Below are 71,698 nucleotides of genomic sequence, written 5' to 3' on the forward strand. Positions count from 1 at the left end.
TTGGGATACAGATCATGCATTCATGTAGGAAACCTCCAAAGTTCAATTGTCTATTGCCGCACAGGAAGCTTTCTTCTTCTTCTTCAGGACTGGACCACTCAATAAATTGCCCTGCTCTGTTCATTTACTCTGACACCAGCCACTGATGGAAGACAGGATATGGGACTAGATAGACCATTGGTCTGACCCAGTTGAGAGGGCTCTACAGGCCTTGAACCCAGGCCTATGTGTCCTCAAGCAGCACTCAGGCAACAGTTGCCACCCAGCAGCTCACCTGACTAAAGTCCCTGACTGACTCAGAGGCCCTTTGCTCTGGCACTGTACAATACATAGTGAGAGACAGCCCCTACCCAAAACAGCTTTCAGTCTGTGCTGAGGCGCACTGATGCCCCACACTGGCCTGTTAGGGGTTAATAGAATCTTAAGGTGGCTGTGCGAAAAGCGGCCAATAGGAAAGGGGCTACAAGGAGCAGCCAGTCAGGGCCAGGCAGGCCCACGTAAGAAGAGTTGCAGGGCAGAGCAAGTTCAGTAGCTGACTGGAGCTCGATGAGGGAAAATCAGGCTCCTGGCCAGGCAGCAGGGAACTAGCACCCTGGACAGAGCAGTCCTGCTAGCAGCAACCGGGTGGAGCCAAAGATGGCTCTTGGTTGGCTGCAGGGAGTTGCAGGCTGAGGCCCTGAGGCAAGGGCAAAGAGGGTTCTGGGGCCGTGGGGAAGTGGCCCAGGGAGCTCTACAGAGGCATCAGAGGGGATGCAGCAAGTGGCGGCCATCTACAGGGTCCGTGGGCTGGGACCCAGAATAGTGGGTGGGCCTGGGTCCCTACCACCATCACTAAGAAAGTAGCCAGATAATTGACTGCAGTTGTCACTGAGGGAAGTGGCTGGACAGTGGACTGCAGTTCCCCTGGAAGTGGGGAGAACAGAGCATGACATGGCTGGAGAGCTGTCATGAAGAGGACACCATGGTCTTGGGAGTGATATGGGTCCTGGAGCAGAAGTGATGGCAGCGAGACACCACCAGAAGAGGGTGCACTGGCTAGCAGAACTAATCCCTGGGACAGCCAGCAGGAGGCGCCACAGCGGTGAGTGAGCCCCATCACACAGTCTAAACAGACAAGACACAGAGTGGGAGGGGAAACAATCACACAGAGAAGTGAAGTGACTTGCCCAGGGCAACACAACAAGTCAGTGGCAGAGCCAGCAATACACTTCTTGCATAAGGTTTGCTTAGGTATAAAGAAAAATGTCTTATTTTAACAAGTCTATTTCTTTATCACGTAGTCATTAAAAATAAAACTCAGGTCTCCTGCCTCCATAGGTGCATGTCTAATCCATTAGACCACAGGGCCACTCATGCAAGCTGCCACACCTCTCCATACTTCCAGTTCTCCTCCTGTCAAAGGGGAGTAATAAGGAAGATGAATGGGAAAGACAGTTCACCGGACAGACTCAGGGACCAGTTCTCAGACCATTAACACCACAGAATATGTGTGAGCTATCCAATGGAGTCAGCCGTGTGGTGGACATTTGGACAGGGCAATGAGGAGTCAGTGCTACAGCAGCCACCAGCAGGAACGATCACGTGCATGTGGAGTTGCCAGAATCACATACTGTGACCAATCTGTTGCACAAGCTGAAGGAGATTCTAGATGAGGACCTGACCGGCTCTTTCTGGGTTTGCAGCCTCAGACAATGAGGCCACAGTGTGTGCGCAGTGTAGGACTGAAAACTGAAATGCCGATTAACTGTCACTTGCTTGAGGGCCAGTGTGAGCTTGGCTTGGCAATCTGGAGAGCTGTGTTCTGACATGGCTTTGCTCTATGGCCCTGGAAAAGTCACACAGGCTGTTCAGTGGGACTGCTCACTTGCAGGCTTTCTACTCAACACGAGTACAGGTTGCAGAATTGGGCCCTGATCATTTTTTTTGTTCCTCTGCTTCTCTATCAGTAACATGTGAAAATTAATATTTATTTCCTCACTTCACAACAGTGCTGTAAGGCTTAATTTGTTACTGTGTGCACACTGCTTTGAACTGTACAGTGCTACTGGTATAGCAGGATAATTAATATTAGATGCCTCCTGTTGTTTGAAGGAGCAGAGAGCAGCTCTGCATCCTCCTTTGTACCCTAATTCTGCGCTTATCCATGGTGCCCAGTTGGAGAGTCTTGGAGTATGTAAGAGTGGAGAAATGGGATGGATTGGGGTAGATTTGGCAAAAGTATTTTGTGCAAAGAAGATTTACAAAGAAAAGGAGAGCAGGCTCACAGCCCAGTCTGCAATAATAGGCTCAGCTGGAGGGAATGGCTGGTAGTTCAACTAGTAGGTTTGACATATTTTAGTCTTCCTGGAGCCACTGGTTCAAAACCAGGCAGGGTTACTCAGCCCTTCATCCTCAAGATAGAGAAACTGATTTCTATGTACTTTACTATGCAGATCTTTCAGGCAAGACTTACAAACTGAAGGCCTCTCTTCTCTGGATAGTAATGAGTAATGATGCATTTTGTAAGTGAGATTGTAGTTGGCGGTCATTGTAAAAAGTTTCCCCTCCCCAGGATTAAACTTGATTTGTTCTTATTAATTTTAGCACCGCATGTCTCATGTAACCAGAAATAATGAATGCCCTGATCCTGCAAAACTTTAGGGATTGTCTAGGTAGCGAATTGCAATGTAGATTCACACCCCAGTTTGCCATGCACTAACTCGCCATCTCGACAAACCCTTACAGAGATGGTTAACATTAAGCACATGGGTAGGGTTACCATTCGTCCGGATTCCCCCGGACATGTCCGGCTTTTTGAGCTAAAAATAGCGTCCGGGGGGAATTTGTAAATGTCCGGACTTCCCCTGCAGAGCGCGCACGGCTAACAGGGCAGCCGGCCGGATGGTGCCACTTACATGGGGCTCCGACAGCCAGAGAGAGCCCCTCCTCCCCCCTGCAGCAGAAATCACTCCCTCCCTGCATTCGCAGATCGCCTCTGGCAGTCTGGAGCTCCTCCCCCGCTCCTCCTCCACTGCTGCCCAGCGTGCCGGGACGAGCGTGCCGGGACGAACGGCTCAGGCCGTTCTTGAGCAAGTTCACAGAGACGTTAGGCGAAGGCCAACAACAAGGGGGCCAGGAGGTCAGAGAAGGGGCAGGGAGGTTTTGGAGGGGGCAGTCAAGAGACGGGGGGGTCGGGAGTTCAGGGGGGGGCTTTCTGGGGGGGGTGGATAAGGTTTTGGGCAGTCAGGGTATGGGTAGGGTCCTGGGGGGCAGTTAGGGTGGGGGGGGGGTCTTAGGAGGGGGCAGTTAGGGGACAAGGAACAGGGAGGCTTAGGTAGGGGGTGGGGTTCTGGAGGGCAGTTAGGAGCAGGGGTCCCAGGAGGGGGCAGTCAGGGGACAAGGAGCGGGGGGGGGGGTTGGGAGTTCTGGGGGCGGGGCTGTCAGGGGGCAGGGCTGTCAGGGGGCAGGAGTGGGGAGAGGGATCGGAGCAGTCAGGGGACAGGGAGCAGAGGGGTTTAGATGGGTCGGGAGTTCTGGGGGGGGGGCTGTCAGGGGGTGGGGAGTGGTTGGATGGGGCGTGGGAGTCCCAGGGGTCTGTCTGGGGGTGGGGGTGTGGATAAGGGTTGGGGCAGTCAGGATACAGATAGGGGGTACGGTCCTAGGGGGCCAGTTAGGATGGGGGGAGGGTCTCAGGAGGAGGCAGTCAGGGGACAAGGAGCAGGGGGAGGGTTGGGAGTTCTGAGGGGGGTGGAAAGTGGGAGGGGCAGGGCTAGGGCAGCACGGGGGCGGGGCTAGGGCGGGGCTCCTCCCATCCTCTTTTTTGCTTGCTGAAATATGGTAACCCTACACATGGGAGAAGTGCCATTAATTTAAGCTCTTGAAATTAGGTACATTCTTAAATTCTTTGTTGAATCGGAATCCAAATGAGTAACTTTACTCAGGTTTTTAGTGACTCTGAAATCAGTGGGACTACTCTCATGAGTAAAGTTACTCTCATAGGTATGTGTTTGCAGGACAAGGCCTAAATGATCCTTTGTAAACCAAAAATATTCTGCATTTAATGAAAATTCCCCTGGAAGCAAAAGAGTATGAAATATAATTGTCATGAAATTTTGTTTCTAGGTAGATGTTGACATGAACTAGGGAACAGGCTTGTTTGAACTTTATGGCCTTCTTATTCAATTTTTATCATTTTTAGAAATCTCAATAGGGTTCAGTTGCATTAATCTAACAGTGGGGGAACTTTCCTGTGGCCAAAATAATTCCACAAATGCAGATGCTAATATAAAGATGTGTAACATATTGATCTAAAATATCTGTCGATATTGCAGTTGGTACTTTTATTAAAATTTTTATTAACTTCCCGTTTATGCAAATATAGGTCAATTCTTGCCTTTTTATAAAGCACAGTGGGAAAAAGCAATGAAATAAATACTATCGGAGCCAAAACATTTCTCGTATAGGGAAAACAAACAAACAAATTTGAAAGCTAGAAAAGAAAAACTTCAGACCATCAGTCAAGCCAGAAGAAGGTTGTTTATTTAAATAATCAAGTAAAACAAGATGAATTTAGGACTATTTAAGTGAGTAAATCACTTGTACAGTGTTTGTTTTTGCAGATATTCATATTCATCCCTGGTGCAGATTTGATATTTCTGATGCAGTTACACCAGGGATGAGTATGGCTTATCCTTTCTTTACATGGCCAAACTGCTTTTTCCAGCATAGCTTTTTTACATGAGAAATATTTTGGATCAGATAAGAGCTATGCTGATGTACCAATTGATATTATGTTAATGAATAGTTAGATAAATGCTCTAGCAAATTTGCATATAATGAACATGACCATAACCCTTCGTTGAAGTGCAGGTCCCTGTATGGCTGCCCAGATAATAGACCCTTTCCATATCAACCGTGCAACCAAGCAGAGAGGAAAAGCAGGTTCTGTAAGTTCTCTTTCACCCAGTCAACAAAACTACCATTGTGACTGCAGAGGTATCGAGTAGTTACTAGTATGGGAGTGATTATCCAAATGCAGTTATGCAATGTTGGTATGGGAGTGACGACCTGTACTAAGTCTATGGGGTATGTCTACACTGCAACTAGACATCTGCGGCTGGCCCATGCCAGCTGACTCGGGCTAAGGAGCTGTGTAATTGCAATGCAGACATTCAGTCTCGGGCTGCAGCCTGAGCTCTGGGATCTTCCCATCTCCGAGGATCCTAGAACTCCAGCCCAAGCACAAACGTCTACACCACAATAAAACAGCCCCATAGCCCGAGTCAGCTGGCACAGGCCAGCTGTGGGCATCTAATTGCAGTGTAGACATACCTTGTGTGTGATCAGCGTAAACGAGATGTTTCCAAAAGCCTGAGCAGACTCAGACGGCACTGAGTGCTCACACAGTTAATAAAAAATGCTGTGCCTTTGCTTCTGGCAAACTTGACTCCTGAATACTTATTGATTAGGGCTGGTCTAAAATTTTCTGCCCAAACTGGTTTTCTATGGAAAAGTGGGTTTTCAACTAAACACTTTTTGCAAAAAAAAAAAAAAAAAAAGTGCCTGTTGTCCATGGAAAATATTGACTTTTTGTTTAAAACAAAAACAAACAAACCCACACCCAAAACCCAATATATTTTGATTTGGAAATGCCTCCTGGGAGTTACACTTTGAGTGACTCATGTTCTCATTCTCTTTATGGGCTGGGCTCGACTCACATCGTGTACTTGGGGTAGCTTGCCAAGGTGGGAAGAGTGTGGTGCATCAGGGGAGATGTAGTCCAGCCAGAGATCCAGCCTACAGAGGCTCACACCCTAAAACCTTCCCAGCAAACGGAAACCAAAATGGTTCAGCTTTGACAAAAGAGCATATTTTGCTGAAATTTAATTTTGGCAAAAATATTCCAACCAGCTCTATTAATGCTTTTAAAAAAAGAAGAATTTGGTGCCAATCTATATGTATTTACCAGATATTTATTATAAGGATGGTACATAACTATACATAAATATCTTTGCCTTGTTCAAGAACCTTTTCTGTCCTCATCAGACGCAAATATATATAACCTTAAGAGTGGCAATTATTTCACGAGGTAATGGATACAAGATGTTTTGCATTAGAACCATATGCAAGTGTATAAACAAAAGCAAATGTACAGTGATAACATGTCATTGACCCAGGGCCCTCAAATTCCATGGAAGTAGTTGGGTTTAATAGTTAGAATGTGGTACTAGGAGTCAATTGTCCTGGTTTCTAGTCCTAGCTCTGCTTTTTCCTTGCTCATTGGTTTTAGACAAGACATTGCACCTCTCCATGCCTCATGTTACACATCCATAAAATAGCTAGAATGGATATTATCGTTTCCAGTGGCAGAGTGAGGCTAAATTGGGGTGCAGCTTGGTCTGGAGGAATGATTTATAGGTTTGAAAGTTAAAAAGTCCTGACTTCTAATCCCAACTCTGGCATTTTCTTCATGTATGGCCCTGGGCAAAGCACTTCACCTCAGTTTCCCCAAATGGAAAACAAGGATAATACTTATTTACCTTACAGGGGTTTGTTGAGGATTACTCAGAAAGGCCTGTATGGTCCTTTGACTAGCTAAAAGTGCAATAATGAGTGCTAATTATATTAACGTTTGTAAAGTACTTTGAGCTGCTCCTATGATCAGTATTACTGTATATAAGTACTAATGTTACTTAATGAGCACATTTTACAGAAGGGTTCTCTTGTGATTCTTCAAACCTTACTAAAATTAATGTGGTAATGTCTATGGTATGACTAGATCCTGCTAAATCTTATTTGCCCCATCTATAGTTGTAATGTATTGGAGAATTTAATGCTAGCTTGTGCGTTAATTTCTGAGGGCAATTCAAGGGGTTGGTGCCGATCTGGTTTCTGAATCCCTGATAATTAAGAGGCTGCTCCCCTCTATGCTTTACATCAAAATATGAGCTCTAACACATTGCTTGTGGTTCCATTACCCAGGTTTAAATGGAAGGGGGCTGGTGGCAGGGTATTGTTGGTAAGAGATCCTCAACTGTCATTTTAATGTTATTGATAAATATGCCTAGATATTGTGCTATGGTTGGTGCTGCATAAAGCCAAGTAAATAAATAAAATAATACTTAGAATTTAAAGAGCACTATACACTTTTAAAGGGCTTTACAATCATGAACTAATTAACCCTGGAACTTCCTGCTCAGACACAATGCAGAGGAACTGCCCCATTATATTTCAGATTGGATGATCATGTATGTACTAGCTGTTGAGATGCCTGACATAAGTAATAGTTAATAATAGCTGCAAGAAAAAAGCAATTTAGAAAGGGATAACCTACAGCGAATGCACTAGTGGAAGGCGCTCAGATACTAGGGTAATGAGCATGGTATAGAAACCTGTAGAGTAGAACAGAATAATGTTACTTTTGGTTGTCCGTCTAACCCAGAGGTGGGCAAACTTTTTGGCCCGAGGGCCATATCTGGGTATGGAAATTGTATGGCGGGCCATGAATGCTCACGAAATTGGGGTTGGGGTGCAGGAGGGGGTGAGAGCTCTGACTGGAAGTGTGGGCTCTGGGGTGGGGCTGGGGATGAGGTGTTTGGGGTGTAGGAGGGTGCTCCAGGCTGGGATTGAGTGGTTTGGAGGGCAGGAGGGGGATCAGGGCTGGGACAGGGGGTTGTGGTGCAGGAGGGGCTCAGGGGTACAGGCTCTGGCAGCACTTACCTCAAGCAGCTCCTGGAAGCAGCAGCATGTGCACCCCCCCCCCCAGCTCCTATGCGGAGGCATGGCCAGGCGGCTCTGTGCGCTGCTCTGTCTGCAGGCACTGCCCCTGTAGCTCCCATTGGCCGCAGTTCCCGGCCAATGGGAGCTGCGGGGCCGGCACTTGGGGCAGGGGCAGCGTGTGGAGCCCCTTGGCTGCTCCTATGTGTAGTAGCTGGAGGGGAGACACGCTGCTGCTTCCAGGAGCCACGCGGAGCTGCAGTATGCATGGAGTGGCCCCCCAACCCCGCTCCCTGGCTGGAGCGTGGGAGCGGGGAAAGCCCCAGACCCCTCTCCCCAGTGGGAACTCGAGGGCTGGATTAAATCGGCTGGTGGGCCAGATGTGGCCCCAGGACTGTAATTTGCCCACCCCTGGTCTTACCTATCTGAAAATGGAAGGAAGTTACACAGTGGGCTGGCTTTTGCCACTAGGCTCTTCTGAGGAGCTTTCCTTTTAAGACCCTCATCCTGCAAAAAGATCTACAAGGACAGAACCTTAGGATCATGTGGAGTCCAGTTGATTTTGGTGGGAGCCCATGAATGCTAATCTTGGCTAGAGATAACTTAAGTGGGGTTCTGGAAGTTGGCCCAGCTGCAGACAGGTTGCCTTAGAGGCTCTCTGAGAGCAAGCCTGGTGTAAAGATAGAACTGTCTGGAAGCAAAGAGCTGTAGGAATTGACCATGACTGAGATCTGAAATCTGCATGAAAGCAGACAAAATTCTCCAGAGGTACAATTTTGACATACTGGAAGCACTCTGTTTTCATTGTGGATGGAAACACTGGAACCACAAACAAGAGCAATCAATTGGCATGAACACTTTTGTTCTCATAACAGATGGTGTTTGAGTGTATAATCATTAATTTTTAATAGTGTAAATATTAGATCTAGTGGAAGAACATCCCCATAGAAGGGAGATCTTAGAGGAGAATCAAAATTATAAAATTCTGCTAAGATCATAACTCCCTTGCATGTAATATTAACAGTGGGCCAAATCCTCAGCTGGTAGAGGTCAGCATAGCTTTCCATGGAGGTATGATGATTTCCTGCAGCTGAGGATCTGACCAGTATCCCAGTGCACTTGAACTCCATCTGGAGGCAGACAGAGGCAGACACACAAAACAATTTTAGGTTTATGACAAATGAAGTTCACAAAAAAATGTAAGCCAATAAAGTTCTGAAGATCCCACTGAGACTTTGAATAAAACTCCATTAGCATTATTTGAAGTATTTACAGCATTGTAAATTGTTTTCTAACTACACAGATATCATAATTAACACTTACCTAACGCTGTTTCTATTCAAAGGGCTACACAAACATTAACTAATTAATCAGCATCCAGGAAAACCCTCAGTCTTCTGAAGGACTTTTATTGTGTTAAGGCTGTCAGTGCAGGGAATCCTGATTGGCTGTTCAGATTTCCTCACTGAGGAACATTCCATTATTATTTATTTAAATGACACTCATGCCAAAAGGCCCAAACTGAGACTCCATTGTACTAGGTACTGTACAAACACATAGCCAGAGACAATCCCTGCCCTCAAAGAGCTTACAGTCAAAATAGACAAGACGGACAAAGGATGGGAGAGGAAACAGAAAGGTGAAGTTACTTGCTCGAGGTCACACAGCAGGGCAGCAGCAGAGCTGGAAACAGAACCCGGTGTTCTGACCCCCAGCCCAATGCCCTACCAACTAGAGCACTAGACTACTCTAAAACTAAAGCCATAAACGAAACAGCACTAGCGCCACGATTAAAAATAGATCAATGATTTGTAATAAACAAACACCCTCGACACAGCAGTAGTATTGCCATTAGCTTTGCTTTGCAATTCTCCTACCCAAGCCTCCACTTCGCGTGGGCTGGTTGATGCCTGCTGTCTGCGTGAAGCCTTTGAAGTGAACGGGCTAAGGCTGCTAAGAACAGCTCAGAGGAAAAATGGCAGCATTAAATATTTGAAAAGACGTTTCTATTCCCCTCGCAGCTCAGTTTTGGCTGAGCTTTGTGAGCAGAATAGTAAGGGGAGGTTTTTGTTGTTTTTTAAATGCCGTTTTGTCTCTTATGTTCCTTGTTTGTCACGAGGAGATTAGATGTGGGGTGTGTCCACCTGCACAATGCACGGGCTGCCCTGTGGATGTGCAGCCCACAGTGGGGAGATGTACTGTCCTGAGAACTTGGGCCAGCTTGTGCCCCTTTCCCGCAGGTCTATGCCCAGAGAAGGCCCTACATGGTTACTACCACTATACCCTCCCATCATCAGTCTCAGTGCCGCCTTCAAATACACACATCCATCTGGTGGCACAATTCACCCAAACTGGAAATAACAGAACTGCCTTAAGTGTCTCTCTTGCATTGATTCCTTGGAAACTCCCAGATGTCCCTTATCTGTGGGCAGAATTTGGCCTTATAAAATCATGAAAAGTAATGTGCATTACTCAACATTAGGGCCAAATTCTGCTTTCAGTCATGCCAGTACAAATATAAGTAACTCCAGTGATTTTAAATGGAGTTACTCCAGATTTGAGCTAGTGTGACTAAAGAATTTGGCTCTTAGTGGCCAGAAAATATACACTAACCTATTTCACAGAGAAATGCTTACCTTAGTGAACATCACTGTTAAATTGTTGTTGTACACTACAAAAGCTATAATCTAGCTATATAGGGGCATAAATTCTCAATTTAAAGTTCACACCAATGAATTTAATGATGTTCACACCTATAAACAACACAAAGTTTGGGCCTACGTGTTTCTAATGTACAGATCACAGTGGCATGCATCATAATATCCAAATGTTTTTTTTTTAAAGTAAAGGCAAATGAAACATATATGTTTATACTAAAGATTAATTCTCAGCAGATTTAATTAAATAAAATTTTAGGATTTCAAGTTCAGGGATTCAGAGCAACAATTAAGTGACTTATCCAGCACAATACAAACAGTTCTTATTTTGCACTAGAATATATAACATAAAGAAGAGATTGATTGGCACAAGCCTTGTAATTCCAGTATGTACACAGTAATATAAAAGGTCCATCTGAATGTTTGTTATGCGTTTTACTTGTATCCTCTGAAAAAAATAAGAGTTTAGAGAGTATTTTAACCTTTGCATTTTAATAAACTGAATGAGAACTCAGTGATGTGAATATTCATGTAGACCATTTTGTAGTACATGGTCTGTCAGTCAAACGCATCTCTTTCTTTACTGAATGCGGGGGCGGGGGGAAGCTAGCTCCATACGTTATGAACCAGTAAATATTAAGGAAAGATGAATCAGTAATTTTGTTAAGAGGATTTCACTCTGATCATGTTTAGTAGTAGATAGAAAAAAAACCCCACTAGATTATCTTGGAATAAAACAGACACAAAGACTATTCAGTTATAATATTGCTGATAAAACACTCTGCCACGGGCAACTTGTATGCAAAAGTTCCTCCATTCCTAATGTGTGGTGGTTTGTTTTTTTTTCAACATCTACAAATTATTTTTGACTTAGCCAAGCAGGGAGCCTACTTTCAACCCTCAATTGGAAAATCATGGAAGCTTTATCAAGTCTTCCACCTGCATCTCTTTTTAGCATCACAGTTCTTTATTCTCTAAAGGATGAAAAACCCTGGCATATAAAAACTTTGTTAAGCTGTCACTGTCAATAGAGTTAAAAAAAATAATGGTTGACAAAGAAGAAACAAATTGCATCTTCAAATAAGTTTCCTTCAAGCTATTGTTAAAAGCTATAACCTCTGATGTTAACTAAATTTAACCCATACTGACCCTCATTGTGCCCCTTAACCTCTTCTTTATTCTGCTTCCTGTGGCTGCTGAAGAAAACTGGCCCAGTCATTGGAAAAGAGTTCTCTGTTGCACACAAAGGCTCAGCCTAGCTGCTAGTCTGTCAGGAGGCACAGAATAGACTGAGAGGTCAGCACCTGTGCTGAGAAGCAGGTGACAGTGAAATGCCTGGATCATTCTAGGGCAAGTTGTAATAGTTTCTACCCTTCAAATATCACACTGTAGTTTAGGGTATTCAAGGCAGTGAAGTTCACGTTTTCTTTGTGAATGCAGACTTTAAACAAATTAATCCATTGCTGTTCAACTGACTGTAAAATTAGTAGATTTACTGTTGCAAAAAAAAAAAAAAAAAGAGAGAGAGAGCTTTCACTTCTACTTTAATAAGGTCACGGATGTGTCCTAGGCTGCCAACAAAGCAGCTTTTAAAATCTTCGCAGCTGAACCCAGCAACTTGCAACCCAGCAACTTGCAGCTGCAGAACAATGTCTCAGATGTACAGTGGAAAGTCCTCGCCATACAGTCAAGATGTAAAACTAGACATTTTAAAAAACCTGCTACATGGGGAAGTTTTAACTTTAATTGTATTTCACCCTGGGGACTCACAGGCTTGTTTTATGGTTAACATTCTAATATATTCAGTCAGCCTTTCTTTTCACTGAGTATAAGCAGTCCTTTGCCGGGATTCAGTAAATCAGTATAAGCGACGTAATGGCAGGGCATGCATCTTCAAAAGATTTTTTTTTTAAATTCATAGAAAAGACAGATTTTCAAAAACAAAACAAAACTTTAGCCTGTTTCAACTGGATTCTTGCATTATGTGTGGGGGCTCAGTTAGAAGTTATTGTTTATCACTTGCTGGTTTGTAAAAATGTAATTGCCTTTTCTTGTTAGAAAAGAGAAATGGAAATGTGTGTACGAAGTACCTTTCAAAGCCTAGGGATAGAAAGTTAATGAATGAATTACTGTAGTCTCTAGGAATCAGTAAATGTATGCATTGAGAATTTTTGCATCATTTGGATGTCTGTATGTACTAAAACTGTGTGTTTTAAAAGATACGTAAAGTTCTATCCTGTTCTCTCCCTTTGGTGCGAGGGAGTTTTTCAAATGAGTTGCCTGACAGAGCCATATACAAAGACTGAGATGAATGTTGGTAGTAAGAGTACTTATCATTTATTCATAGATCTCAACACACTGTACAAAGGAGTATAGCATCTTTATCCCCATTCTGCAAATGGGAAGCCTGAGGCACAGAGAGCTATTGGGAACTGCAGGTGCTCAGCTCCTCTGAAAATGAGTACACTTCTATTTAGGTGACTAAATATGGATTTAGGAGCATAACTGTAGACACCCAGATTTGAAAATTTTGCCCTATAATTCTTAGCTAATATTGTTTGGAAAATAGAAAAAGTTGCATAAACAGATATTTCCAATACAGTGTGGGTTTGAGTTCTACTTACCTCTTGTCCAATTCCAGGCCTAATGGCTGCTTGGAAAAACTTCTGTTCCTGAATTAGGTGTTCATGGTATTAATCCTCTGGGAATTCTGCACCACTGCGCAATGCAGAATTTTACAGAAATTAATGTTGTCCATGCAGAAATTCTTTTCCCCTACAGAAATGGGCTGCAGAGATGTTGGCCGCCACTAGGGGCTGCTGGACCCGGCAGAGCCCAGCTCACAAATAGAAGACAAGGCCCAGAGGAGTGGGAGGGAACTGGAGGGTTCCCAGCATGCCCTGAAGGACGGAGGCGGCAGCGCACAGGATACTCCATGCAAGCCTGGGATCGAGCATCAGGCTGTTTCTCCCTCTGAATCCCTGGGCTCTGGGGAGTAGAGTGTGAGTGTATCTGGGCCGGGTGGGGCCCTGCAGCTGGCTTCTGGGGGGGTAAGGGATGTGAATGTCTGTGCTGGGGGCCGCAGCTGGGCTCTGGGGGGCAGGGGTGTGTGTGTCTGGGCCAGGGGAGGTTCCGCAGCTGGCCTCTGGGGGGCAGAGGATGTGAGTTCTGGACTGGGGGGGCTGCAGCTGGACTCTGGGGGGGGAGGGGGTTTGAGTGTCTGGCCCCCCAGCTGGGCTCTGGGGAGGAGGGGGCAGAGAAACAGGAACTGGGTTGTTGTAGGGGTTTCTTTAACTCTACTCCAGTGTGTTCCCTGCTGTGCTCAACAAGCTGTTTCCTCCCAGCTTGTTAGCTTGATTGCTTTGTTTACTTTATTTGCAAATATACTTTCATTGTCTATGACTTACAAAGCTTGACCCAGACAGGTAAATCCATATTCCTTTGTCTAAGGCAGGCTTGCCTCAAAAACATATTTTAAGATCATATTTCCAGCACACATACATAACTTTTTAAACACAACCAGTACATATATCATGCAAAGATATTCATGACCAGCATGTCACCAGTTTTTTATGCGATACCTTACAATACACTGTTTGGCTAAATAGTCTTACAACAGTGTGTTGAGTGTGCGCTTTGCTAGTTGGCATAAAGTGGCTCTTAGATTCACAAATAAACTATCATCATGACTATTTCATCAAGTGCTAGCAGCAGCATGCTGCTTTACAACCAAGGAGATGGACAAAATAGATCAGACACATCTGACCTGAACTCTGACCTGGGGGAAAAGTCCTCCCCAACCTCACATATGGAGACCATTTAGACCTTCAGCATGTGACCAAGAACCAGCCAGTCAAGTACCTTAGAGAGAGAATGCGCACTGCCGCAATAAAAACAAACAAACAGAAAACAGCCCTTCCTCACCCCTGTAGGTGGTCGGCCACAACCCTGAAGCATGAACTTTTAGGAATATAAGATGTTGTCAAGGCTGCTTCCCCACTCTGAACTTTAGGGTACAAATGTGGGGGCCCGCATGAAAACTTCTAAGCTTAACTACCAGCTTAGATCTGGTCCGCTGCCACCATCCCAAAGCTAATTCCCTTCCCTGGGAAGCCTTGAGAAACTTTTCACCAATTCCCTGGTGAATACAGATCCAAACCCCTTGGATCTTAAAACAAGGAGAAATTAACCATCCCCCCTCCTTCCTCCCACAAACTCCTGGTGGATCAAGATCCAACCCCCTTGGATCTAAAAACAAGGAAAAATCAATCAGGTTCTTAAAAAGAAGACTTTTAATTAAAGAAAAAGGTAAAAATCATCTCTGTAAAATCAGGATGGAAAATAACTTTACAGGGTAATCAAACTTAAAGAGCTCAGAGGACCCCCCTCTAGCCTTAGGTTCAAAGTACAGCAAACAGAGGTAAACACTCTAGTAAAAGGTACATTTACAAGTTGAGAAAACAAAGGTAAACTAACACACCTTGCCTGGCTGTTTACTTACAAGTTTGAAATATGAGAGACTTGTTCAGAAAGATGTGGAGAGCCTGGATTGATGTCTGGTCCCTCTTAGTCCCAAGAGCGAACCACCCCCAAAACAAAGAGCACAAACAAAAACCTTCCCCCCCCCCCCCAGATTTGAAAGTATCTTGTCCCCTTATTGGTCCTTTGGGTCAGGTGTCAGCCAGGTTACCTGAGCTTCTTAACCCTTTACAGGTAAAAGGATTTTGGAGTCTCTGGCCAGGAGGGATTTTATAGTACTGTACACAGGAGAGCTGTTACCCTTCCCTTTATAGTTATGACAGACGTAAACTGGAAGTGAGCCCCAGGGCTGCTGAGCCCTGCCCCCTACCATTACAAGAAACCCTGTCATACAACTGCACTCATGAATTTGTCCAGTTTTCTTTTAAAACTAATTAAGTTGTTTGCCCCTACAACTCCTATTGGCAGGCTGTCCCAGAACCTCAGCCCTCTGATGGTTAGAAACCTTCTTCTAATTTCCAGTCTGAATTTCTTCATGGTTTACATCCATTTGTTCCTGTGCCAGCATTGTCCTCTAGCTTAAATAATTCTTCATCCTCCCTGCTATTTAACGCCCCCCTCCCCCAATGAATTTATAGAGAACAATCTTATCACCTCTCAGCCTTCTTTTTGTTAGACTAAACAAACCAAGCTCTTCCAGTCCCCTCTCATAAGACAGGCCAGGTAGGAGCTGTGCATAGTTTGATATATGGAACAAATATGGCAGGAACTGTCCCAAGACCAATCTATATCACACAGAAGTCCAGGAAAAACTAATTGCCTGCATTAAGTAATAAGTAGAAATAACCATGAAAAAGCTGCATAAGTACATTTTCTTCTGGGTTATGTATTGTCAAATGGACACGTTGGGCTTTTGTTGAGTAACTTGTCTGAATGATAATCACTTATTTTATTTATCAGTATTAAATAGTGTGCTAAGCATCTACTAATACAGATAACAGCCACAGGTCCCAACCTTTCAGAGCACTTGGCTGCTTTGTACCACTTCAGCAGTGTAAAGCAGAACCTAATGTCAGCAGGCCCAGCCACTTAAGGATCTCTTTAGTCTAAGGAATCCTCAGGTAGCATACAGTCACCACCACAGCTCCTACTGCACAACACTCGCAGTCATGCAGCGGGCAGGGATGGGGCACCCCAGCATCAGAGTGAGCCTCAGCAGCCAGGGGGCCACTGGCAGCCAACACGAGCCAGTACTGCCTTTGACCTGCTCCAGCTTTCATTGGGGTATGTGCTGGAACCAAAGGCCTCAAGATGGGGGGAACATAAAGGTGGCTAAAAGCCGCCTTTGTGCCTGATCCTGGACCTGCCCCCAAAGAATCATAGAATATCAGGGTTGGAAGGGACCTCAGGAGGTTATCTAGTCCAACCCCCTGCTCAAAGCAGGACCAATTCCCAGCCAGGGCTTTGTCAAGCCTGACCTTAAAAACCTCTAAGGAAGGAGATTCCACCACCTCCCTAGGTAACCCATTCCAGTGCTTCACCACCCTTCTAGTTAAAAAGTTTTTCCTAATATCCAACCTAAACCTCCCCAACTGCAACTTGAGACCATTACTCCTTGTTCTGTCATCAGGTACCACTGAGAACAGTCTAGATCCATCCTCTTTGGAACCCCTCTCAGGTAGTTGAAAGCAGCTATCAAATCCCCCCTCATTCTTCTCTTCTGCAGACTAAACAATCCCAGTTCCCTCAGCCTCTCCTCATAAGTCATGTGCTCCAGCCCCCTAATCATTTTTGTTGCCCTCCGCTGGACTCTTTCCAATTTTTCCACATCCTTCTTGTAGTGTGGGGCCCAAAACTGGACACAGTACTCCAGATGAGGCCTCACCAATGTCGAATAGAGGAGAACGATCACGTCCCTCGATCTGCTGGCAATGCCCCTACTTATACAGCCCAGAATGCCGTTAGCCTTCTTGGCAACAAGGGCACACTGTTGACTCATATCCAGCTTCTCGTCCACTGTAACCCCTAGGTCCTTTTCTGCAGAACTGCTTCCTAGCCATTCGGTCCCTAGTCTGTAACAGTGCATGGGATTCTTCCGTCCTAAGTGCAGGACTCTGCACTTGTCCTTGTTGAACCTCATCAGGTTTCTTTTGGCCCAATCCTCTAATTTGTCTAGGTCCCTCTGTATCCTGTCCCTACCCTCCAGCGTATCTACCACTCCTCCCAGTTTAGTGTCATCTGCAAACTTGCTGAGAGTGCAGTCCACGCCATCCTCCAGATCATTAATGAAGATATTGAACAAAACCGGCCCCAGGACCGACCCCTGGGGCACTCCACTTGAAACCGGCTGCCAACTAGACATGGAGCCATTGATCACTACCCGTTGAGCCCGACGATCTAGCCAGCTTTCTATCCACCTTATAGTCCATTCATCCAGCCCATACTTCTTTAACTTGCTGGCACGAATACTGCGGGAGACTGTATCAAAAGCTTTGCTAAAGTCAAGGAATAACACATCCACTGCTTTCCCCTCATCCACAGACCCAGTTATTTCCTCATAGAAGGCAATTAGCTTAGTCAGGCATGACTTGCCCTTGGTGAATCCATGCTGACTGTTCCTGATCACTTTCCTCTCCTCTAAGTGCTTCAGAATTGATTCCTTGAGGACCTGCTCCATGATTTTTCCAGGGACTGAGGTGAGGCTGACTGGCCTGTAGTTCCCCGGATCCTCCTCCTTCCCTTTTTTAAAGATGGGCACTACATTAGCCTTTTCCAGTCATCTGGGACCTCCCCCGATCGCCATGAGTTTTCAAAGATAATGGCTCTGCAATCACATCCGCCAACTCCTTTAGCACCCTCGGATGCAGCGCATCCGGCCCCATGGACTTGTGCTCGTCCAGTTTTTCTAAATAGTCCCTAACCACTTCTTTCTCCACAGAGGGCTGGTCACCTCCTCCCCATGCTGTGCTGCCCAGTGCAGCAGTCTGGGAGCTGACCTTTTTCGTGAAGACAGAGGCAAAAAAAGCATTGAGTACATTAGCTTTTTCCACATCCTCTGTTACTAGGTTGCCTCCCTCATTCAGTAAGGGGCCCACACTTTCCTTGACTTTCTTCTTGTTGCTAACATACCTGAAGAAACCCTTCTTGTTACTCTTAACATCCCTCGCTAGCAGCAACTCCAAGTGTGATTTGGCCTTCCTGATTTGACTCCTGCATGCTTGAGCAATATTTTTATACTCCTCCCTGGTCATTTGTCCAATCTTCCACTTCTTGTAAGCTTCTTTTTTGCGTTTAAGGTCAGCAAGGATTTCACTGTTAAGCCAAGCTGGTCGCCTGCAATATTTACTGTTCTTTCTACACATCGGGATGGTTTTTTCCTGCAACCTCAATAAGGATTCTTTAAAATACAGCCAGCTCTCCTGGACTCCTTTCCCCCTCATGTTATTCTCCCAGGGGATCCTGCCCATCAGTTCCCTGAGGGAGTCAAAGTCTGCTTTTCTGAAGTCCAGGGTCCGTATTCTGCTGCTCTCCTTTCTTCCTTGTGTCAGGATCCTGAACTCGACCATCTCATGGTCACTGCCTCCCAGGTTCCCATCCACTTTTGCTTCCCCTACTAATTCTTCCCGGTTTGTGAGCAGCAGGTCTAGAAGTGCTCTGCCCCTAGTTGGTTCCTCCAGCACTTGCACCAGGAAATTGTCCCCTACACTTTCCAAAAACTTCCTGGATTGTCTGTGCACGGCTGTATTGCTCTTCCAGCAGATATCAGGGTGATTAAAGTCTCCCATGAGAACCAGGGCCTGCGATCTAGTAACTTCTGCTAGTTGCCGGAAGAAAGCCTTGTCCACCTCATCCCCCTGGTCTGGTGGTCTATAGCAGACTCCCACCACAACATCACCCTTGTTGCTCACACTTCTAAACTTAATCCAGAGACTCTTAGGTTTTTCTGCAGTTTCATACCGGAGCTCTGAGCAGTCATACTCCTCTCTTACATACAATGCAACTCCCCCACCTTTTCTGCCCTGCCTGTTCTTCCTGAACAGTTAAGCTCCTTACCCAGTCTGGAGAACCTGCCCCATGATTAAGGCTAAGATTTAGTCACAGGTATTTTTAGTAAAAGTCATGGACAGGTCACGGGCAGTGAACAAAAATTCACAACCCCTGACCTATCCATGACTTCTACTATAAATACTCCTGACTAAATCTTAGGTGCTCTCGGGGGCTCTGGGGATACTGCTGCTGCTCTGGAGAGGGGGCTCTGGGTCGCCGGTGGTGGATCGGGGCACCTCTATTGTAGCCTGGGGGAGGATGCACCACTACTGCAGCTCGGGGGAGGGAGGCAGCCTGGGACCACCACTACTGCAGCTGGGGGGGAAGGAGCGGCCCGGGTTGCCCCCAGCAGCAGCCAGTGCATAGGGTTGCTAGGTGTCCATTTTTTTACCAGAACACCTGGTTGAAAAGGGACCCTGGCAGTTCCGGGGTCAGCACCGCCGACTGGGACATTAAAAGTCCAGTCGGCGAGGCAATGGGGGAAAGGCAGGCTAGTCCCTATCTGTCCTGGCACCGCGCTGCGCCCCGGAAGTGTCCAGCAGATCTGGCTCCTAGGTGGGGGGGCCACGAGGCTCCGTGCACTGCCCCCTCCTCGAGCACCGGCTCTGCACTCCCATTGGCTGGGAACCATGACCAATGGGAGCTGGGGGGCAGTGCCTGCAGGCGAGAGCAGTGCGCGCAGCCTTCTGGCCCTCCACGCCTAGGAGCTGGACCTGCTGCTGGCCACTTCCGGGGCACAGTGCAGAGCCAGTACAGGCAGGGAGCCTGCCTTAGCCCTGCTGCACCACTGACAGGGAGCCGCCTGAGATAAGCCCGAGCCCCTGCCTCAGCCCTGAGCCCCCACCCAAACTCGGAGCCCCCTCCTCCACCCAAACCTCTCATCCCCGGCCCCACCCCAGAACCCGCACCTCAGCTGGAGCCCTCACCCCTCCCCTCCGCTTCAACCTGCAGCCCCCTCCTGCACTCCGAATCCCTTGGCCCCAACCTCATCCTGGAGCCCCCTCCTAAACCCCAAACCGCTCATCCCTGGCCCCACCTTAGAGTCCATACCCCCTCCTAAACCCCAACCCCCTGTCTCAACCCGAAGCCCCCTCCCGTGCTCTGAGTCCCTCACCCCCACCCTGGAGCCCCCTCCTTCACCCCAACCCCCTGCCCCAGCCCAGTGAAAATGAGTGAGGGTGGGGGAGAGTGAGCCACCGAGGGAGGGGGAATGTAGTGAGTGGAGGCAGGGCCTCAGGGAAGGGGCAGGACGGGGCCTCGTGGAAGGGGCAGGGCAAGGGTGCTCGGTTTTGTGCGATTAGAAAGTTGACAACCCTACCGGAGCGGCTGGCCCCAAGGCCACCTGAGCTCCTTGGGCAGCTCTGGGATCAGCCGTACCCACCAGCTGCATAAGTCACAGAGGTCACGGAAAGTCACAGAATCCGAGACTTCCGTGACAGACTCACAACCTTACCCACGATCCCTGCGCCGAGGATAGAAACCTGCCTGAAATTAGACATGCTGTGGGGAGTAACAAAACAATACAGAGGAAGTGAGGCAGGAAAGCTGGGGCAATAACAATAAGGTAATGTGGTTACTCAGTAACATAATATTTTAAATAAAATTAATAAAATAAATAAGTGGATTAACTAATCAACTAGTTTCTTGAAGGTGTAGCAGGAGTTTTAAAGAGGTATTAGAAATTCCCATTTCACCATGTAGCTGGGGGAGAGGTGAGGCCGCATGAGCTGGGGAAGAAAGAACCTCTTGGGAGGAGCCAGCCAGAAATATAAGGAGCAGACAAGCAGTTGCAGCAGGGACCTTCAAACACTGATTACATCATGAGAGCCTCACTGTCCTCCTTCCATCCCTCTCCCGTATCCCCTCTCCCTTCTTTCAGGTCTCTGTTTAGTTCCCCCCAACAAAAGCCCACACGTATTTTTTTCTGAAAAAAGAAACAATAAAATCGTGGACCTAACATGACATTTGCAGACCATCATACTGTTTGTGCAGCCTGTGGGCTACATCCCCATTCCTCACCCTTTCTCCATCTTGTCTGCTTAGATTGTAAGCTCTTCCGGGCAGGAACTATCATTCTGTTTGTACAGTGCCTAGGACAATGGGGCCCTGACCTCAGCTGGGGCATCTTGGCACTACTGTGGAACAGATAAATTATAACCATGGAATGAAGTGAGGATAGTGACCTTGCCAACCAGTTTTATAAGGGAGATCCATGCTAGGGGAGTCACATGGAAAAACATGGAGACCGTTGTTGGAAGAAGTGGACAAATAGGCTATTGAGGCTGATGTCATTGGTGGACTGGACTGGACAAAAAATGATGTGATGGGGGGGGGGGCAGTGTTATCATTAATCATGTTATTTACAGTAGTGCCTAAGGACCACCTAAGATCAGGGCCTCATTGTGTTAGGCCCTGTACAAAACACAGACAATCCCTGCCCTGACAAGCTTACCATCTGAATAGACAAGACAGACACGGGGGGGAGGGGGAGGGCAAATATAACACATAAGCAAAGAGATCAATGTGATGGCAGCAGATGTCATATTAGTTTCATGATTTTGTTTATTTGGTGGAGGGATAATTTAATTGGAAGTTTAAAAATGACGGAATATAATCAAGTTTAGAATGATGGAATATAACTTCTTGCACATTGAAATGTCTTGCTTTCAAGCATCAAGGTTTGGTCCCAGCTCAGTGAGGTGAGCATTAGCTTTATAGCAGAGGCAACCCATAACTGCTGATAGTGTGGGGGGCACAATTTAAAGGTTCTGCAGGGGCATGTGACGGCTCCACGTATTGCTTCTGCTACCAGTTGCAGTAGATGCCATGCACAGCAAGGCGATCATCAGGGAAATCATGAACAATGTATGTTTGACTCACAAAAAAGCAGCAATCTTCTTCTTGACTCCTGAAGTGTCTAGGCAAAGGGGTCAAGTGGCCCTGGCATAAGGGATCAGCAGCCTCAGCTTATTGCCAATAGAAAGTTGTTAATGACACGGATCCCAGAGGCCCTGGCTGATGAACAGGATCCCGGGGCTGGGTGCAAGCTGGGCGACAGAGCTACTTGGCTGTTTCACTCCTGCTTAGGCAGCCCATGACTTACCCCCAACACAAGTCGTCTCTGCCTCCTCTCTGCCTCCCCCCCAGTAGCCCCTTTTGCTGTCCCCGCCCTGCCGCTCCTCCATAAACCCCTGGCGGGGCACGTCCTGCTCCCAGCACCGGGCGCAGAACGAACCCCTGGCGGGAGCACTCACCACACTTGCAGCCTTGCCGGCAGGCTCCTTCCTTCCCCGCTGCCTCTGGCTGGGCTGGCGCTCTGGGAAAGCCCAAGGCCCTCCCCCACAAACAGGGCACTGCCCAGGAGGAGCCGAGCACTACATGTGCCAAAGCCACCTGGAGTCCCACGCAGCACTGGCATGGGGGAGCCTCTCTGCCCCTCAGATAAGCGCTGAAGTGGGGGGAAGCGATTTCTAGCCTGTTCCTGCCCTGAACTTGCAGGCTTTGCAGCAGCCCCCCGGGGAGGGGCTTAGAGCCCTCTTCACCATTCCGCTGCCCCACTTGGCCCAGACCCTGGCCCCAGGGAACACAGGGCTGCTCTTTCCCCTAGGCTTTCTGCCCAAGGCAGCAGCCATATGTGGCGCCACTCCTCCTGCCTTCCCCTGCTGAGCCACCTCTGACCAGGCACCATGGCAGCTGAAGCCACTGCAGAGCCCAGCACCCAGGACTGGTTCAGGGAAGGTGGGGATGGATCTGCTGGTTCCCTCCCAGCCCAGCTCCCTGCTGCCAGGCGCCAGCAACAGCCCTGCCACGCCTGCTCCAACAGCCCTGCCTACCCCCAGTGTGCTGCCCAGCTCCATGGAGAGCCCCAACACTAAGCCGCTCATGCTGAGCCCCCTAGATTACAATGGCTCCACCCTGCAAGCACCCCAGTGCTGGTGGAAGCCTGGTTAGTTCCTCTTTTCTTTGCCCTCATTATGCCGATGGGGCTGGTGCCAGATTAACAGGTTTTCAAACTGTGGGGTGCGCCGCCTAGGGGGGCATGTCCCACAGTTTGAAAATCTCTGATCTAGAAGCTGTTGTAAATGGAAGTCAGAAATCTGTGGGGGCACGTGACCTTGTGTGTCCTCCCCCCATGTGTCGCCTCTGCTTTATATCTCATACTAACATTAAAAATTGTACATGTAGATTTTTGAAGACACTATCATTTGGGCCTTTGAAAATCTCCCCCTATTTAACATTGCATAGTCCAAGGTTCAAAAATAAAGTGGTAATTCAATCTTTTTTGCTTCAGCCAAAATTATCCTCGGTAGCTGCTGGCACTCTTGAGTTCCACACCTGTGTAGGTGAATCTGGATTCCAAGGGGAAAATATTTTGCCTTCTGCAGGTGAAAAAAAGCGGTATCAATCACATTCTGTCACTCCTTTCCCTATGGCAGAGTCTTTTCCTCTCTCAAGGATGCAACTGGGGTCTTGAAAATGATTATTAATAATTTATATTGCAATAGCTTCATATTGAGGGCTCACTGGACTAAGCTTTTACAGTCTAAAAGACAGATAGATGAAACAGAAAAGCAGGCAGTGAGGGAGGCTGGGAAGCAAGGTAACAAAAACAATAGGCTGTTTTAGCATAGAATAAATGGGTGTACAATTTTTAGCTGTAGCGGTTAACACAACTTGCCACCTACCTTGCCATTATCATGAGCAGCAGTTTTCTGTATTCATTACCATGGAGGTGAGTTTTAAAAAGGAATCTAAGGTGGTGGCTTTAGAGTTGTTCATAGACGCCCCAAACATTTGAACATGGGGTTCAGATTTGAAATTGATTTAGAAAAGATTTTTCCTCTTATACAGAGCTGCACGCACTGCATTTTCTCTGAAGAATCACAGACACACAAAATTACAAATTTAGCAAAAGTTACATAAAATGACTATGACATTTCCTCAACCTACTGCAAGAATTGAAGCAATGACTGCAAACTTTCAAATATATATTTATATATATAATAAATGGAAAAATGTCACCCAGTCCTATTTTCTTTATAAGTTAAAATCAAAATGTTGCAATTTTCTATCAGGGAGGGGTGGAGGCCAGGATCCCCTTCTCTTCCTTTTTATTTATTTATTTAGTAAAACAATTGGTAATTTCTAAACACTAAAGCCTGATCTACATGACCAAGTTAGGTCGATGTAAGTTGCCTTGCAACAACCTATGTGTGCGTGTGTCTAGTGTCTACACCAGGGGTTGGCAACCTTTCAGAAGTGGTGTGCCGAGTCTTCATTTATTCACTATGATTTAAGGTTTCACGTGCCAGTAATACATTTTAACGTTTTTAGGTCTCTTTCTAGAAGTCTATAATATATAACTAAACTATTGTTATATGTAAAGTAAATAAGGTTTTTAAAATGTTTAAGAAGCTTCATTTAAAATTAAATTAAAATGCAGAACCTCCCGGACCGGTGGCCAGGACCCGGGCAGTGTGAGTGCCACTGAAAATCAGCTTGTGTGCCATAGGTTGCCTACCCCTGATCTACACTAACACGTGCATCCTTCCAGCCCAGTGCAGTCACTCTCAGCCCCTGTAGAGATGCACAAATAGCAACACAAATGTACAACTCAGCAGCAGCCAGCGAGATCCTCTCAACATGCATCACACACATGTAAACCCAGTAACCCCCGAGTCACACACGGGACCCCCAGACACCACCTCAGAAAGCAACACGCTGCAGCTCCCAGTATCCCCACAACAAAGGCCATTGCCTGCCCCGCCCGGCACAGGCACAGCAGACACCCGCGGTTCCTAGCCCAACCCCCCCGCGCACCCTGCACGCACAGGCCCCGCGCGGCGCAGGCGCAGGACCCCCTCCGCCTCCCGGCCGCCGAGCTCGCTCCGCCCCGCCCCGCCTCGCCTCGCCTGGCACCGCCCGCCCTGCGTCCGCCGCTGCCGGATCCCCGGCCTGGCCCGGCAGGTAAGCGCAGCCGCCAAACCCCTCCCGGCCCGGCAGGTAAACTCCAAGCGCCTCCCGGCCCGACCGCCTGCCCTGCCGCGGGGCCTCGGAGCCCGGCCGGCCGGGAGTGACGGGGCCGCGGTGCAGGAGGGGCCGCAGGGAGGCGCTGACGTGCTGGCACCGCGTCCCGGGCCTGCCCCAGCCGCACTGCCAGGGGGAGGGGGAGCCGCGGAGAGCGACACTGCCCCCCCCTCGGTATCCGCTCCCAGTACAGGTACACTCCTCCAGTACCCCCCCAATGCCCCGCCCAGTACAGGTACATCCTTCCAGTACCCCCCAATGCCCCGCCCAGTACAGGTACACCCCCCCCAATGCCCCGCCCAGTACAGGTACACACCTCCAGTAACCCCCCAATGCCCCGCCCAGTACAGGTACACCCCCCCCAATACCCCCCAATGCCCCGCCCAGTACCGGTACACTCCTCCAGTAACCCCCCAATGCCCCGCCCAGTACAGGTACATCCTTCCAGTACCCCCCAATGCCCCGCCCAGTACAGGTACACCCCCCCCAATGCCCCGCCCAGTACAGGTACACACCTCCAGTAACCCCCCAATGCCCCGCCCAGTACAGGTACACCCCCCCCAATACCCCCCAATGCCCCGCCCAGTACCGGTACACTCCTCCAGTAACCCCCCAATGCCCCGCCCAGTACAGGTACACCCCCCCCCAATACCCACCAATGCCCCGCCCAGTACCGGTACACTCCTCCAGTACCCCCAATGCCCCGCCCAGTACCGGTACACTCCTCCAGTAACCCCCCAATGCCCCGCCCAGTACCGGTACACTCCTCCAGTAACCCCCAATGCCCCGCCCAGTACCGGTACACACCTCCAGTAATCCCCCAATGCCCCGCCCAGTACAGGTACACCCCCCCCAATACCCCCCAATGCCCCGCCCAGTACCGGTACACTCCTCCAGTACCCCCAATGCCCCGCCCAGTACCGGTACACTCCTCCAGTAACCCCCCAATGCCCCGCCCAGTACCGGTACATCTCTCCAGTACCCCCCAATGCCCCTCCCAGTACCCGTACACCCCTCCAGTACCCCCCAATGCCCCGCCCAGTACAGGTACACTCCTCCAGTACCCCCCAATGCCCCGCCCAGTACAGGTACACACCTCCAGTACCCCCCAATACCCTGCCCAGTACAGGTACACTCCTCCAGTACACCCAACGCCCATCCCAGTACCCGTACACCCCTCCAGTACCCCCCAATGCCCCGCCCAGTACAGGTACATTCCTCCAGTACCCCCCAATGCCCCGCCCAGTACAGGTACACCCCTCCAGTAACCCCCCAATGCCCCGCCCAGAACCGGTACACTCCTCCAGTAACCCCCAATGCCCCGCCCAGTACAGGTACACCCCCCAATGCCCCGCCCAGTACAGGTACATCCCTCCAGTACCCCCCAATGCCCCGCCCAGTACCGGTACACTCCTCCAGTAACCCCCCAATGCCCCGCCCAGTACATGTACATCCCTCCAGTACCCCCCAACACCCCTCCCAGTACCCGTACACCCCTCCAGTACCCCCCAATGCCCCGCCCAGTACAGGTACACTCCTCCAGTACCCCCCCAATGCCCCGCCCAGTACAGGTACATCCCTCCAGTACCCCCCAATGCCCCGCCCAGTACCCGTACACCCCTCCAGTAACCCCCCAATGCCCCGCCCAGTACTGGTACACTCCTCCAGTACCCCCAACGCCCCTCCCAGTACACGTACACCCCTCCAGTAACCCCCCAATGCCCCGCCCAGTACAGGTACACTCCTCCAGTACCCCCCCAATGCCCCACCCAGTACAGGTACACACCTCCAGTACACCCCAATACCCTGTCCAGTAGAGGTACAATCCTCCAGTACCCCCAACGCCCCTCCCAGTACCTGGCGGCCTGGGTGAATGGAACCCCAGGCCGGTGGACGGAACCTTGGGTGAACGGAACCCCAGACCGTTCACCCAGGCCGGCAGGAGGCTGAGCGGAACTGGCTGGGACCCCAGCAGGCTGAGCGGGGCTGGCGGCTGGGACCCCGGCTGCCAGGAGCCGGCCCACTGCTGGCCCTGCTCAGCCCGCTGCCAGCTGAGTGAACAGAACCGCAGGTTGGCAGCAGGCTCAGCGGCAGCCGGGACCCGCAGCCTGCCATTAAAAAAAAAATTGGCTTGCGTGCCACCTTTGGCATGCGTGCCGTAGGTTGAGGACCCCTGTTCTAGTGTATACTGTACTTTATGATAATTTTCAACATACGCGATTTTCCTCTTAAACGGTGACTTTAGAATCTAACCCCCGTGTAAGATGTGACTCCACTGTAGTGTAAAAAAATTTGGGGGGGCACCGCTTTTTGGCACCCCCAAATCTTGGCGCCCTAGGCGGTCGCCTAGTTCGCCTAGTGGTTACACAGGCCCTGACAGTATCCCCAGCCCAGGTGACGTAACAGCCAGTGGTAGATTTAGAGTTAGTGGGGCCCCCCAGCCCTGTGCTCAGCTTCATTTTTGGGGCTCCTCCTTGGCACTCAGTCAAGAAAAAGAACATTCTCTCTTATCTCCCCCTGCCCCGTTTTTCATTCATTTTTTCTTCATCCTCCTCCCATAAGTAATAGCAAGTAAATGAAAATAAAGTGAGGTACCTTGATTGTTCTTGTAGTCTAACTTATTTTTCCACAGACCACTTGAAAATCACGGAGGGTCTCCACGGACCACTTAATGATCTTTCCAAATATTGTAAAAAAATGTTCGGGTATGGGGTCTGGCCAGGAGCTAGGGTGAGGGAGGGGGCTCAGGGTTGGGGCAGGAGGTTGGGGTGTGGAGCGCTTACCTGGGGCAGCTCCTGTTTGGTTCTCAGGATGGGGGTGAGGATGTGTGGGGGGTGCAGGGGTGAGGGGGTGCAGGGGAGGGTGAGGGGGATGCAGGAGGCAGGGCAGGGGGCTGGGGGTATGTGAGGGGGTGCAGGGGTTAGGGTGGGCAGGGGCTCGGGGCGTGGGTTGGGGTCGTGGGGGTGCTCACACAGGGGGCTGGAGGGGGTATGCCCCAATTCCAGCCCCTTCCCCAAGGCCTCACCCCGCCTCTTTTCGTCCTCCTCTCCAGAGCAGCATGCTGTGCTCTCCCCTCCTGCGGGCAAGGCTGATCCAGCTGATCGGTGGCAGGGAGGGAACGCAGCATGCTGGGGAAAGGGGCGGGGCAGGAGCCAGGCTGCAAGCAGAGGCTGCCACGGAGCCCCAGCAGCGGCAGAGTCAAGCTTCTCTGACCCTACAGGAGAGAGTGGGGGGCGGAGAAGAGCGTGCCGGGGCCCCTTTCGACCGTGGGCATGGTGCCAGTGGCGCCATTGTAAATCTGGTATTGCCCCCAGGTACTCCCTCCCAGTACCCCCCAAATACCCCCTCCAGTAACCTCAAATATTCCTCCCAGTACACACTCCTCCAGCACCCCCAGGTACCCCCTCCAGCACCTCCCGAAAATACCCCCTCCCAGCGCACACCCATCCCAACACCCCCAAATACCTCTTCCCAGTACATACATCCCTCCCAGCATCATGCCCCATACCACCAAGATAGCCCCTACCAGCACCCCCAAAATACCCCTTCAAAGTACTCACACCCTTCCTAAATACCCATCTCCCAGCACATGCCCCCAAAATACCCTCTCTTGGGTGGATAAAAATGGATTAAAAATATCAGATTTTTTATTTAAACTGGATTTGTTTATTTTGTTATTTAAATTATAATAAGATTTTCTTCAAAATATCAAACTGTTAAAAATATCTGAATTTAATACAAAATATACTAAAGCCTAAATTTATTATAATCTCTTAAAACATTTAAAAAAAAAATACTGTATGCTGAACCAATGAGCCTTGATCAGAACTTTGAGTTAAAGGCTGCTTTTCTTGATAAAGAATGAATTGGGGAAAACATCTAACTTTTGAGATCACGCTTTATAAATATGGCAAAATAGTTCAAGTACTATATTAAGGGCTTGTTTTGTTTAATAAAAATAAATTTTGTGTGCTGTTTCCTCTGTTTAATTAAATTTGTTACCATCCTAATGCAGCTTGACAAGTCTGAGCAGGGAGTTGGACTAGATGACCTCCTGAGGTCCCTTCCAACCCTGATATTCTATGAAGTCATGAGCAAAAAGTTAATTATCTAGTAAATAAGCAATATATCATTCACTATTCTCTAACATACTAAAACTGTACAATCAATAAGAATCTGAAAACATAAAATTAAATAATTGCTTAAGTACATGTATATAGTTATAGTGTACTCTACTAGATAGCAAAAAAAGTACCAAATCTAGAATAAAGGCTCTAATTAGTTGTAAATCAATATGTTTTAATGATTATATCAACCAATGAGACTGCACTTTTCTTTAGAAAAGAACTGAAGTACAAATAGAAAAGTTGATTAAAATCAGTGATTTAAATCATTATAATTTAAATCAGCCCACCCTGACTCCCTCCCACATTCCCCAAATACCCCCCAAAATACCCTCTCCCACCACAGGCCTGCAAGTACATCCCAAATGCTCCCTCCCACACCATCTCTAAAATATTCCGTCCCAGCACACACACACACGCACCCAAAATACCTCCTCCCAGTGCACTTGTGCACAGAAAAAAATATCTCCCTGCTCCTGTGCATGCACACTCCCACACAGCAAAATACCTCATCCCAGCACTCAGCAAAACACCTCCCTCTCAGCATGCACATGTATCCTGTCAACGTACACACACAGCAAAACACCCTCCTCTCTGGACACATACACCCTCCCCAGACACTGTAAAACTCATAGTAAAATACCCTCTCCCAGTTGTGCATGGTCCTTCCCAGAGATTGTAACACCCACACAGAGCAAAATATGCACCCCCACCAGAAATATAAGCAGCAAAATCCATTGTTGTAAAAAGATACTTTTCTCTCCCCCAGCAAATGAGCATGGGTTTCTTGGGGGAGGCAGATATGGCATTTAAAATGTTAATCCATGGTACTAAATAAGGAAGACAAGGAGAACAAAGTTTGAAATGATGTGTATGTTTGGGGTAGCGGGAGTTTCATTTTTCTGGTCAGTAATTAGTGAAATAATACCAGGTTCTTTGGGATGGAGGATACATTTTGGTATTGAGCATGTGACATTCTTTATGATCAGGAACACTAGAGGAAAGGCAATGTGGTGCAGTGCGTAGGATACAGGATTGGGGACTCAGGTGACCTAGGTTCTAATCCTGGTTCTGCCTCTACATTCATTTGTGACCCCCGGTTAGGAATTGTTAAACCCTGGGTCCCAGCCTGGGGTTTCCAGCATCTACACTGTGGACCCAAGTCCAACCAACCATATCTCAGACTTCCTAGCGCCCTCCCAAAATGTGGCTGCTCTAGCCCTTTGTTCACGGTGCAGTGTGGGAAAACTTGACTGGCCACCAAACTTGACTGTCCAGAGGACAAAGAAAGTTGGCCCATGGGATACTTTTGGCAGACTCCCGGTGCATGCATCTACTAGGGCTGTGTCTATACTGCAAAGCAAGAGGGTTTGAATCTAGAGCCCTGGCTTGACTCGGGCTCAGACCCTCCATCCTGGTGGGGTCCTGGGAGCCTGGGTCTAAGTCCTCTGTTAGTGCGATTTGTGTGTAGACAGAAGGGAGGTTAGGCTTGAGCCTGCAGTGTGGACATACTCTATGAAATACTGCTCCATTCCATATGCCTGTAGCAAACTCTTACCTTACCGTCCTCTCCCCAGTCTGCTTGCTTCACAAACATCACCTTGGACAGAAAAAGCATTTTAACAGCTATCTTGGGATAGCCATAGTAAAATGCACTCTTCCCACACCCCTTGGTTTCTTGGTTGAGTGCATTCTCTATGTAAGCTCTTTAAATGCCTTTGGAGGAGAAGGGATATTGTCCTAACTCACTATATACAGTAACAAGATTGTGCACACCTTTAAACACTGTCAATAGCAAATCTTTATTTTCAACTTTTGTCAAAACAATATAGCTTGACAAGTGAAACCACTAATATAGATGCAGCTGTGCTCTAATATTACTGCATATTTGTCTGAACTTAGAGATGACAGAGCTTTCCAGTTTAGTTACTGAAATGACAATAGGACTTAACCCATATAACAGCAAAACTGCCAAGTATCCTCCTTTGATTGCTTATATGGGATTAAGTTTGGGTAGCTCATATTTTGAGGAAAATACACTATTATTGTTATTTTGAGTCAGTGATGTAAGAAATAGGTTGTATACTAAAGGACAATTTCAACCCTGGGATAAATGTGTGCTCCTCTCTATGGGCTTCCTACAGGTATGGTAATGGTCAGGTTTTAACCGCATGTGCAAAGATTATGCATGGAAGTCTCATTCTTTTAAATTCCAAGCTTCCTATAAATCTCAGGGACATGAACTTCTAGGACTTTGCAGAGATCTGATGCACAGACCTCAACTACTCTTGAGTGTCTTGGTGGACCCGAGTCAGTGTAGTATAAGTGAAAGAAAATATTCTAATCAAGGAGGGTGCCAGCAGCACCAGGAGAGAGGTTCCACTGTCAGATTTTCCATCCAACTTCCTTCATTTGTGCATGTAACTTCAAATGCTGAGACTTTATTTAAAAACAAAACCCACCCCTCCAGACAATGACAAACTATCTGGTCTTACAATGGTAAATCAGCTAGCTCACATAACTCTTTGGGGTTCTTTAAAGTAAGTTTAGACCCTACATTTTAAAATATTGGAAAAAAACTCTTTATGATGACCCTTCAGAAGCTTGAAATGGTTTCCCTGCCAAACCCTTCTTTCTCTATTGTATGAACACTTTATTATTGTAGGGTCGCTGATGACTGTGCACCTTGAGTCTTATTAAATCAAAAAATACATGACTTTGCAAACAAATGAAAGGATAGTTTAAAAAAGGATAGTTTAAAAATTAGGGCTGCCAACCCTGACTTAGGTCTTTTTAACTAATGAACAGGTTTTTTTTTTTTTTTCCCCATTTTCTCAGAATGGCTGCCCTTTGCCTAAGGAAATTAATACATCAAGCCACAAGGAATGAAACTAGTTGCATAAGTAAATACTTGGACATTCCTTTGGTGCAAACCATGCAAAAGACAACATTCTCTCAAGCACTGATGGTGATGGCTGGTGCTAAAAGGAGACTTATGTTTGTACCTACAAAATCATTTTGTACAACTGAAGAAGCTGAAAAGAAACCAGAAGGAAAGAAAAAAAAAACAAATGCCCCAAAAACATTTGGAAGCATTGGGAGGAAAATTCCTCAGCGGATCCTTCATGTAATTAGCGAAAATGGGAACAGCTTAGGAAATATGCACAGAGGAGATGTGATTCGACTCATGAATGAGCGTGATCTGAAGCTTGTTCCACTGCGTGAAAATGAAGAGCCTCCAGTGTACAGACTAATGACTGGGAAGCAGATTCACGAAGAGCAGCTCAAACGTAGAGAGAAGCAAAAAGCAAGTTCAAAAGCTGGTAGGTGCCTTGCTAATATAATATTAAACACTTCGAAAACTGCTGTATTAGAAGTAGTGGCAGTAGATCAAATCCTGTTTGTTACATCAATGTAAATCCGGAGTACTGTCATCACAGTCAATGTTATTTTGGATTTGCATGCTGAAAAAGCAAAAATTGGTTTAGTCTAGTTAATGTAGAAAACCATTCTGTTATGCTCTCATAATTAATATTTTGGCTTCTGGTATTGTTTAAGTACTTATATAAATGAATGACCTAGATTCTGGTACCATGGCATTCATATTGAATTTTTGTTCTTTTAAATGATCATTAATTTTTATGAATGCAAACTTCTTTATAAATGACACAGTTTTCACAACTGAATATGCCATATCTATAAGAAGCATACTTTTGTCACTGACAGTCACAAAACATTGCTCAACATATAGGAGAGAAAATCTGGAAGCCTTGACAGCAATGTATTTACAGTGTTCCAAATGGACCCTTCCACTTTTTTATATAAAATAACCAAAATTATTCACTTTTTCCTCATAAATCATTCTGTACCCGTAGTTTAAATTATTGGGTTGATAACTTGGCAAGATGGAGCACTTAGAGAAGGTGTTTGTATATAGTGATATCTGACTGTCTTGGGTTATCCTCATGCAAACTAAGAAACTGTTCACATTTTTTGATGTTTTCTGCTATTTACTACTGATTTGAGACAGGTGAGCTACCGCAGTAGCACCACTGTAACAGTTTTGGTTAGCTCTTGTTAAAATACCTACAAAAAGAAGTTTGTAATAATGGATATTTAAGAGCATATGCAGAGGGTGGGAGGAAAATGAGTTGTGTTTATGCTATTACAGGGACTTATTTCTAACAGAATTCAAGGCTGTGTGATCTTTTGAAACAGAATGGAGATGGAGTGGAGGGGGATGACTAATTTTTAAATATTTTCCCACTTAACTATACAATGGGAAAACACTTCGCCTTCTTATATTTAAAAAAGCATAATTTGGGATTCATATATTTCATGGCCAGGTACACCTCTGAACAGCCTTATTTGTTAAGTACCTGAGTTGTACTCAGCCTCATCTGAGACAGACCTTGACCAAACCTGGTTGGTCTGAAGAACATGGATTGAGTGACTAGAAATGGTAACTTTAAGATTGTTATCCTTTCCACCACCACCCCACATCTCTAGTTTAATATTGGTTAATGGTTATGAGCCTTATGGAAAAGAGAGCTCTTTAAGAGGGATGTTGAAGGAGGAAGGGCCTGCCATCATGGTAATGGGAACATGTTCCGAGCAGCATAGGAGGGGGCAGCCTGGTAATGAGCAAGATATGGGGGAGGGATAGCTCAGTGGTTTGAGCATTGGCCTGCTAAACCCAGGGTTGAGAGTTCAATCCTTGAGGGGGCCACCTAGGGATCTGGGGCAAAATCAGTACTTGGTCCTGCTAGTGAAGGCAGGGGGCTGGACTCGATGACCTTTCGGGGTCCCTTCCAGTTCTATGAGATAGGTATATCTCCATATATTTAAATATGAGGACATAAGGTATTGAGAGCGTGCAAAAATAATGATAAACAGGTAAGACAGGGAACTCTTAATGGAGTAGGGAAGATGGGTTTGTTAGAATGAAGACACTTGTCTGACCTGTACTTTTCTCCTCTCTCCCCCCCAAAAAACAAAAACAAACAAAAAAAACCTCCCAGTAGCCTCAGTGCATTAGAACACAGAATAGGGGTGTACACAACACTACTAAATTTAGTTTAAAGCCTATATATTATTGGTTATATTTTAACAGGGCCTGTTCAGCTGAAGGAGTTAACTTTTTCTGCAGCTATTGCAAAACATGACTTAGAGACCAAAATTAGACAGATTCAGCAGTGGATTGATAAGAAGCATCATGTCAGAATTTCTGTACAGCAAAGAAATGTTGCAGATGGACCAGAAAAGATGGTAAGCTATATTAAGGTTTTTTAAAGTGTTGATCAGCCAAATGTATTAAATAAGGCTACCAGTGCCAAGTGTTTCCAGGTATAATACTGCTTTCTTCCTTTGATAGTATACTCTTACCAGTATGTGATGGTTGTGACATTAGTACAGAGGGCAAAAACCTGCTTCCTTTTAAGTGAAGTTATTTCCATTTATCAGACACCACCCTTCAGGACTAATTGTCTCTTCACAGAGATAATTTGAATAATGCATTTACACAAGTAAATCTTACACATTGCCTAGAAATGTTTTAACACTGCATTATTCTACTGCGTAGTTAGTTAGAGTAAGACAGTCTGGAAGTTGAAGCTAAACAAATTCAGACTGGAAATTAGGTTTAGCTGTTTAACAGTGAGAGTAGTTAACCATTGGAATAATTTAGCAAGGGTTATGGTGGATTTTTCCTAACTGGCAATTTGTTAATGTAAGAGGTTTGTTTTTTGGTTTTGGTTTTTAAGAGATGGTATAGTTCAAAAGGAATTACTCTGTGGAAGTTTTATGTCCTTTGTTCTACAGAAGGTTACACTAGATGATCACAATGATCCCTTCTGGCTTGGAATCTATGACTCCCTTCCTCCAATATGCATGAAAGCTAGCTTATGGTACTTGGCCACCTTGCTGACAAATGCAAAGCATCCAGCTTCTGCCTCCCCGCTCCTACTGGAGTACCTTCTTTAGCAATTCCGTTTACTGGAAGGTCAATGGGTGACTTCTAGGGCATGCATGCTTTTGTTTCAGTACGCATTACTTTGCAGTGACTTACATCTGATCATGGTAGGTCTATTTGCTAATTTAGGAGAACAGGACTTGCATCACAGTGAGATACTAATTCTTTGTGTGTGTAAATGTTAATGATTTACTTTAAAAGCAGAACAAAATTTTATTGATACAGATTTAATGAAATGCTTTTTGCAAGTAAGATTGAGAAGAATAGGGCTCCCCCTACTTGTGCAGGTATCTTCTATGACACCCTACACTCATTATGAATTCGCTTGAGACTGAATTTCAGAGTAGAGAATTTCACTGTCCCTACCTGACAAGTTCTCTACTTCTGACATTTTGTAACTTATTTTAGAAATGTTTCCTTCACTCAGTCACTAGTTGAGCCTACCACTGCAACTGCATGGCTAAACTTAGGCTAACCTTTTCTCTTAAAAGATTTCATGGTCACACTATGCTTATAATTTCACTTAAGAATCAAGTGGAAAGATAATATAGCTGTAAAGGAGAATGTGCTTACTGGAACTTCACCACTGAAACAGCCTTCTAAAAGGCTGTGGTACTTTAAAAGCCTCACTTACTGTAGTGATGAGTAGAGTAAGACATAAGTGATTATCTCTGTGCTGCACTCATAGTCCAAATCAGAGCTAATGTTATAGCAGATTAACTGTAAGAAACTGCCATAGAGGTAGACCAGACTTAACATTTTAATCTCTCTTCACTTACTCTGAAGAATTATTAGAAGTGGCCTGCTTAAATCCCATTGTTAATATAACCAAATTTTTATTTTTCTTGTTTTCAGCTGGCTCTCTTTGATCAGATTGTCGAGACTATGCCTGAGAAAGCTACTTACTTATCCCAGCCAAGAGTCATTAAAGAAGGAAGGAGCACCTGTGTTTTGAGACACATGTCAGACAAAGAAGCTAGTGAGTACAGGAAAATGGAAAAAGAAAAACAAACAGACCTTCTGAACAAGGAAAGTGGAAATGAAACTACTGAGTCGAGTGAACTGCAGTGATTTTAACCAAACACTTGAAGTGACTATAAAACAAAATATTCAGTTTTCTACATAAGCCATTATAAACTGACCCATGTGATAATAAAGCAATTGTCAATTCTGGCTGAAGTTGTCTCCAGAAGTCTCTAGTGCAGAGTCAGTGTTTCAACAGTTGGTAACTCATTTTCTGCAGGTTTATTCAGAGCCTTATTTTCTGTTGCCGCTTCAACCTTTCGTCGCGGTGCTTTAAGAGGAATATATCCACTTAGACGAGAGGCCAGACTTCGTTTAGGACGAGTTTGTTTTGCCTTATAAAAGATTCACAGTACAGTATTAGCAGCCTTCCTACTTTATAGATTAAAAAAATCCTGATCATCTGAACCAGGGGTGGGCAACTTTTCAGAAGTGGTGTGCCGAGTCTTCATTGTTTCGCGTGCCAGTAATACATTAACGTTTTTAGAAGTCTTTCTATAAGTCTATAATATATAACTAAACTATTGTTGTATGTAAAGTAAATAAGGTTTTTAAAATGTTTAAGACGCTTCATTTAAAATTAAATTAAAATGCAGAGCCCTCCGGACCGGTGGCCAGGACCCAGGTAGTCAGTGTGCCACTGAAAATCAGCTCGCATGCTGCCTTTGGCACACGTGCCATAGGTTGTCTATCCCTGAACACAAAATTATTCTTTGTCCTCCTTTACAGTATTTAAATTCAGAAATACTCAGTGCCTACATAAAATAAAGTAGTAGCTAGACTAGCTTCCAATTTTAAAGACACTTGACATAATTGTATGTGTTAAATTAATTTACTCTTTGCTCCTTGAAGAGAAAGGAAATGGCTCAGAGGTGTTAGCAGAAGTACTTGACTTACTTTTAAGTTCAGCTTTCCCTTGTCAGGATCATGTACAACAGCATGCCTTGCAAGACTTTGCTGCAATTGAGAAGAAAGTTATGTTGACATGACCCAAGAGAAGATACTCTGGATTTTAAGGCAGTCTACAATACCTACTTTCATTGCAAACACTTTCCCACAGCCAGCATAATCACAAAAAAATGGTTTTTTCTCCTCATGAAATGAAAGAATATGGCTCTGAAGATTGAACACAGTTGTGTAAGTTCTCCCACAGCCTTCTCTTGGGCATCGACATACTTCTCTTTCTTCAGCATGTGTTTTCTGATGTTGTCGAAGGTAATCTTTGCGTTTGAATGTTTTAGAACATACACCACAGATTACTGGCTCTAGGTGAAAAACAAGAACAGAGCAACTTACAAAAAAAAAAAAAATCCAAATGAAGGTTCTGACTTAAATAACTCAAGTCAGTCCTTTAGAATGAGAGACTCCAATTCATATTCACTAAATGAAGGAAATTCAGGGGCTGTTTCATGTTCTCATCCTAGACTATTCATATCTTGTACTAAGGAACTATATCCTATTACACATGATCACATCAGTGGGCAAACGGGACAGACTTGAGTAGTATTTTTCAATTACAGATTAGCCAGAATGGTATAGAAGTATCTCATATTAAGCTGTATTAATTTGTAATTAATAAATTATATAGAGAGAGTAATTAAAAGAATTTATAAAAATAATAAAATTTAAAAAAAAGAGCAGGTTGGTAAAACATTTAGTGAGATTTCCCTTTAAGTTAGTATTTGGGTTCTTATCCAATACATTAGAGTACTGAACTTAAGTCACTGTATAAAACTGTAAAAACAAGTTTTACTGAGCTTACCTGCATGACTGTCCTTCAGATGTTTTAGATGTTCTGTCCATGTTTTCCCAACAAATGAACAGTTGTCTTTTTTGCACACATATCCTATTAAACACATTGCTTAGGTTTAGAAAATACACTAAAATGTGTGAATTTGCCAGAGATCAGTCAACTAAATGTTAGATACACATATACACCTGCTCAATACAGGTCCAAGATAAGTGAAACTAAGTCATGCTTAACTTCCAATGCTTGAATGGTTAAGGAAACTCGTCATCTGAGTGTGAGGTGTTTTTGAGAAGGTGTGGAGCACTCCCATCTTCTTCCAGACCTCCTCTTACCTGTCCCTCCCACCAAAAAAAAAAAAAAGTTTCCACTTAACTGACTTTTTCAGAAAGGAAGAATTTTGAAACTTGGCATAGTGATATTTCTGAATCTTGAACAATTTGATTAAGTTTTAGGATTGAAAAAAAGTGTCACTCTAAGTGGATGAAATGGTTTTTAGCTAAGGCTAATGAATCCCTTTCCCACTTGGACATCACTATGCACTCACACAGCCTAACAGGCAAAGGTGGCTGCTGAGGTAATGTACCAGGAGATTAACATCTCCCCCACCCCACCCCCCACCCCCTCCAAAAACAAAAAAAGCTATTGTCTCTGTCAGAGCAGGAAGAGAGTTGGACACAATGCAAGTCTCATGATTTTGGAGATTTTCCCTAACTTGCTAAAGTCTGCAAATTCTTATTCATTTAGAAAAATGAAATTTGCTACCAAGATATAGTTAGCAGCAAGACTCTGAAGTTGCCCCTCCTTTACTCAATTCAGTTTTCAAGGCAGGAAAATGGAGTGCAACACAGGAGTTGTACACTTACCAGAAGATGTAAAATTAAAGTTTCTATAACAATGCTAATGCAGCCACAGTGTTTTCATGCTGAGTGCATAAGCTATATAGAGATGTGTTTTGTTAATGTATACCTAAAATCCACAGCATGTGCAGCATGGCTCAGTGTGTAAGGCTGCTAGAGCATGTTCGTGTTAATTTGAGGGCTGCAAGGGTTCAGAGAATTAGCTAGGATACACAGATATGGCATCAATTACCTATATAGCGTACTTCCAAGTTCATAGCAGCCAAAAGCCACTGGCTATTTGTCTTATGTGAAAGGAGTAGTTCAGTCCAATTCTGAATTAAGATACCTCATTATGAAGTGGCATTGCAATTAGCTCCTTTGTTGGCACTCAGCAGAGGGCAAGGCCCACAGACTATCCTCAGTTCTTAGACTGCTTCCCACTAAGAACTGAGATGGGGCAGAACAGCACTTAGGCACTCACACTGTAAAGCTGACTGAAACCAAATATTGGGCCTACAATACTTAAGCTATTGGAATTGTACCTAGAGTTTGTGATAATTGTCCTCTTACACTGGTAGAATGTAAGCCACATACCAATCTTTGATTTGCCAAGACTCAAGTTTGCATCAGGTATGATTAAATTAGGTTTAAGTCATTTGACTTGGAGTTAAAACTGAGCGCAATTCTATCTTATATTAGGTACTTATATGGCCCCCATCACTAATATCTGAGTGCCTCAGGAGCTAATGTATTCATTCTCAGCCTCCTTGTGAGGTTAGCAGGTACTATTATCACCATTTTACAGATGAGGAATGGAGTCAGAGGCTAGGGCCCAGATTTTTAAAGATATTTAGGCACTTCTCTACTCAGCATTGCAAGGCACAAATGACAGGCCAACTAAGTCTCATTTTCAAAAGAGACAAGGCATATCTGCACTGCCCTCCAATTTGGGCTAAGGTGGTGTGAATAGCTGTGTGCACCAAAGTGCTGTAACTCCCCTGTATGGATGAGGTGGGCATGAATTTAAAGTTCCTAAATTTGCATACGAGATTAAGTTTTACTGAAAGTTAATGGAACTCAGTGTATGTACCTAAATCACTTTTGAAAATGAGGCAAACTGCTATGTCATTTATGCCTTGCAATGCTGAGCAGAGCAGAATTTTAGAGGTATTCAGGTGCCTAGTGCAATTTTCAGAAGTTGGGAGTTAGGCACCTGGGCACTTTTCAGAAATCCCACATCTGCATTTTTAGGCCCCTCAATAACTTTAAAAATTGGGACCTAAGTGACTTGCCCAGGGTTACACAGGAAGCATGTGGCAGAACAGGGAACAGTATCTAGGTCTCCCAAGTCCTAGGCTACTGCCTTAACCACTGGGCCATCATATCAAAATAATCTCAGCGGGAAGGAAAGTGTGATCTGAGAAGGACCTACCTGAACAGTATGACTAAAAACACTTGGAGCTATTCTGCCAAGCCTGTGAATGTTCTCACTTACATTAAAAGTGAAGTTGCAGTATTCAGTGTGTAACACCCTATAATTACACCTCAGCCAGCTATCCAATTAGTCTGTGCTGTTTTGTGTCAATTTAGACCATTTGGTTCGTGAAGTGAGGGCCATGTCTAGATCTGGTTGTAGATCTCCAAGCCCCCAGGCTACACTGAAAAACAAGCTATTTTGTGGTGCTTCAGTCACACTGAAGTAAGAGGGAGAACTAGATTACCTTCATGTATCTTCTCATGCCGTTTTAGTCTACTCGGAGTAGGAAAATGTTTTCCACATGCTTCATGACTACATCTAGGTGTTAAACACATTAAAAACAATCAAATGAGGCAAAGCAAAGACACTAATGAGCCAAAAGCAATTAGAAGGGTGCAATCAAATATATTTTTTTCAAAAACAGATTCTCTATATTCTTTACAATAAAATAGAACACTACACAGTGCAGCTCTGATCAGCCTGATCCACTCAACAGCTGCAGCTTTATGTTGTAATTATGAAACATTTTCTATGTATATAGCGAGTATCATCCAAGACTTTAAAAGCTTAGTTAAACCTCGTATCATCCCTGTAAGGTAGTTTCTCCTTCTGGAAAATGGGGATAGGTTAAATGATACATCCAGGGCAATGCAATAAGTCAATATCAGAGCTGGGGGTGGGGTAGGGTAAAACCAACAGGCATCTGTCTCCTGTTCTTGTAATCTAGCCAGTGGACTATGCTGCCTCCTTCAGTTATGCTATATGTAGTTAGAAGTAACAATGAAACTCTCAAGAAAATTCCACCTATAAGAAATAAAAGACCTAATTTTGCTTCTATCAATTAATATGGGTTTGCTTTGCTCATGGAGACATACAACTCCACAAAGGTAGTACTTTTCAGTCAAACCAATTGTGTCCTTACACCTAACTCACTTTTGCTCACCACTCACCTGTGTGTTAATTAAGCAGCTACTCCCTGATGGGGAAGCAGGCAGGGGAGCCAACCTGGTAAAGGAAAATGCTATTCTACCTATGGATTACACTTTATATGTAAAATTTAAACTATACAGTTGGATGATGCTGTAACAAATCCAAAGCATTGAATGTACAAACTATTTCCAGTTATGGAGCACAGGACTGCTGCTCAGAATAGACTGGCAAAGTGAAGGGATAGTTCAACACATGCATTTGTATGTATGTCTGTAGAGAAGTAAGCTGTTAAGCCTGAAGTTAACCTAACAGCATCCCTTAAAAATAAAAAGGAAAGCATGTTTACATATAAAAGGTCCATAATCAAAGTAGATTTGTATCGTCCACCCACACTGAAGATCTCGCATCTTATTTTATTTAAATATTGTATATGGGAACATCTACAGTTTATTAAAATTATTCACCTACTTGAAAAAAGGTTCACTGGTGTGTTGACAATGATGAACTTTGAGCTGCTGATGTTTTCTAAAAGACTTGCTACAACCTTCAAAGTCACACTGTTTGGAAAATTAAGTTGGTTATGGTTAGAGAGAGGCCAATATGATCCACAGGTTTTTGCTAATATTACAAATTCAGTACCAAATATGCAACTGTTTTAGAACAACATTTGAACATGCACTCACGTTTCCAGGGTCTGAAATATTTGGTTAACTAAATTAAGTGGAGGCTGTTTAATGCTAAGCATATATTAGCAAAGAGTTACTTACTACATACTGCTTTTGCTGATTTTCATGCTTGCGTTCAACATGCTTCTTCAAATTTGATTTTGTTGTAAATTTTTGATTACAGCCATCAGCTGTGCACCTGAAAATAAATTATATTTTCTTAATACTGTATTCAGATAATCAGGAGAGTGAAGGGAAAGAGCTAGAACAACAAGTTTAATTCTTTATATACACACAAGTCAATATTTTTTAATGAACCTACCAGTGTCTTCAAAATATTGCACAAACATTAATCAAACCTCACAACCATCCTACAGAGTATTATCTATATTTTAAAAAGATAAAATGGCAGGATAAGTGACTCATTTAAGGCTACAGTGGAAATCCCTGTCTGAGCACAGAAATTAAAATTTAGGGGTTCCTGGCTCCCAGACCATCACATACCCACACCAATTCTTGGAAGTTTGTATTTCGCATTAGAAAAGTTGGAGTGCTTTATAGTATTATGATATTAAAAATTCCTGAAATCTTTTAATAAACAGTCTTATAATTGTACAATTTCTTTCATCCTGAAAGCTCCAAGAGAGTTCAACCCACGTAGAAATCACTTCACCCAATGAAATGGGTCAATACGAGGTAGTTTAAACAGCCAAGAGTAACACTACAAATTTACACAAGCACCAGTGTTCTCTGTTTTATGTCTCGTTTGAAAGAGGGGCCCTTCAGCAGCAGTGCTCCCTAGCTATGTTGGGACATTGGCTCACTTCTTAATTGAAAAACAAAATACTAGCATTTGAATCACCAACATCCTACAGAACCTGTTTCTCTTAGTATTCCAAGTTCTGTCCATGCCCAATCTTGTTTAGCACAAAAGACCTGGCTGACCAAGTTAATATGGTTTTGCATTTTTCAATTTGGTTCATTTGCAAAAAATGTAAGAATTACTTGATAAGTTTATTTGCACAGTTGCTTCAGTGACCTCATTAAGAGTAAGAAATACATAGCTACATCCCCCCGTTTGTATTAGTAATAGAACTAATTGGGAATTTTTTGACAAAATGATTGTGTTGTCAGAAAACGTCATTTTCTCTAAACCAAAACTTTCATGGGAATTTACCAGATTTGATTAAAAACTTTCCTTGGAAAGTGGGAGACCAAGGGTCAAGTCCCTGCTCTGAATCAGGCAAAGGTGTCTCATTCGGGGATGGGGGGGGACGGACAAAAAAAACAAAAAAAACCCCCAAAACTTTAAAACATCTTTGTTTCATCTGCTTATGGAACAGGAAAATTTATTAAATCTCAAAAATACTCCTGGGACGGGAAAACAATTTCCCACCCAGCTCTAGTTATTCAGGCACGTAAAATTTTGTACATGGCAATATGCATTTTTAATATATTACAAAAATAAAGGAGTGATTTCTGAAGATTTTAGTAGTACAGGAAAGTTTAAATGACAGTGTCATTTAAACATTGTATTCAGTTCTGGTCACATCTCATGAAGGGACTTCCACTGGAAGAGTTTGAAAAGGTTAATGCTAGTTATTTGAGAAATGGGTGTCTCTTTCCTTCCCCTTCCCCCTCCCCCACCCCCCCTAAGACAGTGAATGGAACATCAAAGGTAGTAAATCAGGTAGTCCTATTTACTTTCTCTCAACCTAAAAGCAAGGGACATCCAATGAAACTGAAAGAAAAATTTAAAACTGATCAAAGCAAACAGAGGCCAAGAGCTTAGTAGGATTCCAGTAAAGGATTTGGTATTTGTACTGAGAACATGCAAAGTTACCTCAGATTAGATAAACTAGAACCCTCAGGCATCATTGCACAAGCCAACCACTAACTGCTTGGTGCTAGAAGGACAGGGTATTCCATAAACATCTACTATGGATTCCTCCCACCCCACCATCCTCTGAAGCATCTGGTATGGGCCATTGCCAGATACAGGATACCAGGCTAGATGGCTCACTAGTCTGAAGCATCATGCCAGCTCGTGTTGGTTTCTAGGACACTGAAATCATACTAGTGTTATACTTTGTTTGGCTTTCCTGAATGTAAGTTTTCTATTTCAGTGTGTTTCTATAGGACAGCAGCTAATCATCTTATTTAGTGCCTGAAGGAAACGAGTACAATACTTACTCAAATGGTTTTTCTCCACTGTGCGTAAGAAAGTGACGGGTAAGATGGAAGTCTCTGGTGAAACCTTTACCACAACCATTATAATTGCAAACAAATGGTCTCTGACAGAAAGAGAGAGAGAGACTGCTTAAAAATCATAAAAGTAAGTTATTTTAGGAGACTGATTTTCAGGAGAAGCTGCCCTTATATTAATGAAACCAAGTAATTTTTTTTTTTTCATATAAACAGTGCATTTAAGAACCATGAGGAAAAAAATCAGAGCGTACAGGGCACAGGTTTAGTCGGTGTTAAACCATTAACAGTTACAGAAAATGTTTAAAATATTCATTAATGTGCATAAGTTTTCTCTTTAGAAAATTAAAGCACTTTAATATCCTCAGGTTGCACACACAGACTGTTATGGGAACCCATTTAAAATATTTTCCTAGATAAAAAGAAGTCTCAAACTTTAATCTGGATTTTTTTTTTTAATTTAAGAAAATGCCAAAAATCTGTACCCATAAGACTTTGAGTTTATTTCTAGAGTTCAGACAAGTTTCTTATAAGATGATTAATGTTTCAGAATTAGCACAGCGTGATCTTACAATAGTTTAACTGAAAGACAGAAAAATACTAATGCAGTTTTTGTTTACATTGTGTATTTGACAGCATTTTGAGTATAGTCAATTTTACTAAAGTTAGTTTCCTCTTTTTGTGTGTTTTTTCCATACAGCCACATGGGAAAGCACACACACTTTAAAAATAAATAAAATAGGGAAATTTGATGGTTAAGCCACAAAATTTGGTAGGTTTCAGAGTAGCAGCTGTGTTAGTCTGTATCCGCAAAAAGAACAGGAGTACTTGTGGCACCTTAGAGACTAACAAATTTATTAGAGCATAAGCTTTCGTGGGCTACAACCCACTTCTTCGGATGCATATAGAGTGAAACATATATTGAGGAGATATATATACACACCCATACAGAGAGCATGAACAGGTGGGAGTTGTCTTACCAACTCTGAGAGGCCAATTAAGTAAGAGAAAAAAAATTTGGTAGGAGGACAGACACCTGAAGGACCTGGATCTACTTTTAACTAACTAGATTTCAAATAGATAGTGTCCTTTTAAATTGTTGGAGGCTATTAACGTGGTACAATGCTTTCTATTTCTATAGATTCTTTCACCCAAGGAGCTTGAGGAGTTATCAGAGGTTTGTAAAGTGCTGTGGAGATATGTTGCCAATCCTGCAATTGACTATGCAATCCCAGGGAGCCCCAAATGATTTCACTAGGGGAAAAGGACAGGGGAGGGAGTCTGTTCAAAGTCAGTTGAAGGATCACCACCTCACAGATAAGAAGACTAAAGCACAGAGAGGTTAAAGTGCAATGTGAGTGGGAGCTTTTTTTAAGTGACAATTTTTTAAAATCAATTTTCTGAGAGAACATCCTTTGTTATACCAGGATTTTTTAAAAATTCTTGTAATTTAAAGGGCAATTTAGTGTGTTTTTCTGTTATGTTTAGAAACGGCTTCTTAACCAATCTGAGCATACCATCACCAAACATGCTCAGTCACCCCTTCCCCACTAATTCACACTCTCGTCTGTGACTTGGTTACTTCCAGTTTAAATTCTGCTGTTACTATGAATGGTAAACATCCTCTTGCAGAACCTAGGAAAGGGTGGGCACCCTCAATAAAAGTGAAATCCCCTAGACAGTGTTGCCAAACCTTCAAAATAAAATGATGAGAAAAACAAGGATTTTTTTTATTATCTCGCTCACTCACAGTAATCACAGCGGTTGCTTGTGACAACGGCAGACACCAGATTTTTCAGGTGAAAAATGTGATTTCCAAATTGATACTGCCCAGCAAAGTTATAAATGGTACCCAGGAGTCCCAATGCCCATTTACACAGCTGTGCTCAGTAAGTGCTGCATGCCTAGTGCATCACTTCCTCTGAACTGTTTCCTGTTGAAATAAGTCACCGCCTTGAAGAGAAGGCTCTGCTCCTTGCCCTAAAGTTTCTTGATATCCCTCAACTCCTGCCTTATGCCATTGCAAAATGCCCAGTTAGACACTGCTGCCCCTCCCCAGGGCTATGTTACGGGGGGGTGCGGGGCAGGGCGGGAGGGTCCCATAAAGCACACAATAGGGTAGCTTGCACATCTGAGGCACAGGCCCCTGGCACACACCAGTCCTGGGGGCTCTATGGGATTATGTGAGCAGTGCTGGCAACTTGTCTTCAAAGCACTTCTGGCATCTTGTGACAGTTCCTCAGGCAGGCAGAGGCAGAGGCAGAGGCAGAGGCATGGGGGGGGAGGGAGAGATAGCTCAGTGGTTTGAGCATTGGCCTGCTAAACCGAGGGTTGTGAGTTCAATCCTTGAGGGGGCCACTTAGGGATCTGGGGCAAAATCAGTACTTGGTCCTGATTGTGAAGGCAGGGGGCTGGACTCGATGACCTTTCAAGGTCCCTTCCAGTTCTAGGAGTTATTTATTTAATTTATTAGGCACAGAGCACATGTTTGCTAGCCCCATGCCAGCTGCACGATGCAGACTGCCTGCTTCTTGCCCACAGGCAGCCCCCGAGGCCTCCTGTGCATGGCCCCAGGTGGCAGCAAACCAGGCCTGGTTCATCTGGCAGGTCACCCTACCAGGGCAGCACAGCAGGCAGAGACTCCCACAGCTCTGGGACCTTGGGATGAGAGACACTGGGTAGAGCCCACCCCAGGAGAGCAGGGCTCCATGGGTGGGCAGCTCGCCCCGCCCCCTCCCGTGCCAGCCCTGGCCGCGCCCACTTACCGGCCCCACCCCGCCTCAGACTTGCCCCCTCCTGCTGGCCCCGCCCTCTCACCTCCCCCGTGTGCCGGCAAAGGTGCGCGTTCAGCCTCCAGGCCTTGCTGAACGTGGCCTCGCAGTCGGGGAAGGAGCAGATGAAGCGCTTAGCGCAGTCCGCGGGGGGTCTCGACTCCCCCATGAGGCCCCGCACAGGCAACCGCCGGCTCTGTACACACTCGGCCGCCGCTCCTGCCGCAGCCTCCTCCTCATCCCCAGCCATGCTGACACCATGTGATGCGCTTTTATTCTTGGCGCCGCCCGGCGTCTTTTTTATGTCCCCTCTCGGCTCCTATCCTCCGGCGCGCGCGCCCGCTTTACCTCTGTGCGCTGCCATTGGATTGGCCCCTGCTGTGCTGTGTGCGCGTGACAACGAGGCGCGTTGTCCCGCGGGCGTCACGTGCTCCCGAGCGAGCGTCAGGACGCTACTAGGAGGCGGTGCTCCCTGGGATAAAAGAGTGTGCGCAGGCGCTATAGCCTACTATGCTTCTCTTCCTTGTAAAAAGCAACAGAGGGTCCTGTGGCACCTTTAAGACTAACAGAAGTATTGGGAGCATAAGCTTTCGTGGGTAAGAACCTCACTTCTTCAGATGCAAGTCTTCAGATGTCTTGCATCTGAAGAAGTGAGGTTCTTACCCACGAAAGCTTATGCTCCCAATACTTCTGTTAGTCTTAAAGGTGCCACAGGACCCTCTGTTGCTTTTTACAGATTCAGACTAACACGGCTACCCCTCTGATACTCTCTTCCTTGTGAGCGCGAGGGAGCGGTTAGAGCTAAAGGAGGGAGGCGGAGACTGAGACCTGCTTTAGGGGAGTGGGCTGGGACCCTACAGCTGCGGGTTCGATTCTAATCTCCGCTGTTCTGTCCCTGACTGGCCATAGCAGTTGGAGGAGGCAGGAATCAGCTATGGGCAGCCTGTGTAGAGGATTAGTTGTGGCTCCCTCTGTCAATACGCCTGGTACAGTTTCTGGGTGAAGGTGTGTTATCAGCAGTTGGATCAATAGTGCAAAAAGTTAAGGTGCAGCTGATGTTCAAAAAGGGGCCTGATTACCTGCTATCTAATCCTTGGGCAATGGGTACCTCTCAAACTCCCTGCCTGGGGTGCAAAATACAGCGCGGGGGGGGGGGGTGTATTTATTTATATAAACCGCCTCAAACACCAGTTACCACCACAAGTTAGGATAGCTGTATTGAGTAAGCAATGCCATGGGGCACAAAGGTCTTTCACATAAGAAGATTTGAGGTACCATAGCTGAATGTTTAAGATTATTCTTACACACTTTAGCTTCTCCATTGTTAGTGTGTACCCAATTTTAGATGCTATAAAACAGAAACAAGTGTTGCAATTAAAATGTTTTATATTCTGAGCTCTAGTTAGTAAAAATCCACCAGCAAAGATTTCTTTCTTGGCTGGATGTTTATTATGCAGCTCTCAGAGAGCTCATGCTATATTGAATAACCCTGGTTGTCACCTTAGTTTCCTACTCATGCATATAAACAAATTCTGTCTGTCTTCCTATGCCTTGCTCAGTCTGTTACTTCATGTATTAGCCATCTTGGATTCTAATCTGATTTTGCAGTTAGCATTGTTTAATCTACTGACAAAGTCATTCAGTTCATTGTTAAACTTTAAATTTTAAGGCCATTCTACTCATACAGAAATGGATATCTCTATATAGAGACTTTTAAAATCAGCTGGCCTTCCAGGAGTAATTTTTTTTGTTGGTGAAAAGACAGGTTGAGTGTATAACTCCTCTTCAAAAGAGGACACAGATTCTGAGTGTTTAAACTCATCCCCTTCTGGTAGCTTGGTTTTATTGGTAACTCAAAAATAATAGCACAGCATAAACCTCAGCCTAAACTTCCTTGCAGAGCTTGGCTGTTTCTCCAATTGATTTTCTCCAGTATTTGCACTGTCCTAGTTTCCAGAGAGCCCTTCTCACATCCCTTATATGCAGGGCAAGCTGTACCTGACACTATCTCAATAGCAATCAGTCAACATATCCATGCATGGTTCTAACTTCTACTAACAAGGTGAGGCAAAAGAAAACCCTGCTAGAGGAGGGATGATGGAAAATCATTAGTATAAATGTTCCTTTCTTGTCCTATCCCAATAATGCAATATTTCTAGAAGTGGTGTCTCACAAAGCTTTGGGGGAATTACTGAGCTGGTCTCTAAGAGGCTCTTTGTATTAGCCAGTGGTCCACAGAGGGAAAACATTGGAAAATCTGTGGAGTAATAGGTTGTTCTGATCTGAAAAATGTGTTCTGAATCAAAAGACTTCCAATAAGTCTGCCCCTGCTGTGGGGGACCAGGGTTTGGTTTCTACCCAGTCCCTCTCTCACTGGAGTTTTGAAGCACTTAGCCCCTAAGGGAAGGGCATTCCTCTTGTCATATCACAGTGATTGGTTTAGTTGATTAGGTATCACTGTTCACAGACTCCAAAGTGCATCCCATTCTGTTGTCTCTGGACTGAAGAATTGTGGCTGCCACATAGGGCCTCAAAGTGTGAAGGAAATGACAAAACTCAGCATTCCCTCAGGTCAGGCTTAGGTTCTTGTGTTTGATATTTGACTGGGACTTGGGAGACCTGAATTCGGTTCCTAGCTCTGCCACTGATTTCCTGCATGACTTCAGGTGAGTCATTAACCTCTCTATGCCTCTGTTCAGGGATGATAATAATACTTCCTCCTTTTTCTCACCCATGGTCTGCCTTGTCTGTTTAAATTATAAACTTTTGGGGGCATGATTTGTCTCCTGCTTGCGTGTACAGTGACTAGCACCACATGAGGCCTGGATCTTGGTTGGGACTTCAAGGTGTACAAATAATACATTTATATTATTATTATTTTATTTATTTATTTATTATCGTTTATTATAGAAGTTCCCAGAAGATAGCAAAGAAACTTACTTTTTCTTTTTACTTGCCAAGAATAGTATTTGTTTAATTAAAACCTTCTTTCTGTTCTGCACACCACCACCTTCCAGTGTATTTGAAGCAACATCTGTGAATGGTTAACAGGAGATTTAAAGAATACTGTAGGAACTGAAACAGTAGGGTGAATACAAAAGGGAAGAGAGTAATAGAGGTAGGACAGAGCTGGAGAAGATGAGATGAGACTAATTGTGTCTCTATTTGCTTACATGAGATTAGTTTATATACCGGTATGCCATTGATTAAGGGACAAAAGGCTTTACATTAAAAAGCTTCATACTGCCAGGTGAGTACAAGCTCTGGCGGGACCTTCCTCTATATGAAATATTAAAAGGGGGAAGTATTTTTCTGGCAGGTGACAGCAGGAGAAATTGTCCCTCTCCCAGTGCCTAAGGTAATTTCGGTGGCATTTCAATGAAGTGATCCAGCACAACTCAACATAGAACTTTTCACTTTCTGAATGTTAAAGGGGAATTGTGTTTCCCTTCAGTCTGATAAAGAAAGCTTGACAAATATTTAGGGCCTGATTCCCCAACCCTTATGTTGAGTAGCACTTGAGGGTGCCATTGAACTCAGTGTGTTTAAGAATTGTGACAGACTGACAATATCCTAAAGAAACCTTATGGAATTAACATAAACTTAATTGAATTAAGCTAAACCTTACTGAATTAGGGTTAATACCTTTGGGTACATTGTATTAAAAATACAATTGTGTATATGGTGTTGCACTATATGTACCTTCTCTAGTTGGGAGGTGATGAACTTCCTTCCTTATCAGCCTTTGAAGCATCCCCTGGGGAGATATGCATATACTAGCTCAAACTGGATTCTCCAGAGACCAACAAAGAAAAGATTTGTGGATAAAAAGTCTGGGTTTAAGATGACTCAGGGCCTTTTTCCTGATCCAGCAAACAGATGGGACTCCTAGTCCACAGAAGGCCAGACCCCAATCTTTAGGAGAGGATTGGGCCTACTGAGGCGTCATAAGATTGTGTGGTTATTCTCAGCTGAAGCTGTGATGAACTTGTAACTGCAAAGAAACCCCTAGGATGGGATGATAATTAGTAAGCTTATTAGCAGGCGTGTAGGTTTTTAATGTTTTCTCTGTAATGCTTTTTACCTTAAGAATAAAGTAGGCTTGTTTAGAAAGATTTGTATTGTAACTTATATTTCAGTTATCCGTCTCTGCAGAGAAAGCAGCAGGTGTCCTTGGGCAATCTGTCTGGGCTGGAAAATACACAGTGAAGGCAGGGAACTGTGTAGCCTGGGAATGGCCCGTAGAGAGAGGTGGGTCTCCACCCAAAAGTGGTAACAGTGGGGACCTGGAAGCCTGAGATTGGGTGCCCTTTCTGGACCACAAAGGGGACATACAGGTGCAGTTGCCCTGACCTGTCCAGAACTACTAAGCATCAATAAGAATTTCAGAATTGGGCCTTCAATGAATTTCCAAACAAAAACCAAGATGAAGGTTGAGCGTAAATGACAGTAACTTGCAGAATACATTGCTTTGTAAAGATGCATTCATCCCCTCCCCCCACTCCTCCTCTTCCTCCTCCTCCTTCATTGTATCACTAACAGCAGGAAGCAATACAATGTGCCTTCTTTGAAACTGGCCACCACCTCTCATTTTTCCAATGAACATGAAACCAGTGGCCATTTTTTAAGAGCAGCCTGTGGCCTGCATCCCCTTGAGAACAATGGAAGATACACACCACTCTCTCAAAATGGCCACTTAACTGTGGGTCAGTTGTGACCCCAATTAACTGAGAATGATGCGTGGTATCAGCCATTTTGAAAGCCTGCAATTTTACAGGGTATTCTCTGTTGTAGATATATTATTCATCAGATGCTGCTGATGGAGAAACTTTCAGTTATGAAGAGTAACTAGGAAAAATTATCTGTAATCCTATTAGGAAAAAAAAACACAAAGCCCCTGGCCCTTCATGTAGCGTATGCACAAGATTTCACTATAGGGGAATTTGGAAGCATCTGTGGTGTTCTATTACAAAGTTAATTCAGAATTCCAGACAAAGGAACAAAGGGCTTGACATTGGGTACTAAATTCCGCAATGGGCCAATTTTAAAATTAATTTTAACTAATAAACTAATTAGCAGATTTACTTGTAAATTCTCAGAAAACTCATTTGGCTCAAAGATTAAATGTTGTAATTTTAGGGATGATGCTCTTTAGTTTTCATACATAATCAAGTGATCAAATCCCTGCTTTCAGTGCAAAACTCAACTCACCCTTAACTATGGAACCATGAACATGTCAATAATAATAATAATAATTTTAAAGTGCCATGGAATGAGAGCCCAAAATCTTTACTTTTTTTGTAAAGACCATATAATTCTTCACATACGTTTTCCCCTCAAATTCTTCACCATAAATTTTTATTTTTAAAAGATCAATGGCATTAGCCTGGCACTGCAGTCCTGCTCCAACAAATCACTCCCTTATGTGTGTGCAGTAGAAATTTTTTTTTTTTTTAAGAAAGGGATAGATATCCTATCCTATCTCCTAGAACTGGAAGGGACCTTGAAAGGTCATCGAGTCCAGCCCCCTGCCTTCACAATCAGGACCAAGTACTGATTTTGCCCCAGATCCCTAAGTGGCCCCCTCAAGGATTGAACTCACAACCCTGGGTTTAGCAGGCCAATGCTCAAACCACTGAGCTATCCCTCCCCCCAAATGCTGGCTTGGTGGATATCAGTATGTTCACAAATATGATGCCAGCTTCTCAGCTGGCATAGATCAGTGTAACTTCATTGCTTTCAGTGAAGACACGTCAGTTTACACCTGCTGAGACATTGACCCCTCATGTTCAAGCCTTGGGGGTTATTATAAACGTATGTGAAGAAAAGAACACTATCTGAAAAAGCTAAGAAAAAAACCAACAGCATCCTTTTAAGAAAATACATATGGAAGAAAGAAAAAGGGGGAAGAGATGTGATTATTATTTACATTGAGAAGGATCAACTTGGCTCTGATGTGAAGTACCTCCTATATTTATTATATTGCCTTAATCCACTGCACTGTTTGCTACAGCTTAGATCTGGCTGTGAGGTTGGAGAGCTCCCCCACCCAGTACTGTCATTTTTATCCTTCCCTTCATCAATGCATTGATTCTCCCTCTCTATATTAGAATACAGGTTGTTTGTCTCACAGGTAGGTGATGGCAGATGAAATATATTTGAATTGTGTAAACTAGATACCATTGGTAACTAGTAAGTAGGGTGATATTTCCTGGATCTCTGTTTACAGAATTATGGCTGGCTGGTAATGATGTCAGTATCCTTAAAAGACCTTTATAGGGATTTCTGTTAACTACAAAAACACATTAGGAAGAGGACAGAGTTAATCAGTTGGGCTTTCCTGCTGCTATATTCAGCCAAGCAAGCTGACTCGAACAGATGTTTCTGTTTTTAGGCCACCAGAAACTTTATAGACTGGCTTTCTCCTGTGTTCAAGAAGCACATAAATGGAGTGAATGTGTATTGAAGGCACATTTTCACAATAACATTTTTCTGGCAGGTAATTTTTTCTACTGGCTCCTGCCTACTAGGTAGGTCTATTTTAAGTATTTCTAGATGTACTGCCCCCACTTACATAGAAGAAATCAAGAGTCAGAAATCACAGTACTTTGTGTGACTGAAGATACGTATTTTTCTTACTATCTTGTCCCTTTTAAGCAGATTTTCTCCTAATTTCAACCTAGTATGTGGGTCCATAATCTCCACTGCTGCTTACATGGCTGATGAGAAGGCGGATAAAGGGGGGCAATTATATCAAGGTCCCAAGCTCGGGGGGGGGGGGGCAAAATGTCTGTAATGTCTGTGTAAATAAAGTGAAATGAGGGGGCAGTGAACATGATGTACCACAGTCCCAAATTTCTCTTGACGGGTCTAGCTGCTTTGTCTTGGGGACAGCTCCATTTGAGGAGATGAAATTGATGCTTTCTCCACTGTCCTGTCTGCAAAATGTTTTCCCACTTATATGAGAACAAGTCACATAAACAGTAGCTTCTAGCCACTGTATTCTAAAACATAATATATCATGCGAAGTCTTAATAAAGAACTTTAGAGGAATGTAAAAGTACCAACAATGGGGAGAATTGCATCTGCTTTTGAGTTTGAAATCGAAATTTGAATACCACTCACATATCTGAGGTCAGAAATATTATTTATTGTCTATATTACAATAGCACTTATTGGCCATAACGGAAATCAGGAAACCCTTGTGCTAAACACTGTACGACCATATACTAAGAGACTTCTCCCACCATACATGCTGGAACGAGGGTGCTGGGGGTGCTACCTCACCCGCTGGCTTGAAGTGATTTCCATTATATACAGGGTTTATAGTTTAGTTCAATGGCTCTCAGCACCTCCACTATACAAATTGTTCCAGCCCCCAGCTCCTGCCCCAAAGAGCTTACAGTCTAGACAAAACAGAGGGAAGGGGGAACTGTCACAAAGAGATTAAATGTCTTGCCCAGGTTCACACAGCAGGCAGTGGCTGAGCTGAGAATACAGTTCAGGTCTCCCAGTCCAGTGCCTCATCTACTAGACCAGGCTGCCTCCTTTGTTTGGATGTTCAAGTCTCCGTGCCTGAAACCAGAGACTTGTGTTGTATCTTGAATGCAAATTAATCACAGTGCCCAAATGATACTACAGCTTATCTGAAAATAATGTATCTAGCGCATCCAGTGCAGGGGTGTTAGAAGAATCTTGTGGCCTAGAATAATGGACACCAGACTGGGAATCAGGAACTCCTACATTTTAACCTTGGATCCTCCGCTAACAACTTCTGCGGTTTTGGGCAAGTCACTCAATTTCACTGTAAGCGTCTTGAGCTACAACAGTTTTGGGTTTTGATGCTGTGTTCCTTGCACACACTGGACTCCTGTAGATTTCAGTAGGACTTTTAAATGCACTCTAAATGCAGGATTGAGAGCCCCTAGTTCCAAAGGTGAACAAAGGGCTAAATCAGCCACGTTTTGGGAGGGCGCTAGGTCAGGAAGTCTGAGATATGGATGGTTGGACTCAGGCCCGCATGATACAGTGTAGATGCTGGAGCCCTGGGTTCCATAGGGAACAACAATTCCTAACCGGGGTTACAAATGAGAGCAGATGCTCAAGACAAACTATGGTCTGCTAACTCGAGTTCTGCTAACTGGGCTTACATTGCACTGTAGACATACCCACAGATCCCCGCCCACACCCAGCCCCCCAATGAGCTGCCCGCACGCAGATTGCCCCACACACAACCCTCTCACGCTACACCGGGATCCCCCTACACTAAGCCCCTCCACACTTGGATCCTGCTGGGCTGAGCCTGCCTGCCCCACACCTGGATCAGGGGCCAGGGCTGGGCATGTGTGTGAGACTCGGTCCCTCTTGCTCTCTATCTTGGTACAACTGGCACAGAAAGGCAGCACCCCAAGGTGTTTCTGGGGCAGGCTCGGCCCTTGCGCTGTGTCAGGGTCAGGTGCAGCCTCATTGCCGAGGATGGGGGGGCTGCCAGTGGCCTGTGCTCCCCACTGCCATGCTGGAGCCTCCACATTTATTTATTAACAAATAACATTTGCAGAATTTTAAACTGTGTGCAGAATTTTAAAAAATTTTGGTGCAGAATTTACATTTTTTTGTGCAGAATTCCCTCAGGAGTAACCCTGGCGCACAGTCTGTTTACTGGGAGAAAGGAGAAGCATTACAATTTCACACATCCTTTCATGGCAGTACTGGCTTCCCATGATAATTATTCTATTGGACCATAACATTATTATTATAACTGCTCCTTCATCAAATGGAATTATGTCTGTGTTGTAGATGCAGATATCAACACTTGTCTCAGATGCTTGTTAATTATCTAAATAAGTAAAGTTGCTTCCCTTCCCACCACAATTAATAGACACTTGTGTTATTCATTTAACTGAGGGTATGACCCTACAGATAACAACTACTTGCAGACACAGATATTTATGTGAGTTGTCTCACTGTAGTTAATAAGGCCTACTCATGTGAGAAAGGTGTGGGATTGGACCATTGGAACCTGATCCAAAGCCCTTTGAGATCAATGACTCCTGTTTTTACTAGGCTTAACTTGCAGCCTTTTCAAGGCAGGAACCTGACATCTTACATCTCTCTAAAGCACCATGAAGATCTATGGGCCAATAAAATATTCATCCTCACGGGAAACTAATACAGCCACAAGAATATGTGAATTTATATTGTTTCTTTTTAATGTGCAGACTTTCTCTTTGGAAAGACAGCCTTCCTTGACATATTTGATCAGCTATACTGTGTGAGTCATACATGCAGAAAGTTTGGAGTTACATAGATAACCTCCCCCAGTAATAAAGATAAGAGCTCATTCCAAAACTGAATGGGGCTTTAATTTCAAATGTTTGTAACAATAAACATCAAAATGACAAGAAAAGAACCCAGATGAAAATATGGGAGAGGGATTTGGACAAAGAAATTGATCTGGATCAGTGGGTCTCTACATGTGAAAGGGGATATCCATCTTCAGTTTGTGTAGCTCATAAAGAAATTCTTTTATAAATTGCCACATAGGTGGCATTTGACTCCAGATAAGTTTCATCGTATTTTTGCTACTAGGGAGGTGCTGTGTAGGAGGGATTGCAAGAAGAGGGAAACATACTTGCACCTGTGGTAGTTGTTTCCAGGAATTAGTTTTGGGAGGAAATTATTAATGAGATTAACATTTTATAAGAAAGTTACAGGTTCCTAGAGATCCCCTGACCTGCTTACTTGGTGCTTTAGTAAAAGAGCTACATTTTTTAAACAGAGCAACAAATTACTTTTTTTTATTTTTAGCAGCAAGACTTTGACTTGCACATGACTGGAAAAATGTGACTCCTCTTCCTCCTATGGAATTGTGATATAGTAAAATATGGACTGTCCTTGTGTACATACTTGGTGTGACAGCTTTTCTATTACAAGAGAAGCTCCACAAAGCGCAAGTGTTTAGAAGTGTGGTCACCGTTTTTACCAACTCAGAGGAGAAGGGCTCCCCCGCCAGCAAAACAGAATCTTTAGCCAGATTCTTTGACTATTAACCTGATCCTGAATAAGTAATAAGTAATGTGTGATGTAGTATATTAATGTTTTATTGTAACTTTGCCTTAATACAAAGTTTCAGGAAGATGATCTCAATATATTGTGATAGCATTCGATTTGTAGTTTTTCCTTAAAGTCAAACATACATAAGAGCTGTAAGCTTATTGAGCTACAACAGATTTGGGTTTTGATGCTGTGTTCCTTGCACACACAGGACTCCTGTAGATTTCACTAGGACTTTTAAGTACACTCTAAATGCAGGATTGAGCCCCTAGTCTTTTAAAGGTGTTGCCTAAGGTTTTCATTAGGTATAGGAATTGGATTCATCTTGGACCGCGGTGCTGGAACAATTTGTATAGTGGGGGTGCTGAGAGCCATTTAACCAAACTGTAAACTCTGTATATGATGGAAACCACTTCAAGCCAGGGGATGCAGCACACCCCCGGCACCCCTAGTTCCAACACCTATGTTTTGGACCCAATCCTGCTTCCATTGAATGCAATAGTAAAACTCTATCTGGCTTCACAAGTAGGGTGGTAACGTTTGCGCCCTCCTGTGCCCAAATCCTGAGTAATTAGGCTTTGGGCAGGGAATTAAGCGGGGAAGAGGCAATGGATGCAGACCATGGGACACTGACCTTCCCAGCCAAGGTATTTTTAAGGTGTCTATCACATTTGTATCAAAGCACCAATACCACGCAGAGTCGAAACCATGGGCCAGCTGTTTAGAAGGCTGTCTCCCACTCATGAATGATAGCAGAGGGTTCCAACGATCTTGAAGAACACGGCTATTATGGAAGGTCCTGACTGCAGCAAGAGAGGCAAAGTCTAAGCTAGCTGTGGCACAGTGTATTGAGGGCTTTGAAGGCTAGGGCCAGAACTGGAATTCAATCTGGCTTTCAATGGGGAGTGTAGTGTAGTGTTTGGAGCTCTGGGGTTATGACTCTGTGGGCAAGCTGCTGCATGTAGAAGCAGCTGGAAATTTTCCAAGGCTGTCATTGTCATTCCCTGGTACAGTGTTCTGTAGTTAAGCCTTGAAGGGGGGCAGGTCACAAATGAGTTGATAATTGGGCCTGGTCAGCACCTGGCAGGAAGAGGCATAGCTTCCAGGCCTGTTGCAGATGGAAGAAGGCATTTCTGGCAGCTGCTGCTGTTTAGGAAGCCAGGAGCAGCAAAGAGTCCTGGAGAACCCTGAGGCTGCAAACTGTTCTGATATGGCTGCGGATTCTAGTTTGTGGGCTGGAAAAACAGCTTCTGCCCTTCTGTGCCCCCTCCATCCAGGCCATTGGATCTGCATAAGCCTAAATCTTGGGGCCATTCCCCTGCATGCCAGTATATTCAGAGCTGGTGCAGAGACCCCTATGCATGGCTAACTTACCTGTTGCACCCACCCCAGCACAGCCTTTGGCTTAACTGGTCCCATGCGCCTGCATGAATTTCACCCCTTATGAATAAAAAGATTTTCTATTCACTGAAACTCAAAAGCAGTAGGTTGAACAACACATCACTTTAGCAGTGACCAAATTCCTGTCTTTCTACATCTAGTTTGGGCCTTAGAGGCACAGCCTTGAATAAGCAGCAGCTTAGAGCTGCTGCCACCTCACAGACAGCTCAGGTGGGGATTATGCCTGCTGTGATGGGAGTGTGCTATTAGAATGGTGCTGGCTGTTCCCTCTGGGCATGTGGCCCACTCTGCATTTTTGCCCACTCTTGGATGAGGTGTGCCCCTATATGCACACGCAGGGAGCAATTCTTGTGTCGGACATGTAAGAAGGGGAAATTTCTTGGGCCACCATCCAATGCAGCTGAGCAAGGGCCTGCCACAGTTTAGCCTACTGTTTATCAACCCATTTACTATTGTGGGCCACATATGCAGCTCTCTATCTATTATGTGGGCCGCATCCACACAATATATATACTACCTGTATGGCCCTGAGGATGTCACATGAGCCGCAGCTATATGCTGATTGGGCTGCACACGGCCCACGGGCTGCAGGTTGAGAACCACTGATTTCTAGCCCATAGAAGATTGGCACCCAGTGTCTGTATTTGCAGGACAAAGGTCACAGGTGTTGGTGATGACTTTGGGTTCAGTTATGGACTCCTCACAGATGCCAAACTCCCTTTGGCTTCAGTGAGAGTTTGGCCTGAGTGAAGAAGCCGGCAGGATTAGGCCCATAACTCTGTATTCATGAAGGGCCAGTTTTCTACAAAGACAGAAATGTGATGCCATCACAACAAACAACTGGAATTTATTTTTGAAATTTAAGAAAAATATCATTTATTCAGTAAAATTCAGGTAAAGGTTTCACGGCTGTTCCTTCAACGGATTCACCTGTGTGGTTTCATTGAGGGCGCTGACACATGGCAGGCCACTCCCATTAGGGTGAATGGCATGAGCTCCTCTCTGCATAGTTGTGTTTGTGTTTAACCCAAATCCTGCAACTGGCTGAGCACATGAGCGGCAGCATGCACACGTGCAGCCAGCTGCTGCTGTATTGGGGCCTTACGTGTTGGCCCCAGTGGGAGCAGAGTTAGGCCAATGCTGAGTGCTTTTGAAAACCCTATCTTGTAATCTTAACCCTACTGTAAATCTTACTTTATATGTAGTATCAAGGGGAAAAAACATAGTTTCTTATCAAGATCAAACAGAGGCACCTAGTGGCAAGAAAATGAAACTCCACTTCTAGCTTGGGGTTGAGTGATTTAGTGCACTTAATTTAACAGCAGCTGGTATATAAAAAAAGAAAAGCCTTTATCCTAGTTTTTCCCTTTGAACTGGTTTAACCCACATGGCAAAGAAACATTTATTACTAGCTATCAAGATTTTATTGTTCTCTAACTTGTTCTACCAACTCACATACTGAAAGTAATTTACTTGTATGCCTGGTTTGGTTTTTTTTTTTTTTTTTTAAAATCACTATTGTCTGGACTGCCAAAATTGATCTATATTGACATGGTTCCACTTTTGGTCCTAGTTTTATTCTAGCAAGACTTGTTTTTAGAAATATAGAAGCAAGACTCCCGTGACATTGCAATGTCAATCAATTGAGTTTACGAAGTAACTTTATTCCATGGAGCCAACTGTGACCATCCGCACAGGTTTGGAGAGCCCAGACTGCAGTGGAGCTGTTAGAGGCTCAGCCGCTTGAGGGTGGGGCAAGACCTTGCACAGTGGGTTCCCTGCACCCAGTGCACAAGGAAGGTTTGAGGGGAGGGCGGAAGCAGCCAAGTGCATGGAGAATTGATCTGCAACTGTCAGTAAACATTGGTGCTTTGTCCTTATGTAAAACATCAGTGTGTGGCTCAGTGAGAGTTGGGCGCGTCCACCATCTCACAGGTAGTGCTTAGCACTTTGCTGTATTAGTCCCCTTCTGCACATAAGCATCATGTGGTCCCATTCTCTCCTCATTTGATTTCATGTGCTATTATCCTGGCTAATTGCATAACTGTAACTTGGTTACATTCATAGCAAATTAAGGACCAAATACAGCTGTTCAGTATACTCTCTCTGTACAGTGGATAAGCAGAGTACTCAGAAGAGTTTGTCTTTCATTTTGTCTTCAAACTTCTGTTAGAACAGTCAGTAAAAGATAAGGTGGAAAATGTTATAATTAGTACTTATATAACCCTTTACAGACATTAAGGAATCCTTAAACAGCCTTGGGAGGGAGGCAATTATTATCCCCATACTGGAGATGGGCAAACTGAGGCACAGAGGTTAGGCAATTTGCCCAAGGTTACTGAGGAAGTCATTGTCAGAGCCAGGATTTCCTCAGGGCTACCTCTCTTTGACTGGAATACAAAGTAACACTGAGCTGCATAAAATATGATTGAGATAAAAACACTCATGGAACAGTCTTATGAAATATAACAGAAAACTAATTTGTCTATGCTATTGAACCATTGTATAGTATTTAATAGAGATTATGTCCCTTCTATATGATTGTTCAAAAACTATTGAAAGTATAGCACTGCTTTTAAAATTCTATAGGTGCTCAGAGGGATTTCTATAGAGCACTTAACTTTCTGTACACCCACTTACTTGAATCCCTGTTACATTCAATATGACTGTTTTTTTCCATAATGGAATATTCACTGTAATGGCAAGAAGAATAGTTAGTGGAGGGAGAATGATTGTTCCGTCCTCTAAATGCATAACTTAGAGTAACAGCATGTGTGTTCAGGGAGTGTTCTCATGGCCATGCCCAGTAGCAGAAACATGCACACAAATATAATTGCTAGTTAATATACAGCACTTCCCTTTTGTATGGAGCTCTCTAGTGGCAGGTGGAAAGGGGAAAGCTAGAAATCCTGCTGGCCATTTGAAATGTTAATTTGAAATTGGTAGCAAACATGGGGCCAGATCCTGCAGTAGTTATTGCAGTAAAACTCTGGTTCAGTTTTAGAGCAGTATTTCCTGAGTGCTAGAGTGTGTCTGATTGTGACAGCCCAGAGTACGGGGAGGTACAAAGCCACCCTGCCCAAGGAGAATGTCTCTAGGTGCACCCATTTCAGAGAGGCAGTGCCAGTGCACCCCCACTGCACACTCAGCTGGCATCAGTGCAGTGGGAGAGGTGTGACAATGGCCCTGTCTCTTGTCCAAAACCTTAGAAATATCGTGCACCCTAAGGAAAGACAGACTGAACATTCCCTAGGCACCCTTACGAGGGTCAGGTGCAAGCTGGCTCTGAGTAGAGACTGCAGGGTCAGGCCCATAGTGAATGAGAGGAAGCAAATAGGATGGTCATACCAAGTTGTGACCTTGTTGGGAGAGAAGGAGAATGAAAGGATTTTAACAATATTGACTTAACAATAGAGCTGTGCAGGACTCGGGATTTTTGTTTTGAGGGAAATCCTGTGACTCTGATATTTGGTTTCGTTCTGAATTAGAAGGAACACACAGAATTTCAAAACTTCCTGCAAAATGAAACGTTTGATGAAGAAAAATCATTTCACATCAAAGTTTTGTTTTGATCCTGACTTTTACAAAAATTGTAAATCTTTTTTTATAATATCAAATTTTGAAAAAAAAAGAAGTAAACTTTCTGTTCAAAAAATGTCGATGAAACGTTTTGAGCCACCTTATCAAAATGCTTTTTCAATTTTTTTCTAAACAAAATTTCATCCCTATTATACATTCCTGTGGGAAAATTTTGATTTTGACAAAAAGGCATTTTCTGATGGAAAAATGTTGTGTCAGAAAACCGCTGACCAGCCCTACTTAACCGTGTATTAATCTATGGATTTGTCTACACTAGCACTTTTGTCTGTCAGGGGTGTGAAAAAAACACACCCCTGACCTACATAAGCACCAGTGTGGACAGCACTATGTCAGCGGCCTGGCGGGAGCCCTTACAATAGGGCAGCTGCATTGGTACAGCTGTGTCACTGTAAAGTCTCTAGTGTAGACATAGCCTCTATTGAAATGCAGTCAGCATACGGGCTTGACAAACCCCTGCCCCAAAGACCTCATCACGTAATTAAGACAAGATAAGGAGTGTGGGTGGAACAAGCAATCAGAAGAAAGAGTGGGGGGGAGAATGAATGAAACAGTAATAAAAACATGCATTTATATAGGCTAGACAACTTCAGATATCAAAGATGTACCTCTGCTATGATGCCTGCAGAACACAACCACCTGACAATGCCTAGGCAAGTGGTGCGTTGAGACTTCTGCTGTCAAACAAACATTGCCTGTTTTATTGTTAGCTCATCCTCCCAAGTCCCCTCAACCCATTTGTCTGTTTCAGCCACCCGTTTTTGTCTGCTGCTCATCAACCTACATTCCAAGGTGTCTGAGGGCAGAGGCTGTCTTCTTTGTTAGTGTTTGCACAGCACCCAGCATAATGGGGTTCCTGGTTCTACGTGAGGTTATAAATAAATAATAATGGATGAGTATCTGTAATAGCAGGGAGTGAGTCTGATCTTGCTTATACAGATGTAAACCTGGAGTAACTGCACTGAAGTTAACTGCACCCAAAAACTAGACCTTGTGCATGTGCTAGTTTATTTTTAGACCAAAGGTTTCCTTCTCATTTTTCATAATGTGCCTTATTCCTAGAATGTGTGTGATCCAAAAAGGAAGAGGAATGCTGTTTTCTGAAGTTCCCTCTCTTGCTGTAATGGCTCTGTCTGCCAACCAACCAACTTAGACACAATCAAGACTTTTTTTTAAAAAAGTCCCCAAAGAGGACTCTTAATTCCCTAGTGCCTCAAGTTGGTCCCCTAGAGAGCTGGTGAAATAGGCTATATGTTTTCTGCAAATAGCTTCAAACCAACAACTTTTCACTTCGTATGACATTTTAGTTTTTAACAAAAGAAAAACAAATCAGTTTTAACCCTTTCTTAGTGTTGCAACAAAAAAAACCAAATTGACCAAAACAATTTTGTATTTTATTAAGTTATTTTTTGTACAAAAAATTTCTTGATGAAATAATTTCCACCTGTTCTACTCCCCAGCTGTTACGGGGGTAATCAGTTCCCTGGTCTCTCAGAGAAGTCCAGCTCACACTTGGGAATTAGCTTGCTTCAGCTGTCCCTTAAAACATACAATCCACTCTCAGCAGGAGACTCCTCTCTCCAGGGTGTAATACAGCCTTTTCTGGCTACGTACTTCAGGTTGTGCAGAACTGAGCCCTACTGCTCAATAAAAACATCCTTTCCCTAACCAGAATCATTTCCTTTGGAGAGCGAAGTCTTTTTATATACCTTCCAGTTATAACTAGCTCCAGCTGGAGCATTTCCTGTTTCCCTCAGGCTCTCTTAACACCTCCCCAGCCATGCCACCTGTTATGCCATTCCCTCGGACCTGTTTATCTGCTGCTTTTCTCTAAGAGATTCACTCCAGCCCCAATAACATATTCAATCCCTCTCCTGATCATAGGCGTTACTTGTCCAATCAAGCAACACAAACTTTACTATGTGATTTGTGTATCATCATTACTAATCAACACAGTTTATATTTTGAATATAGAATATTGAATTCTTGTAGCAAACTATTTGCAATCGGGCTATAGAATAAAAAATGTTGTATTGAGTAACGTCAAACAATGAGTCAGTGCAAGGGAATTACAATTAATTTAGGGACAGTTTGCAAGCAGAAAAAGAGGTTAAATTTATCTAGCAAGCTTTGTGCTGTGAATGACACATTCAGCTCTGTTTGTGTATGCTTAATCAACAGTACAGAGAATATTCCATAGTTCTTCATGAGCTGATGGATTACGAATGGATTTAGCCATGCACTTACGCTTATCTCTGTTATACTCTGAGAGATTTCACCCTAACTCTCACACTTATATGCAGTGATGTATTATGACTTCTTAAAACTCAATGCATGATAGCTCTTCTCGTGACATGTAGTTAACTCAGTCAGTCAGTCAGTCAGCCAGTTTCCCATTGAAGAAGAAAAGGTATTTTACTATTTCGTTCAGAGAGAATTGAACTATGAGGCTGCGTGGTACCCCTGTCTAACTCCTCTACCTGTTCTGTCACGATTGAGGCAGTCGGGCATTAGAAGTGGCTGCCATAGAATATGTATTTGTTTTTCTCCATGACCCACAAAGTGTATTAGGAGCAGTAACTGGGGCCGACTGGAAAATAATAATTCTGTTTTGCAAAAATTTGCAAGGTTTTGAAGTTCATTTTCATTCCTGTGCAGAAGGAAAATGAGGCCTTTTGAAATTTGTTGTGAAAAAACATGAGAGACAGAGACCCCAGAATAACCAGTAGTTGGGACAGTCTTCTTGGATGTGGGAGACCCTAGCTCAGGTCCCTGAACTGAATCAGCCAGCACTGGGAGTTGGTCCTCAGGCTTCTACCCACCGGGTTATAGAGTCAATCTTTGTTTCTGGCTCAATGAATATTTATACAGAGTGGAACAGCTCCAACAGGAGAGACTGGCCGTGTCTGAATCCAACATTCTAGCCTTTTCTTTGGATTGTATTAAGCAAGTGGCCAGAGGTCACCTTGGAGCTCATAGTTGAGCTCATAGTTTGCACAGCCTCACAGCAGCAGTGGAGCTAACCCTTGGATCTAGAGCAGGGTGGGAATTTCTTGATGAAAGGCTTTTTCATTGGGAAAATGCTGATTTGTTGAAACTGAAACTGTTCACGGGAAAAGAATGGTTGTGACAAATTTCCCGCTTAAACAAAAAATTGAAAAAAAATGTTCAAAAATTATTGAAAGACCCCCCCCCCCGCCTTCAACATTTTCTAAACAAAGAAGTTCTAATTGTTTGGAGTTGGTACAACTTCATTTTGAAATTTAAGTTAATATATAGTAAAAAAAAATCTTTACTTTCACTTTTCTGATTTACAATGAAGCCCATCATAGAGATGTCTAAACTCTGGAATCCTTCACTTCTCTGGCTGGCCTGAAATCCATTCCAGACATAATCAAGGGATCTTCAGAAGGGTGATAAATGCCTTACCATAGGATTAGCCTTTATTGTAGGCTCTTCTTATACAAAGTAACTCTTGGAAAGGTCTGATCAGGTTATGATTTAATAAGGCTATCTTTAATACCTACAGGACCGGTGCCAATGCTCATTGGGAGTCTTTCTGTCAATTTAATTGACTTCACTGGGTTTTGAATCAGATTCATGAAAGAGGAATCATTTTGTCTTCTTTGGAAATGCAGCTACCTCTGGGGTGGAAGGTGATAGTTGTGCAGCATTACTATGAGCTGTTGAAAAACTGTTGAGGACATGTATTTAAGAAAGCATCTTATATTCAAAGGAGGTTTGGGTATGCAGATTATAGCTTTTTACGTTGGCACCTGGCCAGGAGACTGGGACTAGGATTTTCGAGCACCAAAGTGGTCAGTAGCATCGTTTTCCGTCTCTTCCAAAAAGCTGCATGTCCAGCAGCACCCTGATTCCAAACTGACTCAAACAGAAGTGTTTCCTACTAAAACATCCACAGCACATTGTTTTCTTTAGAGGTCACTTATCCAAGCACCAACCATCCCTGATGCTGCTTATCTTGTAAAATATTACACAGGGATGCCCAGAGGATTCAGGGGGCCTGGGGTCTTCGGCGGCGGGTCCTTCACTCGCTCCTCCCCCCACTCAGAGGAGCCCCAGGCTGGTCAAAGCCCAGAGCCCCCACCTTCTACCTGCCCAGAGGAGCCCCGGGCCAGCTGCAGCCCAGAGCACCCCCCCCCCTCGCCCAGAGGAGCCCCGGCTGGGCTGGCTGAAGCCCCGAGCCTCCCCCACCCCCCAGAGGAGCCCCGGCCGGGCTAGCCAAAGCCCTGAGCTGAGCCTCCCCCTGCCCAGAGGAGCCTGGGGCGGGCCGCAGCCGCGCCGTGCCTCCCCTCCCCGGACCCAACCTGCCCACCGCCCAGGGGAAAAGCAGCCCTTAGAACAGGGGTAGGCAACCTATGGCACGCGAGCTGATTTTCAGTGGCACTCACACTGCCCCGGTCCTGGCCACCGGTCCGGGGGGCTCTGCATTTTAATTTCATTTTAAATGAAGCTTCTTAAACATTTTAAAAAACGTATTTACTTTACATACAACGATAGTTTAGTTATATATTATAGACTTATAGAAGGAGACCTTCTAAAAGCATTAAAATGTATTACTGGCACGCAAAACTTTAAATTAGAGTGAATAAATGAAGACTCGGCACACCACTTCTGAAAGGTTGCCGACCCCTGCCTTAGAAGATGCTTTTGATATGCCCCATGCAGGTTCCGGGGCGGCTGAGGAGGTACATACCGCCTCCTCAGCTGCCCCGGAACCTGCATGGGGCATAATAAAGCAAAAAACTTCACTGCCAAACCCCGCAACTGGGGGTCTGGAGGCTGCGGCAGCGCCGGGGGAGGCAGAGCCTCCCCATGCCTATTATACCCGCTGCCCATGGCTAAAGCCATCATTAGACATATGAGCAGTAAATAGGGTGGGAAGGTGACACAACATCAGTGAGACTGAAATTGGAATACTGCAGCCAGTTTTGGGTGCACATTTTAAAAAGATGTTGAAAAATTGGAGATGAGCAGCAAAGAGCCATAAAATGTTTTGAGGGCTGGAGAAAAATGCCCTCAACAGTGAGGATGATTCACCATTGGAACAAACTACCAAAGGAAGTGGTATCATCTTCAGACAGCCGTATCTCCATGTGAAATGGCCCAAAGGAAACATGAGCATTGCATTTGCAGTGGGGTGGCTCAGGTGAACCAGCTTTAAGCAGCCTTCCACTGGAATGACTGATAAATAGAAGCTACCAAAAGGCTGCCAAAGTCCACTGAAAAGGATGAATCTTGTAGCAATTTAGATGCTATGGCAAATGCCGGCTTGGAGAGTCAGAAGTTTGAGACAGGCCATTTTAATCCCCTCTAGATGGAAAGCATTAGCACGACCTTTGAGAGAATTAGTTAGACTCAGTGGGGTGTGTCCAGCAAGCAAAGTACCAAGTAGTACATGAGCCAATAGCCCCCTGATCCTTTGCCATTTTATAAATAGAGGAAATGAAATCAATTTAATCCAAGCTCAATGTGCATTGGATCATAACTATCTAAAGTGCCCCTGAAAGCCCAAGACTAAATCAGCAAGGAGAGAAATCATCTCCTGCCCTTCACTGTCTGCTAAGTCTTCCAGCTCCTTGGAATGCAGCTTTTTTCTCTCACTCTCTCTGGATCTGTTGATTCATTTAAATTTTTACATGCAACCAAATTGCACTGCAACCTGGTCTTGTCGCCCAGTGACCTTTAGCAATAAACAATGGCGCTGGGGTAAGTGTGAAAGGAATAGCATAGCTGGATTGGAAGAAAGTTGATGGTAGGGCTCCTACAAAGCTGATCAGAAAATGGATTGTAATTGTGTGATCTTTGTCCCGAGCTGCTCGGTTGAGCCATTGAACCAATATGGGAAGATGAATAATATCAGACAGAGCATTTTTTATATAGGCCAAAATTTTCAAACTGTGGGTGGTCTAGAGTTAGGTCTCTAAATCCATGTTTGGGTACTTACCTAAGTGGCCTGATTTCACTGGTCTACAATTTTTGAGAAGTCGTCTGCTTCAGAGATAAAATGTGCTATTTATTATGTATTTTGATGTGCTGAATTCAAATATGACAATTAAAACAACTGATTGGCTACTGTTTCTAAGATATTTAAGTTTTTACATTTTATGTCTATGTATATTGTGTAGATAGTAGAGTTTTAATCATAAATTGTAAACCTAGGTCTTTTCATGTGTTTATGGTTGCTTTACATGATAATATTTCACCTGTCCTGTTTATGTAACACTTTAAAAATCAGCAAAAGGGTTATATAAATAAAATTTATTATGAAATAAAAGGCAAAAAACTATTATGTACATAGTTTAGTCCTATTCAGTGTCTACTCAGCGCTTCTTGGCTTGTCTCTTGTATTCATTAAATGGAGCATCTCTTGTCACTGTCCAGCAATAGTCTGCAAGCATTGATGGGCTCCATTTGCCCTGATAGCGTTTCTCCATTGTTGCAATGTCCTGGTGAAATCGCTCGCCGTGCTCGTCGCTCACTGCTCCGCAGTTCGGTGGAAAAAAATCTAGATGAGAGTGCAAAAAATGTATCGTTAGTGACATGTTGCAACCAAGGCTTTTGTATGCCTTGAGGAGGTTTTCCACCAACAACCTGTAGTTGTCTGCCTTGTTGTTTCCGAGAAAATTTATTGCCACTAACTGGAAGGCTTTCCATGCCGTCTTTTCCTTGCCACGCAGTGCATGGTCAGATGCATCATCTCAAAGAAGTTCACGAATCTGAGGACCAACAAAGACGCCTTCCTTTATCTTAGCTTCACTTAACCTTGGAAATTTTCCACGGAGGTACTTGAAAGCTGCTTGTGTTTTGTCAATGCCCTTGACAAAGTTCTTCATCAGACCCAGCTTAATGTGTAAGGGTGGTAACAAAATCTTCCTTGATTCAACAAGTGGTGGATGCTGAACACTTTTCCTCCCAGGCTCCAATGACTGTCGGAGTGGCCAATCTTTCTTGATGTAGTGGGAATCTCTTGCACGACTATCCCATTCGCAGAGAAAACAGCAGTACTTTGTGTATCCAGTCTGCAGACCAAGCAAGAGAGCAACAACCTTCAAATCGCCACAAAGCTGCCACTGATGTTGGTCATAGTTTATGCACCTCAAAAGTTATTTCATGTTGTCATAGGTTTCCTTCATATGGACTGCATGACCAACTGGAATTGATGGCAAAACATTGCCATTATGCAGTAAAACAGCTTTAAGACTCGTCTTCGATGAATCAATGAACAGTCTCCACTCATCTGGATCGTGAACGATGTTGAGGGCTGCCATCACACCATCGATGTTGTTGCAGGCTACAAGATCACCTTCCATGAAGAAGAATGGGACAAGATCCTTTTGACGGTCACGGAACATGGAAACCCTAACATCACCTGCCAGGAGATTCCACTGCTGTAGTCTGGAGCCCAACAGCTCTGCCTTATTCTTGGGTAGTTCCAAATCCCTGACAAGGTCATTCAGTTCACCTTGTGTTATGAGGTGTGGTTCAGAGGAGGAGGATGGGAGAAAATGTGGGTCCTGTGACATTGATGGTTCAGGACCAGAAGTTTCATCCTCTTCCTCTTCCTCGTCTGACTCAAGTGAGAATGATTCTGGTGCATCAGAACCGGCAGCCCTCCTCCGTGGGGTACTGGGCGTATAGCTGATGGAATGTTTGGATAATGCACAGTCCACTTTTTCTTCTTTGACACACCTTTCCCAACTGGAGGCACCATGCAGAAGTAACAATTGCTGGTATGATCTGTTGGCTCTCTCCAAATCATTGGCACTGCAAAAGGCATAGATTTCCTTTTCCTGTTCAACCACTGGCAAAGATTTGTTGCACAAGTGTGGCAGCATATGTGTGGGGCCCACCTCTTGTCCTGATCTCCAATTTTGCAGCCAAAATAAAGGTGATAGGCTTTCTTAACCATAGTGGTTAGACTGCGCTTTTGTGATGCAAAAGTCACTTCACCACAAACATAGCAGAAGTTATCTGCACTGTTCACACAAGTACGAGGCATCTCTGCTCACTTTGGCTAAACAGAAATGTGTCCCTTTGCAAAATCAAACACTGACAAATAAGAGAGCACGACACTGTATGATTTCTAGAGCTGATCTAGGGCAATTTGTTCAGCAGAGTGATGTAAGCTTCGTTATGATTGCATCATCCATGACTTCTAGGAATAACATGATGCAATTCATATCATGTATGACGCAATACCAGCTTCAGATTGCATCATTCATTGTTTTGCCTAAAAAGCAAGTACTGTCCAAACCCAGTCATAGATTTATTCATAGATCCAGTCAAAGATGTATTTTAGTCATTTCTGGTTTAAATTAAGATCCCTTCCCTTTATAACTCACTTATCCTCCGCCATTCACAAGTCAAGGGTCGTACATACTGACCCAATAGCATATCTTGAAAACTAGAGCCAATCAACAATTTTAAGCATCATTTTCGTTCTCAGTGACCCAGAATTAGTAAAGTTTGACTACATTTATTTCAGAAGCATTTTGGCTGTAGAGCAGTGTTTTCAGTGGTGCTGAGCTTTAGTGGGACATGCCACCTCTGAAATTGAGGCTCAGGATGCCTAAAGTCTTGACATCCAAATCCACATGTAGGTAGTGTGACACGTCAGGCTGACCGCTGTAAGAGGGTGGTGGAAGACAGTACTGCTAGCCCTAGAATCGGGCAGCTGGAGGAGCTGCTTCTTCCCCTCCCCCACCTTGTCTGGAGGAGCTGCCTCTCCCTGCCGTGGCACCGGTGAAGCTGGCTCACTCTGTGGCTGGTGGAGCTCGCTCTCCCCCGGCAGCCAGAGGAGCTGGATCTCCCCCCGTGGCCCCAGGGCCGGAGGAGCTGTCATCTCCCACCTGGGGCCAGAGGAGCTGGCTCTCCCTGCTATGGCCGGTGGAGCTGGATCTCTCCCCGCATGGCCCCAGGGCCGGTTAAGCTTGCTCTTCCTCAGCGGCCAGAGGAGATAGCTCTTCCCCCGCGGCCCCAGGGCCGGAGGAGCTCGCTCTCCCCGCCCTGGACCCAGAGGAGTTCTGTGCCCCTGCTGATTGAGGGGGGCCCATGCCCCTGCTTGTCCCCCCCTTGCACATGCCCCTGCCAAGAATGATAAAGGCCCTTTTTCCTATAAGCTGAGAAGGGGTTACTTCAGGTCAATTAAGGACACCTGAGTCCAATTAAGGGCTGCCTGAGACCTTTTAAACCCCTCTTCTGGTGAGAGAGAGAGAGAAAGGAGAGACAAGTGCTGCAGGGCTAGTGGCAGCAGGGAGATAGGGGAAACAACTAAAACTGAGTGCTGGTTTTGTAGGGGAAGGACTGACACCCCGGGGCCAACAACAGGACAATGCTCCCACAGTGAGGAGGCACGGAAAGGAAAGCCACTTTGGTTTTGTGTTTGTACATTTGTTTGGTGGAGGAGCACTCCTTGGCCCTGCCCTGTGGCTTCCCTCAAAAATACTGACAAGTAAACCCAGAGGGGGAAGACAAACACTGTCCAGGTCGGGGCTGATTTACCTCAGTCTCCGCCACCACCAGAGGGGGGAGTGCTAAGTCTGGCCAGACAGCAGTGATGCCTTGATACAGTAGCTAACCGCGCTGCCTGACTTTTAAAACTTCTGAGCATGGGCAGCTCCCACTGAGGCCTTGTACTCACTAGTGCTTGTACTCACTTGTACTCACTAGTGCTTTCTTCAGTATAATTTAAGTCGCTCAGGGGTGTGGAAAAGTCTGAGGTAATCTACACCGACCTAAGAGCCAGCATGGCCAGCGCCATGTCAGTGGGAGAAGCTCTCGGGGAGGTGGAGTAATTATGTCGATGGGAGAGCTCTATCATAGAAGAATCATAGAATCAGAGAAGATTAGGGTTGGAAGAGACCTCAGGAAGTCATCTAGTCCAACCCCCTGCTCAAAGCAGGACCAACCCCAACTAAATCATCCCAGCCAAGGCTTTGTCAAGCCGAACCTTAAAAACCTCTA

The 71,698-nt window shown here is 44.6% G+C and overlaps 2 protein-coding genes across 3 annotated transcripts; one reads left to right on the forward strand and one right to left on the reverse strand.

Annotated features, from left to right (window-relative positions):
* The first annotated feature begins 24,774 nt into the window (after nt 1–24,774).
* MTIF3 (mitochondrial translational initiation factor 3) lies at nt 24,775–36,189 on the forward strand. The gene is made up of 4 exons (XM_065405981.1): nt 24,775–24,845; nt 31,868–32,352; nt 34,143–34,297; nt 35,856–36,189. Exons 2-4 carry the CDS (start codon nt 31,869–31,871, stop codon nt 36,069–36,071), a joined length of 855 nt encoding a protein of 284 aa, XP_065262053.1. The 5' UTR covers nt 24,775–24,845; nt 31,868; the 3' UTR covers nt 36,072–36,189.
* On the reverse strand, nt 32,380–47,021 carry GTF3A (general transcription factor IIIA). Of its 2 annotated transcripts, none has more exons than XM_065405969.1 (9): nt 46,707–47,021; nt 43,878–43,978; nt 41,787–41,883; nt 41,488–41,576; nt 40,334–40,407; nt 37,786–37,869; nt 37,059–37,288; nt 36,921–36,980; nt 32,380–32,493 (listed from the first exon to the last, which is right to left on the reverse strand). In XM_065405969.1, exons 1-9 carry the CDS (start codon nt 46,908–46,910, stop codon nt 32,476–32,478), a joined length of 957 nt encoding a protein of 318 aa, XP_065262041.1. In that variant the 5' UTR covers nt 46,911–47,021; the 3' UTR covers nt 32,380–32,475. The 2 variants fall into 2 exon arrangements, with proteins under 2 accessions (XP_065262041.1, XP_065262034.1); XM_065405962.1 differs by lacking the exon at nt 32,380–32,493 and adding an exon at nt 36,062–36,358.
* Between the last annotated feature and the right edge of the window lie 24,677 nt (nt 47,022–71,698).

This window comes from Emys orbicularis, chromosome 1, assembly GCF_028017835.1.
Source record: "Emys orbicularis isolate rEmyOrb1 chromosome 1, rEmyOrb1.hap1, whole genome shotgun sequence".
Classification (NCBI taxonomy): Eukaryota; Metazoa; Chordata; order Testudines; family Emydidae; genus Emys; species Emys orbicularis.

Coding starts and splice junctions, on each gene's coding strand:
- MTIF3 (XM_065405981.1), top strand. CDS start 31,869: ATGGCTGCCCTTTGCCTAAGGAAATTAATACATCAAGCCACAAGGAAT. Junction 32,353..34,142: donor AAAAGCAAGTTCAAAAGCTG/GTAGGTGCCTTG, acceptor ATATTTTAACAG/GGCCTGTTCAGCTGAAGGAG. Junction 34,298..35,855: donor CAGATGGACCAGAAAAGATG/GTAAGCTATATT, acceptor TCTTGTTTTCAG/CTGGCTCTCTTTGATCAGAT.
- GTF3A (XM_065405962.1), bottom strand. CDS start 46,910: ATGGCTGGGGATGAGGAGGAGGCTGCGGCAGGAGCGGCGGCCGAGTGT. Junction 37,870..40,333: donor GCATGAGAAGATACATGAAG/GTAATCTAGTTC, acceptor TGTGTTTAATAG/GATATGTGTGCAAAAAAGAC. Junction 36,981..37,058: donor GGAAAGTGTTTGCAATGAAA/GTAGGTATTGTA, acceptor TCTCAATTGCAG/CAAAGTCTTGCAAGGCATGC.